Here is a 63004-nt window from a genome sequence, read left to right as displayed (position 1 = left end):
TGCTTTCTTGGCTGATCTGACACTATCTGGTTACAAATGACTCCGCCATCCAGCTCGACCGCCTAACATGTTTCAGAGCGGACAGAGCCCTGGTTGAAGGAGGTAAGACCCGCGGCGGAGGGCTCTGTGTTTACATCAATGACTCTTGGTGTCGGGACGCTGCTGTGGTCTCCAAACACTGCTCGCCACTTACGGAGCTTATGATTATAAAGTGCCGGCCGTTTTACCTGCCACGGGAGTTTACAGCTATACTGCTTGTAGCTGCGTTCATCCCGCCGAGCTCCAGCAACAACAGGAGCGACGCACTGAATGAGCTCTACCTGCAGGTCAGTGAGCAGCAGACAGCCCACCCTGATGCTTTTCTCATCCTGGTGGGTGATTTCAACCATGCAGACCCCAAGACTGTGTTTCCAAAAATTCACAAACACATAGACTTTCCAACCCGTGGTAACAACACACTGGACAATGTTTACACCACCCAGAGAGGCGCTTACAAAGCCCTCCCCCTCCCCCCCCCGGAGCCTCTGATCACATTACTGTTATGTTAATGTCAGCATACAGACCACTGGTAAAAGTTGCCAAACCAGTCCGAAAAGAAGTGAGAGTGTGGCCGGAGGGAGCCACAGGAGCTTTACAGGACTGTTTCAGCACAACAGACTGGGATGTGTTTAAGCAGGCTGCAACCCACAACAACTGCACTGACCTCCAGGAGTACTCAGAGACTGTCACTGCATACATCACCAAATGTATTGATGATGTAACTGAAACCAGGACAGTCAGCATTCGAGCCAGTCAGAAACCATGGCTGACAGGGGAGGTCTACAGGCTGCTGAGGGCCAGGAACGCTGCCTTCAGAGGAGGCAACGAGACCAGCCTAAGGTTAGCCAGAGCTGACCTGTCCCGTGGCATCAGGAAGGCGAAGAGGCAGTACTCCAGGAGGGTTGCCCACCACTTCAGCGACAGCAGAGACACCCGGAGCCTGTGGCGGGGGATACAGACCATCACGGACTACAAGCCCCCTCACGGACCTGTGACAGCAACAGCGCTCTGCTGAACCAGCTGAATGACTTCTTTGGACGCTTTGAAGCACTCAACAGCACCCCTGCACAAAAGATCACACCCTCTCCCACTGACCAGGTATTTTCCCTGTCCCGAGCCAGCGTGAGGACATCTCTCAGCCAGATCAACGCACGCAAAGCTCCTGGTCCTGACAACATACCTGGCCGTGTGCTCAGAGACTGTGCTGAGGAGCTCGCTGAGGTGTTTACAGACATCTTCAACATCTCACTGAGCCAGGCTGTTGTCCCCACCTGCTTCAAAGCCACCACGATCATCCCTGTGCCAAAGAAGTCCACCCCCGCCTGCTTCAATGACTACCGTCCAGTAGCACTCACACCCATCATCATGAAGTGCTTTGAACGGTTAGTCATGAAACACATCAAGACGGCCCTCCCTCCCTCCCTGGACCCATTCCAGTTTGCATATCGGCCCAACCGGTCAACCGATGATGCTGTTTCCACAGCACTCCACACAGCCCTCACCCACCTGGAAAATAAAGACTCATATGTTCGAATGCTGTTCATAGACTTCAGCTCAGCATTCAACACCATCATCCCACAGCAGCTCATCAACAAACTGGACCAGCTGGGGCTGAACTCCTTGCTGTGCAACTGGCTGCTGGACTTCCTCACCGGGAGACCTCAGACAGTGCGGGTCGGCAGAAACACATCCAGCACCATCACAATGAACACCGGGGCTCCCCAAGGATGTGTGCTGAGCCCCCTCCTCTTCACTCTGCTGACCATGACTGCACGCCAACACACAACAACAACATCTTTGTGAAGTTTGCGGACGACACAACTGTGGTGGGTCTCATCTCCGGTGGAGATGAAACAAACTACAGGAATGAGGTGCACCTTCTGGCCGAGTGGTGCAGAGACCACAACCTCTCCCTGAATGTGGAGAAGACAAAGGAGATGGTTGTGGACTACAGGAGAGCACACAGTGAGCACACCCCTCTGACCATCGACGGTGCTGCTGTGGAGCAGGTGAGCAGCACCAAGTTCCTGGGTGTGCACATCACTGAGGACCTCTCCTGGACTAACAACACTGCATCCCTGACCAAGAAGGCACAGCAGCGCCTCTACTTCCTCTGCAAGCTCAAAAGAGCCAGAGCCCCTCCCTCCATCCTGTGCACCTTCTACAGAGGGGCTGTTCAGAGCATCCTGTCCAGCTGCATCACTGTGTGGTACGGAGCCTGCACCGCCACCTGCAGGAAGACGCTTCATCGCATAGTGAGAGCAGCTGAGAGGATCACCGGCGTCCCTCTCCCCTCCCTCCAAGACCTCTACGACAGCCGTCTCACCCGAAAGGCCCTCCGCATCACAGGAGACCCCACCCACCCTTCACACCGCTTCTTTAGTCTGCTGCCATCAGGAAAGAGACTGCGCAGCCTCCGGGCCAGGACCAGCAGACTGAGGGACAGCTTCATCCACCAGGCTGTCAGGAAGCTGAACTCTCTCCCTGCTGTGCCCCACTTTCTCCCCCTTCCCTGACCCCCCTTCCCTGACCCCCCACCAACATAGGAACTCTTTGTACCAGCCACTTTAACAAAAAGGAACTCTTTGCACCAGGCACTTTACCCTGTGTATTCGCTTGCACCTTAGTCATGTCATCCAGTCTCATATAAGCTGCTGTAACTTAAACCAATCATGGACTGTACATTATGCCAACTGTCTTGCACCATTACATCTTTTGCACTCTCATACCAGTCTCAATAAGCTGTTATAAGTTAAACCATTCCTGTTTACATTATGCCAACTGCACTGTCAAGCTGAAGTCCTCACAGAAGGATAAAGTTCGTCAGTTTATGATTTTCACACAATCCAATGAGAAGATTGCGGTGACTTGCCTGTCGCAGAATGACTGGAAACTAGATGTTGCCACAGATAAGTTTTTCCAAAACCCAGAGCTCTACGTTTCAAATTTAAAGGGAGCTTTAGACAAGAAGAGGCTTGAACAGCTCTACAACAGATACTGTGGAAATATATGGTCAAACTTGGTCAAAATATATGTTTGTCTGCACATATGGTAAAGTGTATGGTTGCTCATAGATCGTGACCTCTGACTGAGGTCATAAAGCATTCTGATGTTTAATGGTTAGTTTAGAAATTCGAACTGCAAACCCCTAAGTTGACCCACACAAGCTTGCCAAAGAGACAAGATATACTCAAGGCCGTAACAGGAGGACCTGTGAGAATACACACACACCCTCACATCAGAGATGTGAGTGGGAGAACTTCAATGTCTTTTAGTTTCGTATACGCCCTCCACCTTGTGATTATTGAATATGCATGTTTCACTGAAAAACATTACCTTTTATGCCTTTCTATGTAAATGTAACCACACCTTGTTGTAAGATTAATAAAACGAGCCTAATGCATGGGACAGACAGAATGCAAATGGTCAGCTGCAGGAGCAGATCGAGGGGTCTGTATTGAGCTGTGCATTCTCCCTTTATAAAGGCGAAACTGAAACTGATCAGTACTGGTTTTCATTCAATGTTCTGTGCTTCGGGGACGGAGTCTGGGAATCCGGGGTGACCAGATTAGGTCACAACAATTGGGGGCTCGTCCGGGATCAAAGGGCAAAAATCATCCTCAGATCCGTCAATTGAACACAAGGGCCGATTACGAACAGACAGAGGACACGTGCCGGCAACAATAAGGTAAGCAGACCTTTTATATCTGCATTGACTACTCTAAAATGTAACGTGTCCCGAGTCTTAGTAGTAATCTGTCTGTAAAAGCAAAAAGAACATTGACTGAATGAATTTAACTGTAAGTGAATGAATATGACTACAGTGAAATAACCGTAAGTGAATGTATATGACTACGGTAAATGAGTGAATGATTACAGCTGTTTAAGAGATAAGTAAATGATGCCTGCAGAGGAATAATGCCTGCAGAGGAATAATGCCTGCAGAGGAATAATGCCTGCAGAGGAATAATGCCTGCAGAGGGATAATGCCTGCAGAGGAATAAGAGAAAAAGGGGTAGCAATTCCTGAGTGTGGCGACTCCACCGGTACTCTGACGAGGGGCCGGAAAAGCTGGGTTTGAGGCCCGGGGCTTGAGGAACCCTAAATCACTACAAAAAAGAGAGAGAGAACAAGACCAGGCAGAAAACACATGGTATGCATGTTGGACAGACTGGAAACTTAAACAATGACCGCACTAGTTAGGCGGGAGTTGAAGTAAGTCAACAGGCTTCCAAATTACAGATATATAAGATTCTGGTGTCACGGACAGAGGCTAGTCTCGAATCCATTGGACTGAGTACCAGGGACACAGCGTGCCATATTTCTCAGTCGGCCAGAATCTAGAAAAGAAAGGCACTCTTGAGACTCATAACTGTGAGTCGTCTGAGATAAAGACGACAAGATCAGAGAGTAGAGTAATTAATGAAATAACTGTGAGCTGTTCTTACACTGAACGGCAAGACCAGAGAATAAGTCCTGTGAGTTCATGAAGCACCCCTAAAGAGAAACAAAGAGAAGTGAAGATACAGTACTGACACACACACACCGAGCTCGCAGTATAAATGGGTAAAGCATGAGTGTGGAATGTGTATGAATGCCAGAGACGAGGTGAACTGAAGCAGCAGCACTGCTGGAAACCTTAATCGGTGTAAACGTAAAGCAGTGGCCTGTTGAAGTAGGTTCACTCACGAACTGGATTAGTGTTTTTTGTTGTGCACATACTTTTGTATATATTTCTGATGTGAACATAGTTTCTGAACTTTTCTAACATCATAGTTTTGTTAACTCTTCTGAGCACAGTTTTGCAAATAACACACTATTATTAAGCTTTAGTTTTAATTTTCACGTAATCACATGACTGAGACTTTGATGACTGACGACATGGACGGAGATTTTAATAGAGACACTGTTGATGATGGGTGGGGTCCGAACAGCCCACTAAAAACAGTAGAAGCTCAACTGATTATTTTGGAGAAAGCGCTGCATCAGGCTTTTGACTCTAAAACCGCATCTGAAGAGATGACTCAGATGAGGGAGGCAGTCATTATTTTGCTGGGAGAAATAGGCCGTGGCATGAAAGATAGAGGTTGTTTACAGAAGGAGTTTTGGAGAAAGGAGGGTGAAGCGAAGGCAGAGAGGGAGAAGGCCAGGAAGAGTGCAGAGCAGTGTGGCTGGTCTAAGAAAGGGAGATTTAAGAGGGAGCAGGAAAAAGCAGAGGAGAAGAGAGCTCAGTGGGCGCGATGGGCTTTGATAGGTCAGGGTGTAACTCACCTCATGACCGAGAAGCCCAAAACACAGGATGCCAAAGCAGAAAAACTTAAGGATCCCCCACCGTATACACCACCCCCTCCTACTGCACCACCATCCTCTCATTCATCTGCTGGGTTATATCCAGTCTTACAAATAACTCAAGGCACACTGGCCATAACAGACATGCCTGATTCCTCTGAGACGTGGTCTGATGACAGCTCTCACACGTCCTAAGTGAGTAGTGTGTCTGCTTTACCCTCGGGAGTTAGCACCCGTGAAGGGCCTCCAGAGGCCCCTGACCTTTCACCTTTCCAGCTGCGAAAGGGCAGAGAACCGAGCTGCGACAGAGCACTATGTGTTGCAGCTGAAGCCCCGCTGTCACACAGAACACAGACACCAGACATTGTGAACACAAAGCAGGGAGAAATAGACAAGGTGCAACAGTTGCAGGAGGAATTAAAGGAGTTGCGGGCTGCTATAGCTCAGGACTTAACACCACACACATATGCACACGCTAACCCCAATTTGGAGACGCTACACTTCACGTGGGAGGTGTGTGGAAAGATGGATCACAGGAAGGGAGGACAGCTGGAATTCAGATGCAGGTCGAGGGTGTTTGGTCCGCGGAGCAGGGAGAGACGTTTGAACTATTACAGAGACAGGCCAAGGCTACTGAGGAGTGGTTGAAAACACACGAGGCTGAACACTTAGCACACAGACACAAAACACACCACATGACAACTAGATCTCAAGGACATGATAATACACAGACACTCAACCATCAGTTACCACTGATTCAAACTGAACACCAGATCAAATATCGTCCATTCCCACTAGGTGATGTACAGGCACTAGTGGATAAATTACCTCCAGTGGCCGAAGGTGGAGCAATGTGGCTGAGTCAACTTGACAGTCTGACAGCAGGTCACAGACTCGCTCTAGGTGATTTTCGGGCCGTTATTTCTAGGTGTCTTACAGCTTCAGAAGTGAGGGACATAGAGGAGGACGCCGCCACTACTAGACAGAGAGATGACACACCTTTCACTCAGGTCAGCACTGAAATAGGCAGAGCACTAAGACATAAATATCCTCTGCCTGCTGGAGCCGCCGTTCCCACGTTGAGATGGGACCCCAAACAGAGTCCAAGAGAATATCTTAATCAAAGCAAAGACACATGGATCAAACACACCGGGTGCCACCCTGGTAACCCAGGCATTCAGAGGGTGTGGTACAGGACCGCCGTCCTATACGGGGTTCCTGAGACTGTAAAAACTGCCATGGATAATAACCCAGACATGGCAGGGTGTGATTCCAGTGTGTGGGAGAGACATCTAGTACATCACTTGGCACGCGCCCAAGACGCAGCACAAGCTGACAGTAAGGATGTCCAGGATTTGCAAGCACAATTATTGAAACTGCAATTGACTGAGGCCAGACAGAAGGCCAATGACAAAAAGAAAGATAAAAATAATAAAGTCATGGTTGTCACTGAAAGCTCTGACGCACCTCCTGTCACACCTTGGGTGCCTCCATCACCTTATTCTCCTGATTATCAGCAGCCTACGGGGTCCTACAGGGGGTACGGATCAGGGAGGGGCAGATGGAGAGGCAGGCGCGGAAGGGGTGGAACACTTAGGGGACAGCCGAGGGGAGACCCAAGTCGTGACCGCTGCTATTACTGTGAGGAGTTGGGACACTGGGCCAAAGACTGTCCACACAGACAGGGACAGTATGCCCGAGGACGTGCAGCGTCTGGTCCACGGAGGGCTTCCTCCCGCCCCCCAGGACCTGGGGATAAACAGACTCTGCCTATAACCACTCCCATGACTGCTCAGTTGGGACATCAGACTGTTTCACACTGTTTTGTACACTCACCTCTTCTGCCTCTGAATATACTGGGGAGAGACTTGCTGATTAAGTTTGGAGCATCTATTTTGTGCGGCCCAGACGGGCTGACAGTGACACTGCCGGACGGCACCATGTTCCACTGTAATGTTGCAGACACAGGCGGACAATATCTGATGAGACCTGTGACTGACCCATGTGCTGACATCTACTGGGGCATGTTACATCCTGAAACTCCCCAGAACCCAGGAATCCTTTCTGCCTACCTGCGGTGGAAGCCCTGGATAGCGCAGGTCGAACCATATGTTTCTCCCCCTGACCCCCCTCATGTGACTCTATTTTATGACAGGCAGCAAACTGATTGGTACCATGAGAAGTTTGCGCACTCCCTAGAGGGACAGGACTGGTCTATTACAGTCCGAGACATTTTTGTGGCATCTGAGGGCGTGGCAGCCGGTGTGGACCTCACTCCAGAACAAATGTCTTGGTACATGATGAGTGACGAAGGGCATCCCCACGTCTCATTAGCTGTACATCCAAACCACCAGGCCAAAGAACTAGGTGGCATGGTTAAACGTGCCATGGGGCAATCAGACTGGCAACCCACACCTTTACCTCAAATCATGTATTCTCCATCTGCTAAAGCATACAAAATAACTGTTTCAACTATGAACACTGTCACTCTGGCACATGAACTGCTTGCTAGACATCATGGTAGAGAGAAAACTGATCATCCTCTGGCACAGGCTGTGATTGACAGCTTGCCACCACATTTATGGGCAGACGGCCCCACTGACGTGGGTCTGGTGGACTGTGAACCTGTGACGTTTCAGATTAACACACCAGGCCCTTTGTGGATACCACAGTATCCACACAAGCCAGCAGCCGGAGCTGGCATTGCAGATACTATTCATGGACTTTTTGAAAATGGCGTGCTGGAACTCTCTCACTCAGACTGGAATACTCCCATCCTACCTGTAGAAAAGAAAGGGACAGGTAAATATCGCATGGCACATGATCTGAGGGACATTAACGCTGTACTGTCAACCCCCACGGTACCAGTTCCGAATCCATATGTGGCATTGGCCCAACTGGATCCTTCACAGAGCTGGTTCACCTGCATAGATTTAGCTAATGCTTTCTTTTGTCTCCCTCTGGCACCTGAATGCAGAGACATTTTCTCATTCACATGTCAGGGAACACAGTATCGCTACACCAGGCTACCTCAAGGTTTTGCGCTCTCCCCCGGTATTTTTAATCAGGTTTTGAAACAGATACTCAGTCACTGCACCCTCCCAGAAAACACTACACTCATTCAGTACGTTGATGACCTTCTTATCGCAGCTCCAACGGCAGCAATCTGCCTGGATGCCACGCAGGCTGTTTTGCAACATCTGGCCACAGCTGGTTTTAAGGTCAGCAAATCTAAACTCCAATTAGTCAGGAAACAAGTTGCTTTCTTAGGACGCATTGTTTCACAAAAGGGAGTCAGCATATCGCCTTCGCACAAATCTACCATTTTGCATCATCCGCGTCCTGATAAAGTGAAGGACATGCTCTCATTTCTCGGTCTGACTGGCTACAGTAGAAACTTTGTTGCTAACTACACGGGCCTCACACAACCTCTCAGAGACCTTGTCAAAGAACATGGCATGCGTAATGTGTCAGCTCGCCTAAATTGGACGCAGGCCGCGGAACAAGCATTCATTGCTCTTAAACAATCTTTGGCCACTGCAGCAGAACTAGCCTCACCTGACTACACTTTACCTTTCTATTTGGATGTCTCTGGAACGGATGCCTGCATCAATGGCATCCTGTTCCAGAGAAAAGGGGGAGAAAGACTAATACTGATGTACATCAGCGTCCCCCTGGACAACATGGAGAAAAGACACCCTCAGTGCACACAACACGCAGCAGGAATAGCTAAGCTAATTCAAAAAACCGCACACATGGTCATGGGACACCAGCTGTATGTACTGACAACACATAGTGTAGTGGCATACGTGAACTCAGAGACATTCACACTCACCTCATTGAGACAGAGGAGGTTGAGCAAGATTTTAGAAGCACCAAACATCACCTTCACACATGATGGTATCAACATGGCAGACCAGATAGGAGCTGGAGAGCCACACACATGTGTAGAGAGGGTAACCAGAGAAGAAAAAGTCAGAATGGATTTACAGGCCACACCACTAACAGAGGCCAGAAATCTGTTCACAGATGGGTGCTGTTTTAGACATGACACAGAAGGACTCAGAGCAGCATACGCAGTTGTTGAAGACACAGGGGAAGAAATGAGAACACTGAAAGCAGAAAGATTAGAGGGACAGCAGTCAGCGCAGAGAGCCGAGGTGAGGGCAGTGATTGAGGCACTAAAGATAGGTCGAGGACAGGACATCAATGTTTTTACTGACTCAGCATATGCGGCAGGAGCAGTGCATGTGGAATTAGGGCAATGGCTGAGAGCAGGTTTTCTCACTGCAACTAACAAACCTATACGGCATGAGGCTGAAATGAGAGAGCTTGCTGAAGCTCTGTTGTTGCCTAGCAAAGTGGCTGTGATTAAGTGCAAAGGTCATGGAGCAGGAACTGACAGGGTCACAAGAGGAAACAATGCAGCAGATCAGGCAGCAAAACAGGCAGCAGGCTATGTTGAGCGAATGCTTTTTATGTGTTCAGAAACAGACTTGCCTCCCCCTGTTGATTGGACTGATTTGATGGAATTGCAAAACAAAGCCTCTCCACAGGAAAAAACACTGTGGAAAGCTAGAGGGGCGACTGACACAGGAGGAGTATGGAGAGGGCCTGACGGACGCCCCATACTGCCACCTGGACTGAGACAGACTGCCATGGAGGAAGCGCATGGGGTAGGCCATGTGGGGTGTCGTGACAAACTGTTATTAAATTTCTGATTAACACCTACATTCCTAGACATGGTTTTCCTGAAAAAAATCAGATCTGACAATGGAACACATTTCAAACATAAATACCTCCAGCAGGTGGAGGCTATGTTGGGACTGAAGCATGCTTTTGGTACTGTTTATCATCCACAATCTCAAGGAAAGGTGGAAAGGATGAATCAAACCTCAAACAAAAATTGGCTAAAATCTGTGCACAGACCAAATTTATATGGGTTCAAGTATTATCTATTGTATTGATGTTCTGGTAATAACGCCATATAATCTACACCTTATGAGCTTCTTACAGGTCGACAGTTTCCTGGACCAGCTGGCCGGCTGAGACTGAAGAAGCATGCAGTATGGTATTAATATAAACCATAATATAATGAATTTGAAGCTTTGGTGTTAGAATTTGTATTACAGGAGAAAGGAGAGATGGTGAGTCCAGAAGGAGCCACACACAGCCGAGTGGGTCCTCCTGAAGGTGATAAAAGGAAGTGGTCGGAGCCGAGGTGGACCGGTCCCTACCAAGTGACGGAACGCACCTCTCACGCGGTTCGGCTGAGAGGAAAGGGGGACACCTGGTATCACTGGAGCCAGTGCGCAGGCGCAGAGGAGCCTCAATGATCTCTACAGGACGTCCACGCTGATCTGAGGGCGCAGAAGTCTGAATCGGCTGATTCAGACACAGATCCTGTCACAAAAGGGGCAGAATAATCCCCTGACAGAGATCAAGGATCCCGGGTAGTCTAACCCCAGGGATCCGAAGAAAGAAGACACATCCTGAGGACGAGAGGACCAGAGGACCTGACGGGGGCTGGATGGACGAGGCAGACGGACCGAGACCCACCCGTGGACGGCTGAATGACACACTTTTGAACATTCTTACTGTAGGATAATTTTCATTATATTTGAGCTGTTAGGAGTATCTGGGGGCGGGAACGGTGAAAGACCGACCGATTAAAATACCCCCACATACTATGATGTATAACACGTTTCGTTTTATGTACTCACATGATATGTTTTTAATACACTACATTCTCACAGAGTTTTCTTTTTTGCACCTTCATTAATGGTTTTGACACACATACGCACACACCAGGTGTTTGGATTTTACTCACAGTGTTGTTATATATAGATGTCACTTTTACCCATAGTTTTGTTTGATTACACACAGTGTTTTCTATTTGCTGATGTGACCGTTTGTTATTTCTTTTGCTTATTTTGTGTTGGACTCTTAGTAGAGTCCAAAAGGGGGAATTGTGGAAATGTATGGTCAAACTTGGTCAAAATATATGTTTGTCTGCACATATGGTAAAAGTGTATGGTTGCTCATAGATCGTGACCTCTGACTGAGGTCATAAAGCATTCTGATGTTTAATGGTTAGTTTAGAAATTCGAACTGCAAACCCCTAAGTTGACCCACACAAGCTTGCCAAAGAGACAAGATATACTCAAGGCCGTAACAGGAGGACCTGTGAGAATACACACACACCCTCACATCAGAGATGTGAGTGGGAGAACTTCAATGTCTTTTAGTTTCGTATACGCCCTCCACCTTGTGATTATTGAATATGCATGTTTCACTGAAAAACATTACCTTTTATGCCTTTCTATGTAAATGTAACCACACCTTGTTGTAAGATTAATAAAACGAGCCTAATGCATGGGACAGACAGAATGCAAATGGTCAGCTGCAGGAGCAGATCGAGGGGTCTGTATTGAGCTGTGCATTCTCCCTTTATAAAGGCGAAACTGAAACTGATCAGTACTGGTTTTCATTCAATGTTCTGTGCTTCGGGGACGGAGTCTGGGAATCCGGGGTGACCAGATTAGGTCACAACAATTCAGAGGTAGGAAATGCATCACTACAATACTGTGTGCAAATGTTCATTTTGTAATACACTTTTAAATGTACAAGTTACATTTTACAAATGTAAAAGTTGTCCCTGAATCACTTGTCAATCAAATGACTCTTTGTGCTCTTATATGCAGATCCTCATGATGACAACAAGATAGGCATCGATGGGATCCAGCAGTTCTGTGATGACCTGGGTTTGGACCCGACAGTATAAGTGTCCTCCTTATAGCCTGGAAGTCAGGGCAGCAACCCAATGCGAGTTCTCAAAACAGGAGTCATGGATGGCCTTGGCAGAACAGGGGTAACGATGAAGGGGGGAAACAAACTGTTCTTCCATTCTTACCAAATTCAACCATTCAAACGTTATACTCACAATTAAGAGGACAACCATAATTCAAATGTTGGAAGTTGAATTGTAAATATGTATAAAGAGCGGAGTGAGATGGAGTACAATACTTTCAGTTATATTAATATGGCATTAATGCAGGCTTGTTGGTTACTTAAGTGCCTGGACAAAAAAACCCCACTAAGATCTGTTTACAGTGGGCTTGAGGTAAATAACCTCTTTCACAGATTTTGCACTTTAATGCTGCTATGAAGGCCACCTGCTCATGCTGTGTATGCCTATCTTCACTCTTTCACAAACAAAACAAGTATGAGTGTGCTTTACAGGCATTCTTGGATCATGTAATCAGGGTGTGCTGGTGTGTCAGTTGGCTTGTGTAGGTTTTTTTGTCACAGCCATTCTTTACTGTGACTGCCTCCACTGCTGGCTCAGAAGTGTAACAAAATATCCCACTGTTCCAATACCATACCTGTCACACAGAATGGTGAACTGGGTGTGTAGAGAACTAGTGGAAAAAAAGGTGCAGTCAGCACTCACCCCAAGGTCAGATGACTCTTAACAAATCCTTTTTCTGGTGCATCTCTGTAAACTCAGTGACATTTTGCCACCTCAGCCACAAATTCGGCTTGTTTCTTTACAAGCAGCACAACATTCACAACATTCACAACACACACTCAGAGTAACATGGTTAAAAAAAAAAAGCATTGCTTATGTACCGTAACGCTAGCTTCTATCTTTATATACATTTGTTTACCTATACATATAGATCTATTCTATCTTGTTAACAATATGAAATCATGTGTATTATAAGTTTGCTGCTAAAAGTTCCCTAGTAGAAGTTACAGGATGTTTTTGGAAGATGTCACATAAGTCAGTGGTACTGTGTATGTACAAAATTGTGTGATGTAATGCTTCCACAGGTGTGACAGCATAGAGAAGTTAAAAGCTCAGCTGCCAAAGATGGAGCAGGAGTTAAAGGACCAAGGAAGATTTAAGGACTTTTACCAGTTTACATTTAATTTTGCCAAAAATCCTGGCCAGAAAGGTTTGGGTAAGAATCTTTCAGTACTCATGTTATTGCTTATTGCTCATTCACAGCTATTCTTTTCTTAATTCCATTTATTTCTTTATTCATTTGTGTGTGTGTGTTTTTTTTAATTACAGATTTAGAGATGGCAATTGCATATTGGAATTAGTATTGGCTGGAAGATTCAAGTTCTTGGAGTTGTGGAACAAGTTTTTAGTTGTGAGTTAAACAAACTTGAGGTGATGTAATCATGGGACTAATCCTTATGATTTATAAGCTTTGCTTTATGTCTCTTTCAGGAGCACCACAAAAGATCGATTCCTAAGGACACCTGGAATCTCTTACTAGACTTCAGCACATGATCACAGATGACATGTCAATTATGATGAGGAAGGTGTGTGGGTGGCTTACGTCAAAAGAGCTTTTACTGCGATCATTATTATCCATGATAATATTGTGAACCAATAATACAAGAGTCTGTTTCTTTAACAGGAGCGTGGCCCGTCCTTATTGATGACTTTGTGAGATCATTCTACTTCTAATAGACTCGCTGGGTTTCCCATTGAGTCACATCTAAAAACCTGATTGGCTTTATTATTAACTTTAAATGTATTTTACAAGCTGACCGGAAGCATTACTTCTGGTCTCGCGCTGCCTCCTTGTGGCGACATGCCGAATGTGTGGTTGCTAGGGGCGACTGACAACAGACCTGAGCCCTAGCAACCAGCACAGAGACGCCGTATAGAAGGAGTGAAGAGATATTGCTAAGAATGACCGCGTTATTGCTTTCCATAGCACTTGTCAGGCGCGGTGTTAAAATGGAAACTAATATGTCTGAAGTCCTCGGCCCAGTTTTGGCTGAAGTGGGGTGGGATAGCCGTTATGCTCTCCCCGAGCTCAACGCTGAAAACAAAGCCTTACTGGAGGAGGTAAGGAAACTTATTAACATGTTTAATGACACGGACTGTTTAGCTTCCTTTTCTCTGTTTGTTTTTGGGTGTTTAAAATTACCCCCTGAAGAATAATGTTGAAACACAAACCGTTGATGAGGTTTGTACATACTCCACGAGAACACAGAACCCCCAAACCCACAAAATGACCTCATTTTTCTCTCGGACCGCCCGTTGTGCAGCGCTCTCGGACGCATGGCCCGGGCAGAACTTTTTCTCTCAAGGCTGTGCGTCAACCATGCTGTGATTGGTCGGAATGTATTGTGGGCGTGATGAATGTGGAGAAGCGCAAGAGCTTCTTCAGGTGCAGAACGCACAGACAGAAGGAGGAAGTACAACTACGATGGACAGTTTAGATGAGCAGCTGTCAAACAGCTCCTGGAAGGAGAAACACGGCGCACAGAGAGAGTGTCTGTCCAAAAGGTGGCGATAAAAACTAATCCCAGTATTGCAGACAGTCATCCACACGTTGACAGAGTTAAACTCACACAGACCAGAGGTCTGCTACAGTCAGCTACACTGATCTTCTATCTATTGTCATGTTGTACTCTTTCCTGAACATTATCAGCTCGTTAGGCCAGGTAACCACGACTGTGCTCACAATTTGCAATACAACTGCATTGTCAACTTTTGTGTGTGACGTGCGCTGCGTAGGAGGCCCGTATGCACACACGTCTGGCGGAGTATGGTACCTCCGTGCCGAAACGAACTTTGAGCGAGTTCTCTGTTCTCGTAGAGTATGGAACAGCCTTAACGATTTGACTGAGCGCAGGTTGTGCACACTGTCCTCCTGCAGTGACACCAGGGTCACTGTTCAATTCATTATTTTAAATATTTAAGAGCACCTGTAAAATCCAGGCACAGCTGAAATTTCCAAATAAAATGTGACATTTGAATCTTTTTGTCTTGTTAAGTGACAGATATGTATGTATTTACACTTTAGATTGCGTTTTCTTAATGGTATTGCACATCAGTTTTCGGTATCTGAATTTTGATTCACTGTGTGTGCTGTTTCACGATGATGTCAACAGATTTGTAGAAAAGAGATAGAGCGGGCACAACTGGAAGACAAACTGGAGAAAAACAAGGAACAAAAGAAGAACATGGCCAATTACCTAAAGAATATTAAAGAAGAGCTGGAAAACACTGAGGTCAGTATTGTATCTATGAGTTGTGATATGTTTGTTTTGTGGTGGGTTATGCAGTGTGTATTATTTGTATTGTCTAGGCTCTGTGTGAGGCAAAGGAGAGAGAGATAGAGTTAGAGAAACACCTGACAGCCCTCGCGGAGAGAGAAACCAGCCGCCTGACTCAGGACACAGCTAAGATGGAGAATGAGCTCAGCTCCTTAGGAGAGAGGAAAAACACGCTGGAGGTCAGAGCCTTTCATAAATAAAAAAACAATAGAAAAGAGAAGTAGCTATAGATTGTGATGCCACAACAACATGTATCTGTATCCCCAGAACAACCTTTTCAAGGCCAAACAGAAGCTGGAGGAGTTCAGGCAGCAGATGAACTGGGACCAGCAGACATTGGATTGCTTTTTGGAGGAGTCAGCAGGCAAATATGAGGACACGATGGCCATCAACAAATACGCTCAGCAAGATGAGCAGAGGATCAAGGTAAAGAGATGAAAACATCTCTCTTCTGCAGCACTTACAGCTTTGAGTTATCATCAACTAACAGCTGTCTAACCTCCCCTGCTGCAGTCGCTCATTCTGGCGATAGACAAGAAGTCTGTGGAGGCCAATGAAAAGCTCAAAGCACTCGATAAAGAGAAGACTGAGACAAAATTAGCCCAGGTAATGTGTAAAAACACAGCACATCCATGGTGTTATTACTAACAGTATGTGTAAATGTTAGTATGGCAGTTGTGGTTTCCCATTAAAATCCCTCTGCTGTCGTACCAGCTTGCATTGGATAAGGTGACAGAGAATCTGCAGCAGGCTCACCTGGAGACACAGCAGCTTACCCACCTGTGGGAAAACACTATCAAGTACATGAAGCAACAGGATGCTGAGATGCAGCAGTGTGCACTGGTAAAGCATGGGACATTAAACATCTACTGGTCATTCATTCTAGAGTGAATTCACACAGGAGAGTGTTTTCTTTTAAATTATTATTGCAGCAACTTGCCCAAGCCAACCAGAAGCTGAGGGAAAAGAAGGCCGCCATTGCAGAGAAGAAGCACCTGATGGAGATCCAGAGGAACAACAGGAAAGAAGCCGAGAGGAAGTCAGCGGTGGCCAACAAACAGGCAGTAAAACTGCGGCAGGAGCTGAAGGGGCAGGAGAGTGACTTTGGCAGGCTGCAGGATGAGGTGCTGAATGTGGACTAATAATAAACTGCCTTCATATTGATATTATTATAAGTGCGAGTGAGCTGACTCTCATGTGTCCTGCAGCTAAAAGGCTGCAAAGGCAACCTAGAGAGAACAACCTCTGATGTGAAGATGCTGACGTCCCACATATCCACGATGAAGAAGGACATCCAGGACTACAACGACAAGTCAGTGTATCACAGCAGGGCTCTGTGTGCATATTGACTGGAGCTGTGGTAATGTACTACACAATGTCTGTTTTATGTTTCTGTGTATTTTAGACTGAAGGAAGCCAAGATCCACAATGCTGCGCTGGAGGAGAAACTGAAGGTTGTGACTCAGACTGCCCTCAGTGAGGAGGAGAGAGCAGCACAGATGGAGCAGTTCCTCAGAGATGAGGAGCAGGCCAGTAAGGTGAGCATTGATGGCCTGTCAGACCCTTTCAGTTCTTTATCACTGGGTATTTTTGCAGCCCCTCTCTTTGATCATCTGTTTTTTTATGGTTTGCTACATTTGGTCACACGGTGGCAGAAACGTATTTCCTCTCTGTAACTCCATGCCTGTGTTTCACTCCAGGAGTTGGACATCCAGCTGCGTGACTACAACTCAGAGCTGTCTCACCATAAAGAGCACCTGCAGGCTGTCAGGATGAAAAAGGAGGATTCTGCTGCGCAAGTTTCAAGGAGTAAATCCACCATTGTGCGCCTGCATAACCAGCTCAAAAAACAGGAGGAGGAAATTACAAGGCAGCAGACCATCTTGAGACAAGTGGCACGTTTAGCAAAACACTACCCAGCCTTCCTATGTCTTGTGCTCCACTCTGCAACACAAATGCTGACAGTATTTGTTTGTCCCCTTCATTGTGCAGGACAGTCGGAACAATGCACTGAATAAAAACTGGAACGCCTGCGAGGAGATGACATTCCATCAGATGAAAAACAAATGCTGGATGTGAAGATTGCTGAGCTGACCAAACACCTAGAGGAGAAAAAAACCACAGCTAAGATGCTCACTGACATGCTCAAAGAGTCTGAGGTCAGTCTGATAATATACTTGGCTTTTTTTTCTATAAACCTCTGACATATACTGAGATAAATCTTGGTGTCTGGCAGACTCATATTCGCTGCCAGAAGAAGGAGATGGAGAAGTCAGGAGCTCAGAAGAAAGATTTGACCGACAAAGTGGAGGAGCTCAACTTGTTCTGTAGTACCTGTCAGAAGGACCTGAAGAAAGTCCGACAGAGGAAACAGGTACCTGTGATCACCATCATGTGTCACTGTGGAAGGTCAATACATCCTATAGCAACTTAAATGAATGCAAACAAACTGAAGTAGTTTTTCCTCAAAGCTGAGAATCGACCTGACAGAAAGGCTGTATGCACTGTGATTTTAAACTCATGGGTTCCCTATCAGGACAGCATGGTGGAGCACAAGTTCATGAAGCTAGAGGTGGAGCGTATGAGGGATCTGCTGTACAACAAGGCAGACCGCGTGCTGTCTTTGGAGAAGAGGAAGCTGAACCTGCAGAAAGCTATGAAAGAGAGGGAGGATGAGATCAAGGTGTACAAAGAAATGCTCAGCCAGCAGCTGAAGCTCGGTGAACAGGAGAGGCAGAGACTCAGGTAAAAAAAAAAACAAATCACTCAGTTCTCAAAGGTTTGTCACATCACTTAATGTCAATCATTGTATCTCAGTGCTGAACTCAATGAGAAACTGTCCAAGATTGAAACTTTGAAGAAACGTTTTGAGGTTGTGACCCTGACCAAGGCAGGTCCTGAGGCGGAGGGGGAGCACTCACAGGCTTACTACATCACTAAGGTCGGAGCTCTTCACACATAGTCTACTGAAGCACACACCATGGTTCCAGACCTTTGCATCACCTGTGTGTGCTTTTCACCAGGTTGCACAAGAGAAAGGGGAACTTAAGCAGAAGGGTGATGAGCTGGATGCTAAAATCCACAAGCTGGAGCAGGAAAACAGCGCTCTGGAGAACACCAACCAGCTGTTCAGCAACTCTAACTCTGTATACCGCAAATCTTTCAACAAAGCTGAAGAATCCAGTATGTAAACCAGCGACAGCCCTCTTCAACTGTATACTTGTTGATTGATTGATTGTTAAATGATGGCGGCAGCTGTCATTGGCCACAATGTAATTTGTTTTTGTTTTAGGTCCGGACTATCAGGAGAAGTTGAAGCTGGAGGAGCAGCTGAGAGCTGCTGAAGTGAAGCTGAAGGATAACAAACGACAGATCCAGGAGCTCCAACAGGACATGCAGGTTATTGTTATTTATAGCCAGTGTAGAGCAGATCACTGAGAACGAAGCAATTAGTCTTCGACGGCTCAGGTTACATTCAGACTCTGGATTCTGGATTCTGGATTAATTGGATCTTAACCATGCAAATACTTTGTTAGCTCATATATCATTAGCATAATGGTCAACATTCAGCAGGCAGTAATAGTTAAATTACAATTTTGTTACAGACAGGTAAAAGAACTTTAGTCATGTAAATAGTAATTCATTCAAATCATCAGATACGATATTATGTTTGTAACCAGGAAGTCAGTGTATTATCACTGCAACACAGTGATGGATATGCTTTGGGCCAAGTTAGAGAATCAATCATTTACACACTTAGTCCAGCACCCATGGAGCACACAGATCCCTTCTTTGTAGAAGTCGCCCACAGACCATGTGGCCTAAAGGTGCATCTCTTTTGTGCAGCCATCACTGCACAATACTACAGACTACAGGAAATACAGAGGGTGTATTATGTAGCACCCCTGTGAAAGCCAAAAATAAACTTGTTTAAACTATCTGCCTGACATTGATCTTGTATGAATCTCTGTGTATGTGCATGTTCAGCTTTAGTGTATTCATGGGTGTGTGTCTGTTTCCAGGAAAGGAACAAGACTCTGCAGAACCTGCAACAAGAGGAGCAAGAGGAGGGAGAAAAGATGAGAATAAATCAGACACTCCTGGAGAAACTGAACAAAGACATCACTGTTCAGAAGGAGAAAATCGACAGAGCCACAAAACAGGTTTAAAATCAACCGCTTATTCTAAAGTCATTTCATGACGCGGCAGTAAACACAGGGGGTGTTGTGTGTGTGTGTGTATACAGAACCCTGGCTATTGCCTCAGTCATGTTTAATTCTGTAATGTCCTGCTGTTTTCCAGTGCTCCAAGCTGACCAAACAGATCCGCTCAGCCAAAAAAAACCAAGAGTGAGACTTTGGAAGAGAAGGACATTAAAGTGACAGAGATGAAGGAATTTAACAAGGTTATTGACAAGATGCTGAATGAGGCCATGGAGAAAAACCCAGACGTCAGACCGGCGCTGGAGAAATGCTTCCTGCAGGTACAGAACAGCTCAAACAGCTCAAACAGCAGGACTAATGCAGCCACAGCAGCTTAACCTTTAATGCTCCTCTCTATTACCCCTCACAGGACAATCTGTCTCTTCCACCTCCTCCTTCAACTCCTTCCTCCCAGCGGAACTACATGACAAACTCTGCCCGCAGCTCGACCACTTCCAGGTCAGACTTACCCTGAAATGGGTCACACTAGAATACTACACTGATAACAGTTCACCTTTAACAGTCAGTCAGCTCCACAGCTGCAAGGTGTTGGTGATAAAAATGCACAAGATGAATACGACTATAAACAGAGTATAACGAGTGAGGTGGATATTTTAGTACACCACTCTTCCTCTGTATATTTATTGTGCTCTGCCTGTATTGTAGACCTCCTGCATCCTCAGCCAGCAGCCGTGGAGCCTCTGCTCCACAGCCCCCCACAGTGAAGATGGTGGGACTGGACTTGAACCTGAAGAACGTCCGACAGAGGAAACAGGTACCTGTGATCACCATCATGTGTCACTGTGGAAGGTCAATACATCCTATAGCAACTTAAATGAATGCAAACAAACTGAAGTAGTTTTTCCTCAAAGCTGAGAATCGACCTGACAGAAAGGCTGTATGCACTGTGATTTTAAACTCATGGGTTACCTATCAGGACAGCATGGTGGAGCACAAGTTTATGAAGCTAGAGGTGGAGCGTATGAGGGATCTGCTGTACAACAAGGCAGACGGCGTGCTGTCCTGCATGACCTGCAGCTCAAACAGCAGGACTAATGCAGCCACAGCAGCTTACCCTTTAATGCTCCTCTCTATTACCCCTCACAGGACAATCTGTCTCTTCCACCTCTTCCTTCAACTCCTTCCTCCCAGCGGAGCTACAGGACAAACTCTGCCCGCAGCTCGACCACTTCCAGGTCAGACTTACCCTGAAATGGGTCACACTAGAATACTACACTGATAACAGTTCACCTTTAACAGTCAGTCAGCTCCACAGCAGCAAGGTGTTGGTGATAAAAATGCACAAGATGAATACGACTATAAACAGAGTATAACGAGTGAGGTGGATATTTTAGTACACCACTCTTCCTCTGTGTATTTATTGTGCTCTGCCTGTATTGTAGACCTCCTGCATCCTCAGCCAGCAGCCGTGGAGCCTCTGCTCCACAGCCCCCCACAGTGAAGATGGTGGGACTGGACTTGAATCTGCCTGTGACCTCCTCTCCTCTCACCACCTCCAGACGTTCCAGCTCAGGGAGCAGCACAAAGAGCGGCAGCAGCACAAAGAGGAACCTGTAGCATGCTGTGTTCATCTTTACTAGCTGATCTTTGTAAACAGAGAGGAGATGGGAGGCTGTAAACATGTTCTTTTGTGCTGTGAAGTCGGCCATTTTAACATGGGAGCGGAGCGGCATGTTCACACTGAAGGATGAAGCACACACTCTCCAGGCTTCAAGAGAAGACGGCAAAGGAAGAAGCTGAGGACAGGACGGGAGAGAGAATATAGTATTTAATCTGTATAGTATAAAAAAATATTTGTGTTATTTCAGCCAAGAGATATTTGTGTTTATTGCTGTGAAAGAAAGCAAGTCTGAAGGATGAACAGTTTAATATGACGTCACTAATGCCTCCACCCCCAGCTCGGACTGACTTCCTGCATCTGGCTAAAAATACAGCAGACAACATGTTTCGTAAGGCTCCTAAGAACCGCCACAATCTCTCTCAAAACATGACCATCAGTGCTTTGAAGCAGAAACGGGTTAGAAAAAAAAGTAATCAGGACAAATAACTCTGCTTTCTTGGCTGATCTGAACACTATCTGGTTACAAATGACTCCGCCATCCAGCTCGACCGCCTAACATGTTTCAGAGCGGACAGAGCCCTGGTTGAAGGAGGTAAGACCCGCGGCGGCGGGCTCTGTGTTTACATCAATGACAAACACTGCTCGCCACTTGCGGAGCTTATGATTATTAAGTGCCGGCCGTTTTACCTGCCACGGGAGTTTACAGCTATACTGCTTGTAGCTGCGTACATCCCGCCGAGCTCCAGCAACAACAACAGGAGCGACGCACTGAATGAGCTCTACCTGCAGGTCAGTGAGCAGCAGACAGCCCACCCTGATGCTTTTCTCATCCTGGCGGGTGATTTCAACCATGCAGACCCCAAGACTGTGTTTCCAAAAATTCACAAACACATAGACTTTCCAACCCGTGGTAACAACACACTGGACAATGTTTACACCACCCAGAGAGGCGCTTACAAAGCCCTCCCCCTCCCCCACCTCGGAGCCTCTGATCACATTACTGTTATGTTAATGCCAGCATACAGACCACTGGTAAAAGTTGCCAAACCAGTCAGAAAAGAAGTGAGAGTGTGGCCGGAGGGAGCCACAGGAGCTTTACAGGACTGTTTCAGCACAACAGACTGGGATGTGTTTAAGCAGGCTGCAACCCACAACAACTGCACTGACCTCCAGGAGTACTCAGAGACTGTCACTGCATACATCACCAAATGTATTGATGATGTAACTGAAACCAGGACAGTCAGCATTCGAGCCAGTCAGAAACCATGGCTGACAGGGGAGGTCTACAGGCTGCTGAGGGCCAGGAACGCTGCCTTCAGAAGAGGCAACGAGACCAGCCTAAGGTTAGCCAGAGCTGACCTGTCCCGTGGCATCAGGAAGGCGAAGAGGCAGTACTCCAGGAGGGTTGCCCACCACTTCAGCGACAGCAGAGACACCCGGAGCCTGTGGCGGGGGATACAGACCATCACAGACTACAAGCCCCCACCACGGACCTGTGACAGCAACAGCTCTCTGCTGAACCAGCTGAATGACTTCTTTGGACGCTTTGAAGCACTCAACAGCACTCCTGCACAAAAGATCACATCCTCTCCCACTGACCAGGTATTTTCCCTGTCCCGAGCCAGCGTGAGGACATCTCTCAGCCAGATCAACGCACGCAAAGCTCCTGGTCCTGACAACATACCTGGCCGTGTGCTCAGAGACTGTGCTGAGGAGCTCGCTGAGGTGTTTACAGACATCTTCAACATCTCACTGAGCCAGGCTGTTGTCCCCACCTGCTTCAAAGCCACCACGATCATCCCTGTGCCAAAGAAGTCCACCCCCGCCTGCTTCAATGACTACCGTCCAGTAGCACTCACACCCATCATCATGAAGTGCTTTGAACGGTTAGTCTTGAAACACATCAAGACGGCCCTCCCTCCCTCTCTGGACCCATTCCAGTTTGCATATCGGCCCAACCGGTCAACCGATGATGCTGTTTCCACAGCACTCCACACAGCCCTCACCCACCTGGAAAATAAAGACTCATATGTTCGAATGCTGTTCATAGACTTCAGCTCAGCATTCAACACCATCATCCCACAGCAGCTCATCAACAAACTGGACCAGCTGGGGCTGAACTCCTTGCTGTGCAACTGGCTGCTGGACTTCCTCACCGGGAGACCTCAGACAGTGCGGGTCGGCAGAAACACATCCAGCACCATCACAATGAACACCGGGGCTCCCCAAGGATGTGTGCTGAGCCCCCTCCTCTTCACTCTGCTGACCCATGACTGCACGCCAACACACAACAACAACATCTTTGTGAAGTTTGCGGACGACACAACTGTGGTGGGTCTCATCTCCGGTGGAGATGAAACAAACTACAGGAATGAGGTGCACCTTCTGGCCGAGTGGTGCAGAGACCACAACCTCTCCCTGAATGTGGAGAAGACAAAGGAGATGGTTGTGGACTACAGGAGAGAACACAGTCGGCACACCCCTCTGACCATCGACGGTGCTGCTGTGGAGCAGGTGAGCAGCACCAAGTTCCTGGGTGTGCACATCACTGAGGACCTCTCCTGGACTAACAACACTGCATCCCTGACCAAGAAGGCACAGCAGCGCCTCTACTTCCTCCGCAAGCTCAAAAGAGCCAGAGCCCCTCCCTCCATCCTGTGCACCTTCTACAGAGGGGCTGTTCAGAGCATCCTGTCCAGCTGCATCACTGTGTGGTACGGAGCCTTCACCGCCACCTGCAGGAAGACGCTTCATCGCATAGTGAGAGCAGCTGAGAGGATCACCGGCGTCCCTCTCCCCTCCCTCCAAGACCTCTACGACAGCCGTCTCACCCGAAAGGCCCTCCGCATCACAGGAGACCCCACCCACCCTTCACACCGCTTCTTCAGTCTGCTGCCATCAGGAAAGAGACTGCGCAGCCTCTGGGCCAGGACCAGCAGACTGAGGGACAGCTTCATCCACCAGGCTGTCAGGAAGCTAAACTCTCTCCCTGCTGTGCCCCACTTTCTCCCCCTTCCCTGACCCCCCACCAACATAGGAACTCTTTGTACCAGCCACTTTAACAAAAAGGAACTCTTTGCACCAGCCACTTTACCCTGTGTATTCGCTTGCACCTTAGTCATGTCATCCAGTCTCATATAAGCTGCTATAACTTAAACCAATCATGGACTGTACATTATGCCAACTGTCTTGCACCATTACATCTTTTGCACTCTCATACCAGTCTCAATAAGCTGTTATAAGTTAAACCATTCCTGTTTACATTATGCCAACTGCACCGTCTTGCACTGTACATCTTTTGCACTCTTACTGCATTGCGCCTTCATTTTGTGCCTTGTATTTTGTGTGTGCCTCATTGTAGGTACTTTTTTTACACTTTATATTTATCTTAGGTTTTTAGTTATGTTATATGTTGCGGAGTGAAGAGTAATGCAATTTCGATTCTCTGTATGTCCAGCACATATAGCTGATTTGACAATAAAGCTGACTTTGACTTTGACTTTGACTTGTTTTGAAACCGAGTACCACAAAAAGCATAAAGTGACACTGTGATGTGAAGTCACTGCAGCTGGAGCTGGCTGTGGGCGATCACTGCAGATTCCCTTAAGCATACATAAGCTGCTCATCATACATGTGCGGCATGCCAAGTAAAACATTACACACATCTAACTGATGCACACGCAGCCTGAGGCGTACAGAGCGATCGTCAATTTCCAGCCTGCGTGTCAGCTGTAAATGAGTTCAGCTCTAAGAGTGGGATCAATCTCTGCTCAGCATTACATCATACATACCATACATGTCATGTTGGCATGCATCCTCTTGGGAAAAGTCATCACAGTGACAAACAGACTATTACAAGAGTTTTAAGGAAAAGCTTTTTGATTAAAAGCTCTGATCCTCTCAGAGCCTGAGAAGCAAAGGGATTTAAATGATTCCACTTATCGCCTTTGATTGGGTCCATTCTCTCTGCTTCTCTGCCTCAGAGCCACAAAGGTTTTTTATCCCGGTCTGAAGGGGCTTGAAGGTGTCATTTAAGCAGCAGCTCCAGCATGAGGACATGTTCCCAGACACAGTTTTGAACTAAAATCCGGCAGCTATCAGCCCAGCTTGTTTATGGAATATGACTGGTCCTGCTGACTGTTAATGATTAAACTGTATTTCTTTGTCATGATGACATACAAATTCTATAATGGGGACAAAGCCATTACCTTGATTCAGAAGCTGTAAGCCAGCAACATTATGCTGTGGTGAATCCCTTTATCTTAATGAACTGACCTGTGATTTATATATCTGTGCCTCACCATGTGTTTTCTGTTACAGCTTGAAAACAGAGCATGATACAGTACAGGGATGCACAGTCACTGCGAAGACATCAAGGACGCATCTTACTTCCATTACAAGAGTTATCCTAAACTATGAACTGTAGCTTCTGTCAAATATTTTAAATATTTTAAATTAGGGGTGCGGGGTGGTGTCAGGGAAGGGGGAGAAAGTGGGGCACAGCAGGGAGAGAGTTCAGCTTCCTGACAGCCTGGTGGATGAAGCTGTCCCTCAGTCTGCTGGTCCTGGCCCGGAGGCTGCGCAGTCTCTTTCCTGATGGCAGCAGACTGAAGAAGCGGTGTGAAGCCCCTGCTGCTCATCCTTGCTATCAAATTACTATTCCTACTTATGGACTGACGATATATATATACATCTATTACAATATAATCACTGTCTCATCTTGCTGTCATGTTTGCTCTGTACTGTATCATGTTTGTATCATGTTTGCTCCTCTCTCTCTCTCTCTCTCCTTCATCCTCTCTCTCCTCTCTCTCTCTCCTTCATCCCCTCTCTCTCTCTCTCCCTCATCCTCTCTGACTAGCAGCAGGACTGGTTCCCCCTTAAGTTGACGGGTCCTGCTCAAGGTTTCTTCCTCTTAAAGGGAGTTTTTCCTTGCCACAGTGCTCTTAGGGGGGTTCCTGTGAAGCGCTTTGAGACAATGTCTGATTGTAATATGCGCTATATAAATAAAACTGAATTGAATTGAATTGAATTGAAGGGTGGGTGGGGTCTCCTGTGATGCGGAGGGCCTTTCGGGTGCGACGGCTGTCGTAGAGGTCTTGGAGGGAGGGGAGAGGGACGCCGGTGATCCTCTCAGCTGCTCTCACTATGCGATGAAGCGTCTTCCTGCAGGTGACGGTGCAGGCTCCGTACCACACAGTGATGCAGCTGGACAGGATATATAACCCATTATGTTATAACTACCAGACGCAGCCCAGAGTGTATCTGAGCTGATGCCCTTTACACTGTTGCCCCTCTAACTCTCCGTACCTCCTCACAGAGTCTCTTAATGAGCTGGAGGACCATGACCTGGATGCTCTGGTGGCTGACCTGGGATGCAAGTCATCCCAGCCAGAACTCTCCACTCCTCCACAGAGCAGCAGCCTTCCAGATGATCAGACCCCCCCACCACCTGCCATGACTCCATCATCAAACACTGCTGAATCATCCCAGGTGATGCAGACGGTTACTCAGACCTTGGATTATGAAAGTTAACATGTTGTCGAAAGTTAATGGAAGTTTTCTTGTGTGCAGAGCAAACCTCAGACTAAAGCAGAAAAGATCAAACTGGCTCTGGAGAAGCTGAAAGAAGCCAAAGTGAGGAAGGTAAGGTCAGCAGGCGTCTGCGTGTTCTTCTTCCCTGGGCAGTAGCTGATTGTGAGGTCTCTCCTAGTTGATAGTGAAGGTGCTGATGGGTGATGGCAGCTCCAAGACTCTGATGGTGAATGAGAGGCAGACGGTCCGACAGGTTTTGGACGAGCTGCTTGAGAAGACACACTGTGACAGCAGCATCGACTGGAGCGTGTGTGAGACCAACCCTGAGCTGCAGAACGGTGAGATCACTGTAACACACACACACATTGAGTCTGACTATAGGAAGCAGAATGTTTTTCATCATTTCAGAGAGAGGCTTTGAGGACCATGAGTATTTAGTGGAGCTGCTGTGTGCCTGGACTCGTCACAGTGAAAACAAAATCTATTTCGTGTTAAGGCCCCAGAAGTATGTGATGTTCACAGACCCTCAGGTGAGAAGGAGGGCGTAGCTGTGATCACATGATGATGGAAGACAGTGAGTCAATTAAAATGTGTTTTCCTCCTCCTAAAGCTGTTTTACATGTGGAAAAAGAGCAAAACAGTTTTGAGTGGGGTTAACCAACAGGCCAAAGAACTCCTCATCAAGGTCAGTGATGTTTCCAAGCTCACACTGGAGAGGATGCCTGTCTTTTTTAATACTTTGTGTGTGTGTGTCTGTCTGATGCTGCAGGAACATTTTGGAGGTTCAACTCTGATAGTTCCTGATCTTGAAGGCACGCTGTACCTAAAAGAAGACGGGAAGAAGGTTTGGAAGTCTCGCTACTTTGTTCTCAGGGCCTCTGGAATCTACTATGTACCCAAAGGAAAAACAAAGGTAGGATAAATGAAACATCAGGCAGCATTTCAGTGCTTGATGTATCTTATCAGAAGCCTGAAGCAGACAGTAGAGCTCTTGCTGTTGGGATCATTTGATTAAAACCCTGCATCATACAGCTGTAGGATGTTCATTTAATCTACATCCACAACCTGCTGCCTGTACACTTTTTTAAGTACAGTAGTGTCTATTGGCTGTGTAATATGATAAGCTGCTGAGTCAGTTATATTGAAAGTACAGACGTAAGAGCACTGTGTTGTTGCTATAAAGACGTCTATATGTCTGCATTGTTGTTTATGCAGATTATTCAAATCTGTCCTCAAAGAGCTGAGGGATGTTAGTTTCTCAGTGACAGCTTCTTTCTGAAGCCTAACAGAGGCAGAAAAGCACAGAAATGAAGATAGACAGTGTGAATTGAGGCCTTGCCGCTATTAAAGAGAAACATGTAGTTCTGACACTGAGACAGAGCAGCAAAACACCGCCCCTGTAGGCCAACTCCAAAAAATAAAATCATCCGAGAGGGAGAAATAGATGCGAGGGAAACTGTGTGAGGCAGATGTGCAAATCACAAACATAAGAGAGCTGCAGGAATCATCTGGGGCCAAGGACACATGGGTAAAGCAGACAGGAAGCATTAACCGAGGTTCTACTGCAGTCGCCTTAACAAGTAGCTGCACAAAAGCCAGTGTCATATGAGGAAAGGAGACGAGTGTCACCACGCAGGCAGAGCCGGAGAAGAATCAGTAAATGTGAAAAAAAGAAAGAGCAGAAAAAGGAAGGAGTCGTCGTCTGCTGGTCAGCACCACTTAGGAAGTTAGACTTCTGCTGATCAACTACACCACTGACAGTGTGGTTGAATGTGTGAATGATGTGTCTCCGCTTAGAATTAAACATGGAAGGAATGCTTTAAAGAGGAAGACAAAGCTCCACTGAACATTCTTTGAAAAACGGCCTCAAATTAAGTTGTGTTCTTTGGAGAGTTTTAATACCGACCAGACAACAGTGAGAGAAGATACGACTGGCCACTATTATTCTGTTGTCATTTACACTGTGTGTTCTTAATAATGCTGTGAAACTGTGCTGTGTTAGTGTGACAGCATGCCGTTTTCCTCTCTTGCAGTCTTGCAGTGACCTCGCCTGCTTTGTGCATTTTGAAAAAGTCAACATCTACACCACCAGCAACTACAAAGAGAAATACAGAGCTCCCACCAACTTCTGCTTCATACTGAAGGTCAGCTCACATTTGAGGTGGTGAAGATATTAAAGAACACGTGTGATAGCTTTTTTTAGTCAGCTTAGAGGTTTTCTGTTCTGACATGGACTTTTTAACGTATAGAAGCTGATTGCAACATACAATCCGTGCACATTTAACTCAGGCTTAAAACAAAGTGTAGCAAAGTGCACACTGATGGTCATGGTGTTCGAAAGGCTCTGGGGCTCTCACTAGTGCTGAAGATGTTACCCATTCTGCTATTATAACTGCTCATATGGTTAACACTGTGTGGTATTTGAGACATCACATGAACAGAAAACATACACATTAACTATTTAAATGATGCTACATACACTCTATGTGGTGGAATTTGCACTTTTGTGAGACAGGTAAAGAAAAAACAAGAACTTTTCCATACTGACCTGTAGGTGCAAAGTGTGTGTGACAAATATAGTATATGTGCCGTAAAGAATGTCCAATGGGATGTCCTGCGAGCACATAACCAAGTACTGTGTCCTGGGTTTGCTTCAGGTCCCTTTGCCATCAAATAAAGGCAAAATGCACCAATAAGAGTGTAAAAAGGTATACAGAGACTCTGTTTTATCATTTTTACTAGTTTTACTGAAGCGTCATGATTCATGGTGACAGCTTGGTCTGATCTGCCCTATGTACTACAAAAAAAATGGATTAAATCATCAGTGGCTCTGAAAGAAGGACGGCATGGTGAAGGTTCCTGATTAGATTCTGGCTGTGGCCTTTCTGTGTGGGGTTTGCATGGTCTCCCTTTGCCTGTGTGGGTTTTCTCCAAGTACTCCGACTTCCTCCCACATTCTAAAGATCCTTGTTAGGTTCATTTGTTACTCTAAATTGCCTGTAGTTGTGAGTCTGAGTGTGATTAGTTATTTGTCTGTGTATGCTGACCTGCGATGGACTGGGAGAAGAAAGAAAGTGACCCCACAGTCATGTTGTCTGTGTTAAAGGCAGTTTATAGACTGCCAAAAATACACACAGCAATGCATTTTGCATAGGATGTTGTGTATAGGATGACTAAAACCAAGGACATTTTCAGGCCTGGTCTTCATGAGCTGTAATATAAAATCTCTGAAACAGAACAGTTTGTGTCTTCCTTTGTCCCCCAGCATCCCTGCATCCAGAAGGAGTCTCACTACATCAAGTTCCTGTGCTGTGACAATGAACACACGCTGCTGCTTTGGGTCAACTCCATCAGAATAGCCAAGGTTAGATTCAGCAAAGTCTGTAACACTGCTCACTGAAACTAAGCCGTTTAATCACAAACACACTGTAGACTTTAGCTGTGTGTCCTCTGCTTGTGTTCAGTATGGCGCTGTCCTTTATAAAAACTACCAGGAGGCGGTGAAGAGGGCATCCACTCTGCAAGGTGTTGACTCTGCTCTACACACAGGTAAGTCTATACAACACACAGAGGTGGCAGACCTATACTGTCTAAACCCACACCTCAGGGTCTAACTCTCATTTGATCATCTTTTGTAGACCAATACAATGGACTCACCACTCAGGTCAGTCCACAAACAAATCCAAATCCACCCAAAACCACAAATGTTGAAGAATACCCACATGAGCCACCACCTGACTTCATCCCTCCTCCTCCTCCTGGACACATGTGAGACACAGTGCCACCTCCCTCTGCACATGAGGGATAACCTCAGCAAGCCTAGCCTATTTAGCTTTACATGACGTAATGCACAAATACACAATAACAGTGTTTCATGCATATTATGCAAAATATTAGAAGCTATTTATTCAGAAGTCTGTAAGGATATTTATTTGATGTTTTGGCTTAAAGACAAAACACTGTTTTTAAATTTCAATGAGCTGTTTATTACAAAAAAGACTGTACATAAATTTCAATGAACACATCCTATGTACAAACTGAGAGAAGACAAACATCATATTCTGTTCCCATGAACATTTAAGTTACAGATGTTTTTTTTTCCTTTTTTTTGTCAGTTGCACATTGGATCATAAGAAAACACACATCAGAGAAAGGCGCCTTGACCTGTGATGCCCTGAAATGCTAGACGTTAAAGTGGTAAACGTTACAAAGTTCCGCATGTCAGTGGTAGTCTCATGATTTCTCTATGAAAAAAGTATAAATAAATCCTTTACATACAAACTGCTAGCGCACCTTCCTCAGCAGTCTCAGACGTAAAAAGAATGCAAAGCTAGAAATACATTAAGTAGAAAAGAGTTGAAAAAATTACCTCATGATGGAAAAATACAATCAAGGATGGGATGTAGTGGCAAATCATTCACTGGATACTTTCATGCTGAGTGAATACTGTTCATAAGGATGACTCGTTGCCTTTTTTTAAAAACAACTTGATCCCTTTCAAAATAAAAGCTGAATGCCCATTGTTTCTGAATACGTATGTTTATGTTATTGTTATGAATATATATTCTGAGACAACTTCATCAAATGTCTGACAGTGACTTTACTTGCACCAACATTCACCTTGTAAGAGCAGGTATCTTATTTTGTAGTCGAGAAATCCTTTAAGACCTCAGGACCGAACGTCATTCCTTCACTGCAGTTAGCAGGACTCATTCATGTGGAGCACAGACTCTGGACAGAGAACAGAAGTGATTCTAGCTGTAGTACATTACTGCTGAGTCGCCTACATTCACTACAATACAGAAATGATTGATTACAATCAGAATGATAAGGAGATCAAAGTCTGCTGTTACATTTCTACGTAGAGCACTCTTGAACATGAGGTTTGTGTCGGTGATTATGGTTGTTGAGCACCAAAATAAAGCACCACACCAGCAACCACTGAAGGAACAGACGGGTTGTATAAAGGTTAGTTGATGCTCAGACGGCAAGTCTTGTGTTGCAATCAAAGGCACGACACAAAGCATAAAGTCACAGTTGTTGTTAACTAATCAGTGCAGCTAAAACACAATGAAAAGACGTGAAAACTCACAAGTTAGTCCTTCCTCTGCTTCACACTGCGAAGCACCGCTCTGCTACAGTAGCTGGACAGCATCACTAACCATAGTGACAAAAGGATATAATTGTGATTTAAGATAGAAAAATAAATACAAGCACTTTGCCTAGAGGAAGTTAAAATGGCACTGTGAGTGAATTCAAATAATAATAATCAACAAACAAAAAACATTTTAAAAAATCAATCTTGGCACCACCCCCCCAACGCTGATGGAAACACTGGTGAAACACTGACAAATGTACGGTACTGGCAGCTTCTCACAATACAGTACAGAAAAAAACCACCAGAAAGCAGAATCGCTTGTTTTGTTATGCATTCTGTACACTCACCCTTTTTTTTTACCAGCATCCCCACTGACACAGAGCATAGTGAATAACTCCAGGCCTCCTTGAACATCTTGTGATTCAACAGCATGGAACATTCAGCTGTGTCCTAAAGCACTTGCTGATGTCTGTTTGTCCTTGTCGGGTGTTTTTTGATCACATGAGGTGGATGTTTTTGAGAGTTGGTCTGATGGTGTACATCCATCCATCCATCCATCTTCCACCGCTTATCCGGGGCCGGGTCGCGGGGGGAGCAGTCTAAGCAGGGACACCCAGACTTCCCTCTCACCAGACACTTCCTCCAGCTCCTCTGGGGGAATCCCGAGGCGTTCCCAGGCCAGCCGAGAGACATATATCTCTCCACCGCGTCCTGGGTCTTCCCCGGGACCTCCTCCCAGTGGGACATGCCCGGAACACCTCCCCAGGGAGGCGTCCAGGAGGCATCCGAACCAGATGCCCAAGCCACCTCAGCTGGCTCCTCTCGATGTGGAGGAGCAGCGGCTCTACTCCAAGCTCCTCTCGGGTGACTGAGCTTCTCACCCTATCTCTAAGGGAGCGCCCAGCCACCCTTCGAAGGAAACTCATTTCGGCCGCCTGTATTCGCGATCTCATTCTTTCGGTCACTAACCAAAGCTCATGACCATAGGTGAGGGTAGGAACGTAGATTGACCGGTAAATCGAGAGCTTCGCCTTCCGGCTCAGCTCCTTCTTCACCACAACAGACCGGTACAGCGACCGCATTACTGCGGAAGCTGCACCGATCCGTCTGTCAATCTCCCGCTCCATTTTTCCCTCACTCGTGAACGAGACCCCGAGATACACAAACTCCTCCACTTGGGGCAGGAGCTCTCCTCCCACCCAGAGAGGACAAACTACCTTTTTCCGGTCGAGAACCATGGCCTCAGACTTGGAGGTGTTGATTCTCATCCCAGCCGCTTCACACTCGGCTGCAAACCGACCCAGTGCACACTGGAGGTCCCGGCTCGATGAAGCCAACAGGACAACATCATCTGCAAAAAGCAGAGATGAAATCCTATGGTTCCCGAACCAGATCCCCTCCGGTCCCTCACTGCGCCTAGAAATTCTGTCCATAAAAATTATGAACAGAACCGGTGACAAAGGGCAGCCCTGCCGGAGTCCAACATGCACTGGGAACAGGTCTGACTTACTGCCGGCAATGCGAACCAAACTCCTGCTCCGGCCATACAGGGACCTAACAGCCCTCAGCAGAGGGCCACGGACCCCATACTCCCAGAGCACCTCCCACAAGATGCCGCGAGGGACACGGTCGAACGCCTTCTCCAAGTCCACAAAACACATGTGGACTGGTTGGGCGAACTCCCATGAACCCTCCAGCACCCTGCGGAGAGTATAGAGCTGGTCCAGCGTTCCGCGGCCAGGACGAAAACCTTAATCCGAGGTTCGACTATAGACCTAATTCTCCTCTCCAGTACCCTGGCGTAGACTTTCCCAGGGAGGCTGAGGAGTGTGATCCCCCTGTAGTTGGAGCACACCCTCCGGTCCCCCTTTTTAAAAAGAGGGACCACCACCCCGGTCTGCCAGTCCAGCGGCACTGCCCCAGATTGCCGCGCGTTGTTGCAGAGGCATGTCAACCAAGACAGCCCCACAACATCCAGAGACTTAAGTTGTGATGGTGTACAGTGCAAATAAATGGGTAGGAGCCTCTGTATCAACACCTCACTGTATGGATCTACTGGAAGCAAACTGTTAATTTGGGTTGCACATACACTAATTGCACTAGATTTATTCTCCTCTGATTGTATGTTACCATTTCTGAGGCAAAATGTGATTGTTGGTGCCACAATAGATGTGACAGTGAGATAGAAAAACAGGCCTTATCTCCTCCCTTTCATCCCCGTTGTAAACTAACATACCTACCAACGCTTCGACACCCTCTTTCCCACATGCAAGATGTTTTTTTAAATAGTAAAGCTGGCGGGATGCTGCGTCCATATGGAAAAACCCAGACATTGAGTTTCACTAAACTCTGCCTGAAATCTTTGATCTCCTCTTTGCTGGAAATATAAGTGTTAACAATATGAACATGTCCTTGATAGATTTTTAAAATGTGTTTCTTCACGTGGAAACAGTTGAACCTGTCACACTGCTGTTTTTGTCACAGGAAGGACACTGCACAACATTTCTCATCATGTGTTTAGACGTGACACATCACATTTCTCTATTTTCTGTAGTGACTAAGCACAAGTTTGCAGTGGATACGCAATGTGTAAATGTGTCGCTTGTTATGTACAATATGACAAGCAGTTAAGAGTTACCACAGGCTAACACTGAACAGAGCCACCAACATCCATCATGTCTTGAAACAAAACAGGAAGAACACCATCCACATCGTGACAATTAGTGTGATTTGGAGAAATAACCATTGCAGTCTATGCAGCATGCACTGAGCAGTGCAGAGCAGGAAGATCACGTGGCTTTGCAGTCACCCAGATATTTGTTAGGAATGACAGGTGAGCAGCACTCTCTTTATGCCTGTTGCTGCACTGAGGTGCATGATGAATGCTGAATGCAATGAAGCTCTGCCACACTTTAAGTAGATAGATAGATAGATAGATAGATAGATAGATAGATAGATAGATAGATAGATAGATAGATAGATAGATCATAAAGGAATAACATTAAAATATGTATACAAATATACATCTGAGAGAATATTAAAGTTTTCATTTTTTTATTTGTTGAAGGTTTTACAATAGGGCAGGGGGGGTGGTTGAAGGCCTAGGTTAACACCTAGGATGGGTTAAACAGTGGATGAAAGGGAGGAGGACGTAGTAATGGAGTAAGAATGGTAGGTGGGTGAATGAGACAAAGATGGCCTTTGCCAGCAGACCTGCGTGGTTTGGCAGCAGTCTGTTGATTTCTATGGCAGCAGACAAACACCCAGCTGTTTTTGTGTGTCTGGGCTGGTGGGACTGGGAGTTGGATCCTCATCCTGAGAAACTGCAGTGTGATGGTCTGTCTTTGCAGCATCTCCCCTCTGAAGAACTGGGAAGTCAGATTGGTCTAAGCATTTCACAGGTGCATCTGGCTGTTGGACTGAATGGTCTTTTACTGCAAAGCGTTTGTAGGTCTTTGCAGCACACCAGTTCCTGTCTCTCAAAACCACTGTACTCCTTAGTAGGCTGGACACCCTGGAAGATGTCCTTCCATCCTTCATAAAGCCATCCATCCTCTTAAAATAGGAGTCCATGACATTCTTCGGTGTGACCCTTTCAAGCTCCTTGCCAATAACCGTGAAGAGTTCACAGAGGCATTCCAGTGACTCTTCGGCCCTGTTGTCCAACAGTCGCTTGATACAGCTGTGTATGACCGTCGAGCTGAAAACATTAGCTCTGAAGAGCTCACAGATGAACCCGATGCTATTAACAGAGCGACAGGAAGCTTTGACCTCTTCCAGCTCTGCCCTGAGTCGTTCCAACTCTCCCTTCTGTGCCTTAGCAGCCTTGAGCCGTGCCTGTCACTCCATGAAAATCCTGCTGTTTCCATGGTTCTCTTCAAACTCTGCCCTGCAATGTTGGATCATCAGATTTTTGAAGCTGACAGGACCTGAAGAGCTGGCCTCCATGATGCAGCCGCACATAGTGGCACAGAGTCCAAGTGAATCTGGAGAAGACATGGCCTTCTCAAATATTTAGCTGCAGGTGCTTCACTTCTGACATCCAACCCTGTAATGTGTCAGGGCACACCCTGTTCAGCATGGTTTTAACATAGCTGATAACTCCATCTGACTCCACAGGGCCTGTCTGTGGTGCGTCAGGCTGCTGCTGGCGGGTCATACTGAGTATCTGCGGCGTTTCGATCCACTTGTCTTCATGAGGCTGTCTCACAGCTCTCTTCTGAGCTTTGTCCTGAGCTTTCCTTTTCCTTCTCTGTGCGTGCAGACTGGGTCAAAGAGTTGATGACTGTACCCTTGCTCTCCAGAACTAGATTTACCCTACATGTAGTCTGGGTCTTACTGTTAACAGTGGGGTTTTTTAATCCTTTGTCATCAGTTGGTCCTTGAACTGGTAGAGGGCTAGCCACATGTGCAATGGGCTTGCGTCTGGGTTGGCTAAAATGGTCACAGTTAGAAAGACCCCAGTCTTTGTTTCTGAGGTTTATGGTTGCAGTGATGATGCTAGCAACTCTTGAGAGAAATGGCCCCATCTAGAACGAATAAACGCATCTGGTGGAAGTAGTGGTCCATTTTTTCCTCTCGTGTGACTCGTTCTAATTCCAAACCAATGAGCGTGAACAGAGGCACTCCAAGGACTGCTCATCTGCGTTACCCAGGAGTCTGGTCAGAAAATAATGAACCATGGTGTCATCGATTAACTTGCATTTGAAGAGCTCAGCAATGAAGTGGATGTTGTTGAGGGAGCGACGGGAGGCTTTGACGCCAACCAGCTCCTTCCTGATGCATTTCAGCTCTTTCTCCTCGTCCTCAGCAGCCAACAGGCGCCTCCTTCTCGCTTCATAAATGTGGTTGTTTCCATGGTTTTCATTAAATTCAGACTTGCAGTGCTGGATCAGCATTGTTCGTAGGCTGGAAGCAAAATTGGTGTTGTAGTTCATAACGTGCCAGCACATGTCCATATATATTGTGGGTGTGCTGAGTGAAGACATGGCCTTTTCAAAAATAAGGCTGGTAATTTCCATCAGACCCTCTTCTGTATCCACAGGCTTTGTTCTCAGGTCTTTCATGCTGCCCTTGAAGTTGTCAGGAGTCAGCTTGTCCAGGATACATTTAAAATGGTTGATGATCATTTCCGTCTTAGCAAGCTGCATCTGGTCTGCAACAGCCTGCCTTGCAGGTTGTTCACGGTGAGCCGGATATGTCATCTTTCCAGTGGACAAATATTTAGGCTGGTGTTGTGGCTGCATTTTAACAACAGTAGTGTTGTCTGGCAACTTCTATAAAGTTAAAAGTCACAGTCGATTTAATACCCAGAGCCATAGAGAGAGATTAAGATTAAGATTAAGAAACCTTTATTAGTCCCACAATGGGGAAATTGCATTTTTGCAACGGCATACAGACAGCAAGGGATAAGTTAAGAAAAAGATATATACATTATAAAATAGACTACCAATAAAAAGATATATACATTATAAAATAGACTCAATCAAAAAACAGTTTACATATTAACAGATGTTGCACAGGTGAGTGGAGGTAGGAGTGGTTTATAAACTGTACATAGTGCATCAGAAACTAAATAAATAACAGTAAATAAAAGCACACTGTGGTGTGTGAAGAGCAGCCCAGGACTGTTGGGGACATAAAAATCTTCTGGATCCTTTCATTCATCTTCCCCGGTTCTTTGATTAAGAAGAAGTTGACAATATCTGGTCTCAAAATTACAATTTATTCTAACAGTAAAGAAGCAAATTCTGGGTCACACAAACAGAGATCTCTGTGGTTGCCTGGCCTCACAGCCAGAGAACAACATCCCATTCTTTTGTAAACACCTTTTATCCTATCTTGAGATCCCATAAAATCATGTCCTTCCCTAACTCTGCACCAATGGGGTCAGCTCAACTGATATTTAGTTTACCTTATTTGGTAATGGTTAAACCTGAGAGTCAGGAGAAAACAGAAAGGAAATAGCAGGGGGTCCCCTTTTGTCAGTCATAAACCTAAGTTGAAGATAAGTTCACCACGACAATGATCACTGTCCCATACGAGCGACTTTACGACGCCCCATAAAAGCTTACACCTCTTCCCCCATGTAAGTTCACTTTAAGTCCTAACATCTCATAGGCTGTGGGTCGGATCTGGAGGTGACCAGGAAGACAAACTCACAGGAAGGGTGGGTCGTAAAATTGGGTCATGGAGGTGAACACATCCTTTCTGTCAAGATCTAGATTTACAACCTTAGCTTGATATCAACCAGAGCTGTCTCCAAAGAGCAGACAACAGCTAACTGATCTTCTGTAAAACTTACTTCACACATAAGTACTTATAAAACACATTACAGTAATATGCATACAGAAATGAAAACTTCATATTAGGGACACACTTCTAGATATGTGGACCCACACCACATAACAACATTATACAAAATAAAATCTTTCACCTAACAGGACAGAGCTGGACTTTCTGATGACTCTGTCCAGCTTCTTCCTCTCCCTCTCAGTGATGCTGCTGTTCCAGCAGACCACACCGTACATGATGACCGATGCCACCAGTCATAAAAAGTCTTCAGGAGTGCCCCTTTCACTCCAAAAGACCGCAGTCTCCTCAGCAGGTAGAGCCTGCTCGGGCCCTTCCTGTACAGTGTGTCTGTGTTGTGAGTCCAGTCCAGTTTGTTGTTGAGGTGAACACCCAGGTATTTGTAAGAGTCCACCTGCTCAATGTCCATTCCCTAGATGTTCACCGGTGAGGGGGGGGGCTGAGTGTCGTCTGTGAAAGTCCACCACCATCTCCTTGGTTTTCCCTGCATTGATCAGGAGGTGGTTTCGCTGACACCAGTCCACAAAGTTCTGCGTCAGTCCTCTGTACTCCGCGTCGTCGCCATCACTGATGAGACCAACAATCGCAGTGTCATCAGAGAACTTCTGCAGCACACAGCCGTCAGTGTTGTGTCTGAAGTCCGACGTGTAGAGGGTGAAAAGGAAGGGGGCCAGGACAGTCCCCTGAGGGGCACCCGTGCTACAGGTAAGCAGGTCAGACACACAGTTCTGGGCTCTCACAAACTGTGGTCGGTTTGTGAGGTAGTCCCTGATCCACTCTGACAGCAGGTGGTCCACCCCTGTCTGCTCCAGTTTGTCCTTCAGGATCGCCGGCTGGATGGTGTTGAAAGCACTGGAAAAATCAAAGAAGGTGATTCTCACAGTGCTGCCGGGCTTCTCCAGGTGAGACGGAGCTCGGTGTAGCAGGAAGGTGACAGCATCCTCCACTCCAACATTAGGCTTGTAGGCAAACTGCAGCGGATCCATGGAGAAGCCCACTGTGGAGCGGAGGTGTCTCAGGACCAGTCTCTCCAGTGTCTTCATGAGGTGGGATGTCAGAGCCACTGGTCTGTAGCTGCTGAGGTCTTTGGGGTGCGGTGTTTTAGCCACTGGTACCACACAGGAGGTCTTCCAGAGCTGTGGTACCACCCCCAGCTTGAGGCTCAGATTGAAGACGTGCTCCATAACTCCACACAGTTGGTCTGCACAGGACTTAAGCTGGATCCATACTCCGCGAGACAAAGAGCGGAGAACGCGCTCCACGGGTGGTAAGAGATACAAAAAAAGGTCTTTTCCGCACTGAGGTACCATACTCCGCGAGACGCGTGTGTGCAGAACTCCTCATACGGCCCGCCCACTAAACTATAAGGAAAGACTTTACTGAGTTTTTTAACACACCACAAGGACTTGTGCCATGGCAAGAGGGCATTATACAGAGAAGGGGCCTGCAACAGCGTGAGATGTCCGGCGATGAGTTGTGAAAATGCGACATTAAAAGTAACAATAGCAAAGATTCAGTGTTTGTGCCTTTATGACCACATTTGCACATCTACTGTGTTCCAATGTGCCTGCGATACTTCAAACTGTCCGGTGATGAGCTGTGAAGATGCGACATTAAAAGTAACAATAGCAAAGATATACAGACATTGTTAACGAGCCTATTATGCCCGGGTATGTAGGAGTATATAGAATGGTAATAACAGTCACCATCTGGTATGTGTGAATGGCTGTCTGGAGTTATTGGTGACAAATCACCCTGACTTGCCTTTCTTTCTTTCTTTTATTGCTCATCATGCAAAACCAGTATGGTCTTATCTAAATCTGTTGAATCAGCGCTGTTTATACACCTACCTATATACCTGGAGAGGCTCTTGCGCTTCTCCACTTTCATCACGCCCACAATAAATTCCGACCAATCACAGCATGGTTGCCGCACAGCCTTGAAAGACAAAGTTCGGCCCGGGCCCTGTGCACAGGAGTGCGGATCAGCGGGCGGTCAGAGACAAAAAATGACGTCATTTTGTGGGCGTAACGTCTGCAGGGGGGGAAAATGTCTTTGTCTCGCGGAGTATGGATCCAGCTTTAAGGAGCCTGGAGCTAATGGCATCTGGTCCAGCTGCCTTCCTTGTCTTTGTCTTCCTGAGTTCTGTTCTCACCTGGGCTGCTGTGAAGGACAGGGGTGGGGGTGGGGGATGAGTGTCTCTGTGTGGGTGTGAAATGGTTTGATGTTGTGATGAGCTAAGAGTGTGGGGGGCTGTGGGAGAGGAACAAAGGCCATTAGTCAGAGAGTAGTGGTGCGACTGCAAGGGGGGAGGAGTGGGTGCTACATCAAACCTATTGAAGTGTAGGTTTAGGTCATTGACCCACTTCTGATCCCCCTCAGCCTGTGAGTGGGGTGTGTTGTAGCCAGAGATGGTTTTCAGGCTTCTCCACACCCCGCGGACGTTCTGCTGCTGCAGCTGCTCCTCCATCTTCTTCCTGTAGCTGGCTTTTCCCTCTCTGATCTTCCTCCTCAGCTCCCTCTGTGCAGCCCTCAGCTCATCCTTATTCCCTGACCTGAAAGCTCTCTTCTTCTCCTTCAGGAGAGCTTTGATTTCAGGGTTAATCCACGGCTTGTTGTTGGAGAAACACCGTACCTTCTTGGAAGGAAGAGTGTTCTCAACGCAGAAGTTAATATAGTCCGTTAAGCAGTCTGTTATTGTGTTGATGTCCTCCCCATGTGGGTCATAAAGCTCTGTCCACACAGTGGTGTTGAAGCAGTCCATGAGAGCAGCCTCACTCTCCTCGGTCCATCTCTTCATTCTGCGTGAGACCGCCGGTTGCCTGTGCACAACAGGAGTGTACACAGTCTGCAGATGGACTATGTTATGGTCAGCTCTTCCCAGGGGAGGGAGGGGGGATGCAGAATATGCCTCCTTGGTGTTGGCATAAAGCAAGTCCAGTGTTCTATTGTCTCTAGTGGGGCAGGTGACATACTGAGTGAATGTGGGCAGAACAGATGAGGGAGACGCGTGGTTAAAGTCTCCAGAGATGAGGAAGAGGGCCTGTGGGTGCTGTGCCTGCTGGTGACTGAGAGCAGGGTGTCACAAGCTGTGTCTGCGTTAGCAGAGGGAGGGACGTACACCACCGTTACAATCACATGTGAGAACTCCCGTGGTAGATAGAAAGGCCTCATGCTAACTGCTAACAGTTCGATGTCCCTGTTGCACAGTTGTTCTTTAATAGTGCAGTGTCCCGGTTTGCACCACCTCACGTTCACATACACAGCCAGCCCCCCTCCTTTTCCCTTACCGCTGTCCGCCATTCTGTCCGCCTGCAGCAGATGAAAGTTTTCAAGCAGAAGAGTAGAATCCGGGATGTTCTGTGTGAGCCAGGTCTTGGAGAACAGAAGGACGCTGCTCTCCATGTACTCACGCTGATGGCGAGTTAGTGCCGCTAGCTCATCCATCTTATTGGGAAGAGATCTCACATTTCCCATAGTGACGGTGGGGAGAGCCGGTCTGAAGCATCTCTTCTTATCTCGACGTTTCTTCCCCGCACTGCAACCACGGTGGGACTTCCGAACCAGTTCCGGGGGTATTTGGTGTCTGTCCCTGGGGAACACTACAGCGCTACTCAGCGCAATCAGCTGTTCCCTACTGTAAACAACACGAGCCGCTTCATGCATTGTTGCTCTGGAAGTTGTTGAAGAAGCAGAAAAACAGCGAGAATAAAAGTGGAGAATAGCAAAAAGTAGGAAAAAAAGAGACAGTAAGCAGGAGCCGTTGCAAGCAGCAGCCGGTCTCCACCAGCGCCGGAAGTAAGCAGAGAGAGAGTTGCGTCAAGCTTTGATGTCACCGCTACAGTGATCACGTGGTTCATGTAAGCCTCAATAGTTCCAAACAAACTGCGTGCTGCCGTTTACCTCTATGGGAAAGAGATATATCAAAATAAACCCCACAAAAGTATATCCAGCCATTATTTGTGTCAGTTATGCTTTTTGTGTTACTCTACTGCTCTGAAACTACCCCAATGCGGAAACTACCAACAGTGCGGGTGCAAAATGTATAAGAAAATATAAGTAACTGTTTAATGATAAAAACAGGGCATATACTCTGGTATATTAGTGTTTTGACATCGTTTTTCTTCCCGTTAAAGTAAAAAATAAAATTGTATTAAAGGTTATAAATCTTTGTGATTGAGTTTGAATAATTTCGCATTTAAATCGTTAAAGAACTCAAGCTACAGTTGTTGAAACCCGACGATGAAGGAGAAGAAGTTGTTTGTTAGTTGTTGTTTTGTCTGTGGAGGTGGAAATGTGGCTAAAAGTTTGCAGGAACTTAACCCCGGTGTGACGGAGATCAAACTGGCAGCTACATTTGTAGGAGGTGGCGCCCCAGGCAACCGCGTATGTCGCCCAGAGCCCAGCTCAATGGCACCTTAAGGTGCCATAGTTGTAGCCATAGTCGTCATTTAGCTGACGGTGACGTCAATCTGCTGTCTTGATGTGACAGTTAACGTTAGCATGTAGCATATAGCCTAGCAAATAGTTGGCAAGTAGCTGCCAAATGAATGACAGCTTGATGAGGCGACACGTGTAGGGTGAAAGAATTTATTTTTAAAGTATTCATGTTTATATGTGTTTATCACTTAATAATGTGAATTTCATAAGTGTTTATGTGTTAGGAAATTTGATAGAAAATCAAAGTAATTCGAGGATACTGAATGTATATATACTCTATTCGCTGTATGACCCAGGGTCTGCAGGGGGATAGTAGATGTCCCTGTTGGCCGGCAGGCGGGAACGCCCATGGGTATATTTATGTGTGAATTCCATGTCCAGTGGTTGTTGATGAGTTGTTCTTTGTTGTTCATGGTTGTTCTTGCCTTGTTCTTTGTATCTCAACAACCCAGAGCTCTGCGACTCAGAATTTGCCTCATTGTTTAATAAATTATAATTTTGAGACCAGAATTTATCCGCTCCTTCCTTACAAACTAATTCAGGGGGTGAGCAGAAGGAAACAGGGGGATTTTCACCCCGACACACGTGACGTCCGTTGCCGTGGAAACCATATATGGTTTATACCGGTAGTCTTCTTCTTTGCAGATATAAATACTATTGTATTATAATATTATCTAAATACTATACATCATAATATTAATATGTTTACCGTCATGATTACTACCAATATGAAGTGCAATTTAAATATTAATACACAACTACTTAGAAAACAATATGAACAAACGTGCACCAGGCAAAAGATTGACACGGATAAATATGTAGAAGATTTTGGAGATGAAGTATACATTAAATGTATTTTACAAGCTGACCGGAAGCATTACTTCTGGTCTCGCGCTGCCTCCTTGTGGCGACATGCGGAACGTGTGGTTGCTAGGGGCAACTGACAACAGACCTGAACCATAGCAACCGACACACAGACGCTGTATAAAGCCGGAGTCAAGACATATTGCTGAGAATTACTGCGTTGTTGCTTTCCATAGCATTTGTCAGGCACGGTGTTAAAATGGAAATTATGTCTGGAGTTCTCGACCCAGTTTTGGCTGAAGTGGGGTGGGATAGCCGTTATGCTGTCCCTGAGCTCAACGCTGAAAACAAAGCCTTACTGGAGGAGGTGAGGAAACTTATTATTAACATGTTTAATGGCACATGTTTAGCTTCCTTTTCTCTGTTTGTTTTTGGGTGTCATCGTGTGGGTCGTTTAAAATTACTCACTGAAGAATAATGTTGTAATGAGGTTTGTTTTGACTGAGCGCAGGTTGTGCACACGGTCCTCCTGCAGTGACACCAGGGTCACTGTTCAATTCATTATTTTAAATATTTGAGAGCACCTGTAAATTCCGGGCACAGCTGAAATTTCCAAATAAAATGTGACATTTGAATCTTTTTTTCTTGTTAAGTGACAGATATGTATGTATGGACAAAACGTCCTCCCTTTACACTTTAGATTGCGTTTTCTTAATGTTATTGCACATCAGTTTTCGGTATCTGAATTTTGATTCACTGTGTGCTGTGTCATGATGATGTCAACAGATTTGTAGAAAAGAGAGAGAGCGGACACAACTGGAAGACAAACTGGAGAAAAACAAGGAACAAAAGAAGAACATGGCCAATTACCTAAAGAATATTAAAGAAGAGCTGGAAAACACTGAGGTCAGTATTGTATCTATGAGTTGTGATATGTTTGTTTTGTGGTGGGTTATGCAGTGTGTATTATTTGTATTGTCTAGGCTTTGTGTGAGGCAAAGGAGAGAGAGATAGAGTTAGAGAAACACCTGACAGCCCTCGCGGAGAGAGAAACCAGCCGCCTGACTCAGGACACAGCTAAGATGGAGAATGAGCTCAGCTCCTTAGGAGAGAGGAAAAACACGCTGGAGGTCAGAGCCTTTCATGAATAAAAAAATAGAAAAGAGAAGTAGCTATGGATTGTGATGCCACAATAACATGTATCTGTATCCCCAGAACAACATTTTCAAGGCCAAACAGAAGCTGGAGGAGTTCAGGCAGCAGATGAACTGGGACCAGCAGACAATGGATTGCTTTTTGGAGGAGTCAGCAGGCAAATATGAGGACACGATGGCCATCAACAAATACGCTCAGCAAGATGAGCAGAGGATCAAGGTAAAGAGATGAAAACATCTCTCTTCTGCAGCACTTACAGCTTTGAGTTATCATCAACTAACAGCTGTCTAACCTCCCCTGGTGCAGTCGCTCATTCTGGTGATAGAGAAGAAGTCTGTGGAGGCCAATGAAAAGCTCAAAGCACTCGATAAAGAGAAGACTGAGACAAAATTAGCCCAGGTAATGTGTAAAAACACAGCACATCCATGGTGTTATTACTAACAGTATGTGTAAACAAATGTTAGTATGGCAGTTGTGGTTTCCCATTAAAATCCCTCTGCTGTCGTACCAGCTTGCATTGGATAAGGTGACAGAGAATCTGCAGCAGGCTCACCTGGAGACACAGCAGCTTACCCACCTGTGGGAAAACACTATCAAGTACATGAAGCAACAGGATGCTGAGATGCAGCAGTGTGCACTGGTAAAGCATGGGACATTAAACATCTACTGGTCATTCATTCTAGAGTGAATTCACACAGGAGAGTGTTTTCTTTTAAATTATTATTGCAGCAACTTGCCCAAGCCAACCAGAAGCTGAGGGAAAAGAAGGCCGCCATTGCAGAGAAGAAGCACCTGATGGAGATCCAGAGGAACAACAGGAAAGAAACCGAGAGGAAGTCAGCGGTGGCCAACAAACAGGCAGTAAAACTGCGGCAGGAGCTGAAGGGGCAGGAGAGTGACTTTGGCAGGCTGCAGGATGAGGTGCTGAATGTGGACTAATAATAAACTGCCTTCATATTGATATTATTATAAGTGCGAGTGAACTGACTCTTGTGTGTCCCGCAGCTGAAAAGCTGCAAAGGCAACCTAGAGAGAAAAACCTCTGATGTGAAGATGCTGACGTCCCACATATCCACGATGAAGAAGGACATCCAGGACTACAATGACAAGTCAGTGTATCACAGCAGGGCTCTGTGTGTGTATTGACTGGAGCTGTGGTAATGTACTACACAATGTCTGTTTTATGTTTCTGTGTATTTTAGACTGAAGGAAGCCAAGATCCACAATGCTGCGCTGGAGGAGAAACTGAAGGTTGTGACTCAGACTGCCCTCAGTGAGGAGGAGAGAGCAGCACAGATGGAGCAGTTCCTCAGAGATGAGGAGCAGGCCAGTAAGGTGAGCATTGATGGCCTGTCGGACCCTTTCAGTTCTTTATCACTGGGTATTTTTGCAGCCCCTCTCTTTGATCATCTGTTTTTTTATGGTTTGCTACATTTGGTCACACGGTGGCAGAAACTTATTTCCTCTCTGTAACTCCATGCCTGTGTTTCACTCCAGGAGTTGGACATCCAGCTGCGTGACTACAACTCAGAGCTGTCTCACCATAAAGAGCACCTGCAGGCTGTCAGGATGAAAAAGGAGGATTCTGCTGCGCAAGTTTCAAGGAGTAAATCCACCATTGTGCGCCTGCATAACCAGCTCAAAAAACAGGAGGAGGAAGTTACAAGGCAGCAGACCATCTTGAGAAAAGTGGCACGTTTAGCAAAACACTACCCAGCCTTCCTATGTCTTGTGCTCCACTCTGCAACACAAATGCTGACAGTATTTGTTTGTCCCCTTCATTGTGCAGGACAGTCGGAACAATGCACTGAATAAAAAACTGGAACGCCTGCGAGGAGATGACATTCCATCAGATGAAAAACAAATGCTGGATGTGAAGATTGCTGAGCTGACCAAACACCTAGAGGAGAAAAAAACCACAGCTAAGATGCTCACTGACATGCTCAAAGAGTCTGAGGTCAGTCTGATAATATACTTGGCTTTTCTTTTCTATAAACCTCTGACATATACTGAGATAAATCTTGGTGTCTGGCAGACTCATATTCGCTGCCAGAAGAAGGAGATGGAGAAGTCTGCAGCTCAGAAGAAAGATTTGACCGACAAAGTGGAGGAGCTCAACTTGTTCTGTAGTACCAGTGAGAAGGACCTGAAGAAAGTCCGACAGAGGAAACAGGTACCTGTGATCACCATCATGTGTCACTGTGGAAGGTCAATACATCCTATAGCAACTTAAATGAATGCAAACAAACTGAAGTAGTTTTTCCTCAAAGCTGAGAATCGACCTGACAGAAAGGCTGTATGCACTGTGATTTTAAACTCATGGGTTCCCTATCAGGACAGCATGGTGGAGCACAAGTTCATGAAGCTAGAGGTGGAGCGTATGAGGGATCTGCTGTACAACAAGGCAGACCGCGTGCTGTCTTTGGAGAAGAGGAAGCTGAACCTGCAGAAAGCTATGAAAGAGAGGGAGGATGAGATCAAGGTGTACAAAGAAATGCTCAGCCAGCAGCTGAAGCTCGGTGAACAGGAGAGGCAGAGACTCAGGTAAAAAAAAAAACAAATCACTCAGTTCTCAAAGGTTTGTCACATCACTTAATGTCAATCATTGTATCTCAGTGCTGAACTCAATGAGAAACTGTCCAAGATTGAAACTTTGAAGAAACGTTTTGAGGTTGTGACCCTGACCAAGGCAGGTCCTGAGGCGGAGGGGGAGCACTCACAGGCTTACTACATCACTAAGGTCGGAGCTCTTCACACATAGTCTACTGAAGCACACACCATGGTTCCAGACCTTTGCATCACCTGTGTGTGCTTTTCACCAGGTTGCACAAGAGAAAGGGGAACTTAAGCAGAAGGGTGATGAGCTGGATGCTAAAATCCACAAGCTGGAGCAGGAAAACAGCGCTCTGGAGAACACCAACCAGCTGTTCAGCAACTCTAACTCTGTATACCGCAAATCTTTCAACAAAGCTGAAGAATCCAGTATGTAAACCAGCGACAGCCCTCTTCAACTGTATACTTGTTGATTGATTGATTGTTAAATGATGGCGGCAGCTGTCATTGGCCACAATGTAATTTGTTTTCGTTTTAGGTCCGGACTATCAGGAGAAGTTGAAGCTGGAGGAGCAGCTGAGAGCTGCTGAAGTGAAGCTGAAGGATAACAAACGACAGATCCAGGAGCTCCAACAGGACATGCAGGTTATTGTTATTTATAGCCAGTGTAGAGAAGATCACTGAGAACGAAGCAATTAGTCTTCGACGGCTCAGGTTACATTCAGACTGATTCTGGATTAACTGGATCTTAACCATGCAAATACTTTGTTAGCTCATATATCATTAGCATAATGGTCAACATTCAGCAGGCAGTAATAGTTAAATTACAATTTTGTTACAGACAGGTAAAAGAACTTTAGTCATGTGAATAGTAATTCATTCAAAATCATCAGATACGATATTATGTTTGTAACCAGGAAGTCAGTTATTATCACTGCAACACAGTGATGGATATGCTTTGGGCCAAGTTAGAGAATCAATCATTTACACACTTAGTCCAGCACCCATGGAGCACACAGCTCCCTTCTTTGTAGAAGTCGCCCACAGACCATGTGGCCTAAAGGTGCATCTCTTTTGTGCAGCCATCACTGCACAATACTACAGACTACAGGAAATACAGAGGGTGTATTATGTAGCGCCCCTGTGAAAGCCAAAAATAAACTTGTTTAAACTATCTGCCTGACATTGATCTTGTATGAATCTCTGTGTATGTGCATGTTCAGCTTTAGTGTATTCATGGGTGTGTGTCTGTTTCCAGGAAAGGAACAAGACTCTGCAGAACCTGCAACAAGAGGAGCAAGAGGAGGGAGAAAAGATGAGAATAAATCAGACACTCCTGGAGAAACTGAACAAAGACATCACTGTTCAGAAGGAGAAAATCGACAGAGCCACAAAACAGGTTTAAAATCAACCGCTTATTCTAAAGTCATTTCATGACGCGGCAGTAAACACAGGGGGTGTTGTGTGTGTGTGTGTGTGTGTATACAGAACCCTGGCTATTGCCTCAGTCATGTTTAATTCTGTAATGTCCTGCTGTTTTCCAGTGCTCCAAGCTGACCAAACAGATCCGCTCAGCCAAAAAAACCAAGAGTGAGACTTTGGAAGAGAAGGACATTAAAGTGACAGAGATGAAGGAATTTAACAAGGTTATTGACAAGATGCTGAATGAGGCCATGGAGAAAAACCCAGACGTCAGACCGGCGCTGGAGAAATACTTCCTGCAGGTGCAGAACGGCTCAAACAGCTCAAACAGCAGGACTAATGCAGCCACAGCAGCTTACCCTTTAATGCTCCTCTCTATTACCCCTCACAGGACAATCTGTCTCTTCCACCTCCTCCTTCAACTCCTTCCTCCCAGCGGAGCTTCAGGACAAACTCTGCCCGCAGCTCGACCACTTCCAGGTCAGACTTACCCTGAAATGGGTCACACTAGAATACTACACTGATAACAGTTCACCTTTAACAGTCAGTCAGCTCCACAGCTGCAAGGTGTTGGTGATAAAAATGCACAAGATGAATACGACTATAAACAGAGTATAACGAGTGAGGTGGATATTTTAGTACACCACTCTTCCTCTGTATATTTATTGTGCTCTGCCTGTATTGTAGACCTCCTGCATCCTCAGCCAGCAGCCATGGAGCCTCTGCTCCACAGCCCCCCACAGTGAAGATGGTGGGACTGGACTTGAACCTGAAGAACGTCCGACAGAGGAAACAGGTACCTGTGATCACCATCATGTGTCACTGTGGAAGGTCAATACATCCTATAGCAACTTAAATGAATGCAAACAAACTGAAGTAGTTTTTCCTCAAAGCTGAGAATCGACCTGACAGAAAGGCTGTATGCACTGTGATTTTAAACTCATGGGTTACCTATCAGGACAGCATGGTGGAGCACAAGTTTATGAAGCTAGAGGTGGAGCGTATGAGGGATCTGCTGTACAACAAGGCAGACGGCGTGCTGTCCTGCATGACCTGCAGCTCAAACAGCAGGACTAATGCAGCCACAGCAGCTTAACCTTTAATGCTCCTCTCTATTACCCCTCACAGGACAATCTGTCTCTTCCACCTCTTCCTTCAACTCCTTCCTCCCAGCGGAGCTACAGGACAAACTCTGCCCGCAGCTCGACCACTTCCAGGTCAGACTTACCCTGAAATGGGTCACACTAGAATACTACACTGATAACAGTTCACCTTTAACAGTCAGTCAGCTCCACAGCAGCAAGGTGTTGGTGATAAAAATGCACAAGATGAATACGACTATAAACAGAGTATAAGGAGTGAGGTGGATATTTTAGTACACCACTCTTCCTCTGTGTATTTATTGTGCTCTGCCTGTATTGTAGACCTCCTGCATCCTCAGCCAGCAGCCGTGGAGCCTCTGCTCCACAGCCCCCCACAGTGAAGATGGTGGGACTGGACTTGAATCTGCCTGTGACCTCCTCTCCTCTCACCACCTCCAGACGTTCCAGCTCAGGGAGCAGCACAAAGAGCGGCAGCAGCACAAAGAGCGACAGCAGCACAAAGAGGAACCTGTAGCATGCTGTGTTCATCTTTACTAGCTGATCTTTGTAAACAGAGAGGAGATGGGAGGCTGTAAACATGTTCTTTTGTGCTGTGAAGTCGGCCATTTTAACATGGGAGCGGAGCGGCATGTTCACACTGAAGGATGAAGCACACACTCTCCAGGCTTCAAGAGAAGACGGCAAAGGAAGAAGCTGAGGACAGGACGGGAGAGAGAATATAGTATTTAATCTGTATAGTATAAAAAAATATTTGTGTTATTTCAGCCAAGAGATATTTGTGTTTATTGCTGTGAAAGAAAGCAAGTCTGAAGGATGAACAGTTTAATATGACGTCACTAATGCCTCCACCCCCAGCTCGGACTGACTTCCTGCATCTGGCTAAAAATACAGCAGACAACATGTTTCGTAAGGCTCCTAAGAACCGCCACAATCTCTCTCAAAACATGACCATCAGTGCTTTGAAGCAGAAACGGGTTAGAAAAAAAAGTATTCAGGACAAACCCTCAGGGTAAAAGTTGCCAAACCAGTCCGAAAAGAAGTGAGAGTGTGGCCGGAGGGAGCCACAGGAGCTTTACAGGACTGTTTCAGCACAACAGACTGGGATGTGTTTAAGCAGGCTGCAACCCACAACAACTGCACTGACCTCCAGGAGTACTCAGAGACTGTCACTGCATACATCACCAAATGTATTGATGATGTAACTGAAACCAGGACAGTCAGCATTCGAGCCAGTCAGAAACCATGGCTGACAGGGGAGGTCTACAGGCTGCTGAGGGCCAGGAACGCTGCCTTCAGAAGAGGCAACGAGACCAGCCTAAGGTTAGCCAGAGCTGACCTGTCCCGTGGCATCAGGAAGGCGAAGAGGCAGTACTCCAGGAGGGTTGCCCACCACTTCAGCGACAGCAGAGACACCCGGAGCCTGTGGCGGGGGATACAGACCATCACGGACTACAAGCCCCCTCCACGGACCTGTGACAGCAACAGCTCTCTGCTGAACCAGCTGAATGACTTCTTTGGACGCTTTGAAGCACTCAACAGCACCCCTGCACAAAAGATCACACCCTCTCCCACTGACCAGGTATTTTCCCTGTCCCGAGCCAGCGTGAGGACATCTCTCAGCCAGATCAACGCACGCAAAGCTCCTGGTCCTGACAACATACCTGGCCGTGTGCTCAGAGACTGTGCTGAGGAGCTCGCTGAGGTGTTTACAGACATCTTCAACATCTCACTGAGCCAGGCTGTTGTCCCCACCTGCTTCAAAGCCACCACGATCATCCCTGTGCCAAAGAAGTCCACCCCCGCCTGCTTCAATGACTACCGTCCAGTAGCACTCACACCCATCATCATGAAGTGCTTTGAACGGTTAGTCATGAAACACATCAAGACGGCCCTCCCTCCCTCTCTGGACCCATTCCAGTTTGCATATCGGCCCAACCAGTCAACCAATGATGCTGTTTCCACAGCACTCCACACAGCCCTCACCCACCTGGAAAATAAAGACTCATATGTTCGAATGCTGTTCATAGACTTCAGCTCAGCATTCAACACCATCATCCCACAGCAGCTCATCAACAAACTGGACCAGCTGGGGCTGAACTCCTTGCTGTGCAACTGGCTGCTGGACTTCCTCACCGGGAGACCTCAGACAGTGCGGGTCGGCAGAAACACATCCAGCACCATCACAATGAACACCGGGGCTCCCCAAGGATGTGTGCTGAGCCCCCTCCTCTTCACTCTGCTGACCCATGACTGCACGCCAACACACAACAACAACATCTTTGTGAAGTTTGCGGACGACACAACTGTGGTGGGTCTCATCTCCGGTGGAGATGAAACAAACTACAGGAATGAGGTGCACCTTCTGGCCGAGTGGTGCAGAGACCACAACCTCTCCCTGAATGTGGAGAAGACAAAGGAGATGGTTGTGGACTACAGGAGAGAACACAGTCGGCACACCCCTCTGACCATCGACGGTGCTGCTGTGGAGCAGGTGAGCAGCACCAAGTTCCTGGGTGTGCACATCACTGAGGACCTCTCCTGGACTAACAACACTGCATCCCTGACCAAGAAGGCACAGCAGCGCCTCTACTTCCTCCGCAAGCTCAAAAGAGCCAGAGCCCCTCCCTCCATCCTGTGCACCTTCTACAGAGGGGCTGTTCAGAGCATCCTGTCCAGCTGCATCACTGTGTGGTACGGAGCCTTCACCGCCACCTGCAGGAAGACGCTTCATCGCATAGTGAGAGCAGCTGAGAGGATCACCGGCGTCCCTCTCCCCTCCCTCCAAGACCTCTACGACAGCCGTCTCACCCGAAAGGCCCTCCGTATCACAGGAGACCCCACCCACCCTTCACACCGCTTCTTCAGTCTGCTGCCATCAGGAAAGAGACTGCGCAGCCTCTGGGCCAGGACCAGCAGACTGAGGGACAGCTTCATCCACCAGGCTGTCAGGAAGCTGAACTCTCTCCCTGCTGTGCCCCACTTTCTCCCCCTTCCCTGACCCCCCACCAACATAGGAACTCTTTGTACCAGCCACTTTAACAAAAAGGAACTCTTTGCACCAGCCACTTTACCCTGTGTATTCGCTTGCACCTTAGTCATGTCATCCAGTCTCATATAAGCTGCTATAACTTAAACCAATCATGGACTGTACATTATGCCAACTGTCTTGCACCATTACATCTTTTGCACTCTCATACCAGTCTCAATAAGCTGTTATAAGTTAAACCATTCCTGTTTACATTATGCCAACTGCACTGTCAAGCTGAAGTCCTCACAGAAGGATAAAGTTCGTCAGTTTATGATTTTCACACAATCCAATGAGAAGATTGCGGTGACTTGCCTGTCACAGAATGACTGGAAACTAGATGTTGCCACAGATAAGTTTTTCCAAAACCCAGAGCTCTACGTTTCAAATTTAAAGGGAGCTTTAGACAAGAAGAGGCTTGAACAGCTCTACAACAGATACAGAGGTAGGAAATGCATCACTACAATACTGTGTGCAAATGTTCATTTTGTAATACACTTTTAAATGTACAAGTTACATTTTACAAATGTAAAAGTTGTCCCTGAATCACTTGTCAATCAAATGACTCTTTGTGCTCTTATATGCAGATCCTCATGATGACAACAAGATAGGCATCGATGGGATCCAGCAGTTCTGTGATGACCTGGGTTTGGACCCGACCAGTATAAGTGTCCTCCTTATAGCCTGGAAGTTCAGGGCAGCAACCCAATGCGAGTTATCAAAAACGGGGGTTCATGGATGGCATGGCAGAACAGGGGTAACGATGAAGGGGGGAAACAAACTGTTCTTCCATTCTTCACCAAATTCAACCATTCAAACGTTATATACTCACAATTAAGAGGACAACCATAATTCAAATTGTTGGAAGTTGATGTAAATATGTATAAAGAGCGAGTGAGATGGATTACAATACTTTCAGTTATATTAATAATGGCATTAATGCAGGCTTGTTGGTTACTTAAGTGCCTGGACAAAAAAACCCACTAAGATCTGTTTACAGTGGGCTTGAGGTAAATAACCTCTTTCACAGATTTTGCACTTTAATGCTGCTATGAAGGCCACCTGCTCATGCTGTGTATGCCTATCTTCACTCTTTCACAAACAAAACAAGTATGAGTGTGCTTTTACAGGCATTCTTGGATCATGTAATCAGGGGTGTGCTGGTGTGTCAGTTGGCTTGTGTAGGTTTTTTTGTCACAGCCATTCTTTACTGTGACTGCCTCCACTGCTGGCTCAGAAGTGTAACAAAATATCCCACTGTTCCAATACCATACCTGTCACACAGAATGGTGAACTGGGTGTGTAGAGAACTAGTGGAAAAAAAGGTGCAGTCAGCACTCACCCCAAGGTCAGATGACTCTTAACAAATCCTTTTTCTGGTGCATCTCTGTAAACTCAGTGACATTTTGCCACCTCAGCCACAAATTCGGCTTGTTTCTTTACAAGCAGCACAACATTCACAACATTCACAACACACACTCAAGAGTAACATGGTTTAAAAAAAAAAGCATTGCTTATGTACCGTAACGCTAGCTTCTATCTTTATATACATTTGTTTACCTATACATATAGATCTATTCTATCTTGTTAACAATATGAAATCATGTGTATTATAAGTTTGCTGCTAAAAGTTCCCTAGTAGAAGTTACAGGATGTTTTTGGAAGATGTCACATAAGTCAGTGGTACTGTGTATGTACAAAATTGTGTGATGTAATGCTTCCACAGGTGTGACAGCATAGAGAAGTTAAAAGCTCAGCTGCCAAAGATGGAGCAGGAGTTAAAGGACCAAGGAAAATTTAAGGACTTTTACCAGTTTACATTTAATTTTGCCAAAAATCCTGGCCAGAAAGGTTTGGGTAAGAATCTTTCAGTACTCATGTTATTGCTTATTGCTCATTCACAGCTATCTATTCTTTTCTTAATTCCATTTATTTCTTTATTCATTTGTGTGTGTGTGTTTTTTTTAATTACAGATTTAGAGATGGCAATTGCATATTGGAATTTAGTATTGGCTGGAAGATTCAAGTTCTTGGAGTTGTGGAACAAGTTTTTAGTTGTGAGTTAAACAAACTTGAGGTGATGTAATCATGGGACTAATCCTTATGATTTATAAGCTTTGCTTTATGTCTCTTTCAGGAGCACCACAAAAGATCGATTCCTAAGGACACCTGGAATCTCTTACTAGACTTCAGCACAATGATCACAGATGACATGTCAAATTATGATGAGGAAGGTGTGTGGGTGGCTTACGTCAAAAGAGCTTTTACTGCGATCATTTATTATCCATGATAATATTGTGAACCAATAATACAAGAGTCTGTTTCTTTAACAGGAGCGTGGCCCGTCCTTATTGATGACTTTGTGGAATTTGCACGGCCACACATCGGGACCAGAAGCACAGCAGTTTAAAGGGCTGCTCTCACTGAAGGAACATCCACATAAGGTTTCAAACGGCGGGAGAATAAAGGGAGGAGAAGAAGACCGCACTGAACTGAGAATTATGTTGCCTTTTCAACCCTCAGGACTGAATATTTTACACAACAGAGACTTTATATATAGAGAATATATGTGTTTGTACATATATATATCTCTTTGTGGTCAACTTTGATGGTTTGGAACTTTTATCTAAAGTATTGGGCTTGTGTTTGCACTGAAGCCAATTAACCCTTTAAACCCTGGCCATATTAAAAGAAAAAATCACCTAAAAAGACATTCCCGAAGAAAATGAGGAAATGCACCACAATAATAATGTGCATATGCATGTTCTTGGTGTCTAGGGACATCTAGGGACCTCAGAGAATGCATTTCCAGTGTTTAAAATATTGTGTCTATTAGTATGCCTGAGTAAATTAGAAAAAACTACAGGAGAAATGTAACAATTTTATCCTCGCCTGAGTTTTTTTCTTATTTGACAGAGGAAAACATTATGCTAACAATGATTCTATGTACACAGATGCCATTGATCACATTCAGCTATTCCTTGGCTACAAATATACCAAATTTGATAGAATTTGAACAAAGAGCAAAGCCTTCACAAAGGTTTTAGTAAGGATATCACCAGGCGGACACTCAGTTTGGCACAATTTGGCACCACATTGCCAAATAGGTTACTATAGCTATAGCTAGCTTACTCATTTCCAGTGGAAACTGGCTGGAAAATACAATTTATATCCATTTCACTAGTCTATTGCCATCTACTGGAGCTTTTGGGTATGAATTTACCTTGCACTTCATCAACTTCTACCATTATGCACAGTGTAAAATCAATAGAAAAAAACATCAAAATGTATGATTTTGTCTCCAAATAGAGTAGTTTTTATTATAATAACTAATAACTAATGTACATTAATGAAAGTCCAACCAAATATTAGGTAAAGAAAATAAAAATAACAACAAGGAGAGGTGATGCCTCAGCGTTGAGCCCAGATGGGCCTGGAACCTCACTTTCCTCTTCTCTTCCCTCTTGTTGGCTGTGAAAATAATAACAATTATTATTATCTGTAATTGCATACATATTGAAATACACATATTATGTAAATAATATGTAAAGACAGTATTGAATAGGATTGAATCATCCTTCTTCATCTCTGTTCAGCTGTTCCCTTAGGGGTTGCCACAGTCAATCATCACCACTATCCTCTGCATCCTCCTCTCTCACCCCAACTACCACCCTGCTGTCTACTATATTGTGTACACGTATATATATAATAAATCATTTTATCGATCAACACGGATATTAGCAACAAATAGTTTACACTTCAAAATAAATGTACAAAACTTACTCAACTTACTCAAACTGGGTCTATCTTTTCCAACGTTCAACGTTGCTGGCAACGGGGTCGAACGAATCCGGAAATTCCTGCCGTTGAAATTCTGCTCCATGCCCCTCTCGTTACGGTATCATGAAGAGATACGCTAGTAGCATCGGTCAGTCTTTTGGCTTGCCAGAAAGATGCCAAAATGCAACCCGAATACGTCACGATGCTGTCCCGCTCTTTACACAATCTTTGGGTTGACTTGACATATGCCATAACTCAGCCATATGATGGAATACCGTTGGCGCCTTTTGATGTATTAAGGTAAGCCATAACCACACCACAATGAAGCCAAATGCCAGGGTTTTGGCAAACCAGACATATGCCATAACTCGTGTCTTTTATGGTAATCCATAACCATGCCAAAGTTTGGCCAAAGCCTTTATGCTGTGCCAAAACACAACCAAAAAATGCCAGATGTATGCCAAGCCACAGCCAAAAGGTTTGCTATCTGGGTAATGTATGATGTCTGTGCATGTTTGCTCCTCTCTCTCTCTCTCTCTCTCTCCTTCATCCTCTCTGTCCTGTCTCCCTCTTCTTCTCCTCCACCCGGCCGACTGTCAGCAGGAAGGTTCTTCCTTATGAGCCGGGTCCTGTTCAAGGTTTCTTCCTGTTAAAAGGGAATTTTTCTTGCCTCTGTTGCTCTTAAGGGGGTTCAGGCTCCACCAAAATGTAGGCAATAAGTTCTTCTCATGGAGTTCAGTCTTATCTTTATTTGTGCCTACCACATATTATCCTTTACAGTGGCTACTCCTGTGCTCTTCCATTCCTGCACTACATTTCTGGGAGTGGAGACAGACAGTCCAGACCTTTCACATCATTTCTGGTACCCTTCTCCTAATTCATGATAATGAATTATCTTTGTTTTAGGTCAGCGGAGAGCTGTTTAGAGGCCCCCATGTGTCTACTCTCTAAGAAAGAACCTAGGACAAGTACAGCAGCAGTTACCTATGTTAAACAGCTTTTTCATGATTGATTCCAGCTGTCTTTGTAACTGAAGATCTAACAAGCTAATCAAAGCAGTTTTGTGCTTCAACCTGCTTTATAAACCCCTACAGGTCTTGAAATGAATGTGATAAAAAGGGTGCCAACACTTTTGCACATTACATTTTTTACATTCAATTTTATTATAATAAATCTCTACTCTAAGGATGTCAATCTGGAAAACACTCAGATGTCTGCATCTCTGGAGGAAACAAACCTCGTCGCTGTGATCTTCTCTTAGGAAGGTAGAGCAAATTATCATGAAATGATAGGGGTGCCCAAACTTTTGCATACCACTGTAATCATGTTTTCAATTAGGATCTTATGTTTAGCAAGTATTTGACAGTGGTGGAACTGCTGTGTCTTCCTATCCAGGAGTTCGATGGCTCGTCACCAGAGGTTTCCGGAGGTTCCACGGATGTACTGGTGGCTTGTGAGCAGCATGAGAACAATTGAAGAAATGTGACAAAATCACAGCATTCAAAACTTTTCAGATCCTTCTATGTAAGTGAGTTTCTGATACATCGGAATTTTAGAGTGTAGTTTAGAGTGCACCTCAGATTTTTGGGATCTAATGTACTTAATACTCGAACTCTGTTACATGCATAGGCTACTTTGTTTATTTGAACTCAAACTTATGTTGACATGGATAAGAAACATCCATCCAGGCCTTCCTCAGGTGGACGTGTCCTCTGACTTCCCTTGTTCTGCAGACTGGCTTTTGTTGCTGTCTGTTGGGAGGAACCAAAAAAACATACAAATTACTTCCAGATAAACACAAACAAATGATGAACATGATCTCACACTAACTTCGGAGAGGAACTTTGTTTGAACTCACCCCCTTCAATATTCCTCATCGGAAGACTCCTCTGCATCACACTCACTGATGAGTCAACACAGACACAGCCATCAACTTTTACATCATTTACTGACAAACATGAAGCTGTCAGAATGAAGTGATCTAAAGTCTGACCTGTTGACAGCAGCACCTTCTGGATCTTGAACCAAAGTGAATTCGTCTGGATCAGAGTCCTTTTCTGCATCCTGTAAGAATGATAAATATTATAGAAACAAACTGTATTTCAGGTTCAGAAATGAAAACATGTACAAATATTAGTGAGAAAACACAAGCAGCGGTAGCAGACTTTAGATCTGAGGAACGCTTGGATGGTGAGCAGCTCATCTGTCTTCTGTTCCACTAAACCCAGGTAGGACATGATGTTGTTGTCGGTGACGCTTGTGGAGGAGCCCACCATGTCATCAATCAGTGAGCGGTCACACTCTAGGCTGGAGAAGGTGCTGTTTACTCCTGTGAGAGGGAGGAATATCAAGTATTCGAGTATCAATGTTCTAACTGATGACTCGATTTAACAGCTGGAAGTCACAAGGTTGTGAAAAAAACCTGTTTTAATCTGTTCCAGGACTTTGCTGATGATGGTGGCTTGGTCTTCATAATCCTCTGCCTGAGACTCGGCCTCCTTTAATCTCTCCTGGACGTCTCTTAGCCGAGAGTCATAATCCTGCTCCTGCTGCCGACCTTTGGCTTCAGCCTGCTCCATGTTTGTTTGGATCTAAACTCATTCACAGCACAAATACATAAATAAATGACCCAGCAAACCACTGTCTTCAATGTAATTCAGAAGGTTGCAGCAAGGCAACTGGACTTGTAGAATTTCTACAGGTCCAGTAGCTTTGCTTTAACCAACTGAATAAAAATGACCCGGATGACTGAGAATCTTCATCAACAGGTTCATTGTAATGTGTGAGACCTTCAAATCAAACTCACCTGGCTAATTTCATTCTTTAATACATCAATCTCTTTGTTTTGCTCGTTCACCAAATTGAAGAGAGCAAAGTTCTCCTCCTCACCTACAGGGGGAAACAATACAATACATAATACAGCAGGGAGATACAGTGTGTTTCCATTTAATGAGACCCCCTTCTGACTGGAGAAAGTTGGTCTAGCTAGAGCGGGATCAAATCTGGTAGTTCAATCTTTGGTAGTTCAGTGGATGTTTTACACATGGCGTGACCCAGATACTGTCCCCATGAACCCAGAAGTATGATGTCGCTAGCCACATTCGTGTTCAGACCTTAGCCAGATTTTAGCAAACCCAGCTCAATCCACCTCTGTGAGGTGGATCTATCTAATCCAGCTTTAACTGGATTTTTGTGCTGTTCTGATTGATTACACAAGACTGAACGGGGTCTGAATGTACTCATGTACAAATGCAAGAGGATTATAATCCTGACATAAACTGTGTGCAGAATATGAGACTCACCCTGGATGAACCTGGTCACCAGCAGGTCCAGGTTGTCCTCTCCTGTCACAGTCTGAAGTTTCCTAAACATGTCCTCCAGAACGTCCAGAGACACGTCCTGTGAGTCCCCCCTCCTCTGCTCCTTCAGCTCTGACACTGAGAAACACAAAACACATCAGATTCACATCAGTGAGGCGCCAGTCTCATCTTCATCAGCAGGGTTAGCATTAGCATCACAATGTTATGTTTATCATTCATTATTCTCTTTAGTCTTAGTGCCTGTATTCACAATGACACAAGGACACACAAATGTGTAACTGTATTGTATGTGCAACATTATTGCCTGCTACATGAATTCTACTGAGAAACACATGTTGTTTGTACTTTTGTCCTTTTCCGCTGTGGCTTTTTGCATTGATGAAAAATGAATGATACAATTATTGGAACTGTTAGCACTGCTAAAACTTTAGACACATTAGCTACAACATCATGCGGGCCGCCTGCCTCTTACATTGCCTGGTTCCCATTTTGTGGTCGCTCCTCTCGCTGCCCTTGACGCTCATGAAGTTCTTCAGGCTGCTCTGCTGTGCAATAACCCGCTCCAGTTCCTTCATCTCAGCGTTAAAGTGAGCGTGTTCCTTCTCCGCTGTCTCCCTCAGCACGGTCAGCTTGGACTGAGCCTCCACCCTTATGTATACCAGTTCCAGATATGAGCTGCAACATCTCAGAGGTTTCCTTCCATTTAACACAACTGGCTGTCTCAGGAGCTCACCTTTCTTCGTTAGCAGCGCTGATCTGGTTGGTAACTTCTGCGTTCTTCTTGTGGAGTTCCTGCAGTTCCTGCGATACAAATATATCTGCTAATAAAGTGTTGAAGGAGAAATCAACAATGTGCCCATGGTGATGATATGATAAGAGTTGTAACCTTGTTCAGCTTGTTGTGTTGCTGCTGGAAATGGTGACGCTCATTAAGAAGACTCTGCAGCTTCTCCTTCAGATGGCTGTTTTTTGCTAACTGCTCATTGAGTTTAGTGGTGGCCTGGACAGAGATGAACATAAAGTAAACAACAGAATGGCTTTGTTTTGTTTGTTTATGCTGTAGCAATGAGTTTGATGACTCACTCTGTGCAGCTCTCCTTCCACAGATTTCTGAGTGCTCTGTACCTCTGACCTAACACAGAGACTGACAGCTCCTCTTCTCGCTTCCATCATCTCGGACTCCAGGTTTGAAATCTGCCCGCATTAAAGTCAAAAGTAAAAAATATGAATCAACATGAAATGATGAAATACATACACGATATACAGTCAGACCTTTCTCTGCAAGTCCTTTTGTTTTTGCCTCTCTCTCTCTAGCTCTTCATCCAAAGCATGGTTATGCTGGAGCAGCTTCTGAAGACGCTGGATGTCCTCAGTCTTCATCTCTTTGCGCCTCTTACACGCGCTGAGCTTTTCACGGAGCTCCTCCTGCTCCTTCAGCAGATTCTCAATCTCCTGCCTTCATCCAAGTCAACATGTGATCAGATATACAACAGACACACACACACAAATACAGTGTGTGAGTTACAGTATGGTAAGTGCGCTCACTCTTGTTTGTAGATTTGTCTCTGGGTCTTGCGGTTGTAGGCCTCATTCTCTCTCTCCATGGTCCTCACTCGTCTCTGCAGGTCCTCAAGTTTGGCTTTCTCTAACTCTGTTTAAAAACGTTATTTAACATTACAGATATTTCAACCAAACAACAATACAACTGATAATAATTACAAGATTTAAAAACAAAAAAACACACATCACCTGTGCCACCTGTGCTCGAGGACGACCTTCTTCGAGACATGTTTACACCAAATGCAGCCAAATCTTTAAACAAGAAAACATGAACGAATGTCTTAATGGAAATATCATTGTCCTCTGTCACGTTTCCTATTTAGTCTATTTAAGATATTGAAATCTAATTTTAAATACACAGGTCATCAAAATAACCAAAATGCTAACGTAGCATGTCTTGCTAGCTGTTACAGAAGACATCAAATATTTAGCTTGCTCGTACTTAGCTAAACTATATCAGGTGTGTGAAATGTGTGTGTTGTGCTGTGTAAGAATAAATAAAAGTTTATCTGACCAGCTGTACGCTTGGGAACCCACCGAAGCTTTGCAGGACACCAGTACACCGCAGCGGCAGCTGTCTGAAGTGTTGTTAGCAACCGTTGCTAAGGAACACGGGACAATCAGGCCCTGCTCTCAGGCTGTCAGGCAGCGGCCTTCAAGGTGCTCCGTATGAAATTAACACATGAGAGATACTATATGAAATGAGCCTATTTTATAATATGGTAAACAAATATTAATTAAAAAGTGAATTTAACAAAATACAAATGCTCATAAAAATATAGATGATAAATATTTAATCGACCAGTCATCAATACAGTGTTTAACCACCTCATTGTTGTTAGGTAATGGTGTAAACTGTACATTATGGTGTGTCCTGGTTCAGTCTGCTCTTCACTACACTGTTCATCCTGCTTTGAAATTGAGTGACAAGACAAGAGAAAAAAACAAGAGACAAATCACCCAGAATGCCCCGTGCTTGTTCATTTCTGAGATTGTTGCTACTAAAAACAGCTTAGAGCTAAAGATTGATTGTAATTCAGTAGATTGCAACTGCAGCTGCAAGTTTTCTGTCAGGGTCATTGTTGTCTCTGGAATTCCGCACCACAGACCAAAATGAATCCAAAAGTGGACACATGTTGTTTTGGCTGTGAAGTTTTTTAGAATTGTACATTCTTACTGTGACCACTAGATGGCACCAAAGCACTTCAGCACCAGCATCTCTGCTGACACGCCTCTGTTTGCTGTTATGATAGTAAATGTCAGCATGTCCTGGGTGTCCAAGCACAGATGTAAGAGCTGCAGAATAATACAGCACTACAGAGTTCATTTCAGTCGACACCTTGTTGTTGTCATGCACACGTCCAACAGCTTGTAGCTGCTCACATTTTATTAATCCACCTTGTTGAGCATGAAGGCTGGGGGCCAGCAGGTCAGTGGGGGAGGACCATGGTTCAAGTGACTGTAAGCTTTCTTGCTGAAAGAGTTATGTCAGGAAAATAGTTTTACAAATGCACACATGGCTGCCTGAATAAATATTAATATTAAGTATTAAGTAGTTTTTATGTATACTTTTATAGCACATATGTGTGTTCTAAACGAGGTGACGAGCTACTCCTTACATGAAGCCTATACTATACTATACTATACTATACTATACTATACTATACATTTTACACTATGTATACTTTGCTATGCT

At 45.5% G+C, this 63004-nt stretch overlaps 2 protein-coding genes, 1 long non-coding RNA gene and 3 pseudogenes across 3 annotated transcripts; 5 read left to right on the top strand and 1 right to left on the bottom strand.

Moving 5' to 3' along the window:
• The first annotated feature begins 2486 nt into the window (after positions 1 to 2486).
• Positions 2487 to 13813, top strand: LOC114449724 (DCN1-like protein 1; annotated as a pseudogene).
• Positions 13814 to 13993: 180 nt separating this feature from the next.
• Positions 13994 to 21826, top strand: LOC114449723 (coiled-coil domain-containing protein 39-like; annotated as a pseudogene).
• Positions 21827 to 26483: 4657 nt separating this feature from the next.
• On the top strand, positions 26484 to 31368 carry LOC114450170 (amyloid beta A4 precursor protein-binding family B member 1-interacting protein-like). The gene is made up of 11 exons (XM_028428139.1): positions 26484 to 26694; positions 26776 to 26847; positions 26915 to 27074; positions 27145 to 27266; positions 27347 to 27421; positions 27506 to 27649; positions 28770 to 28880; positions 30002 to 30100; positions 30201 to 30285; positions 30375 to 30504; positions 30852 to 31368. The coding sequence occupies exons 1-11, from the start codon at positions 26659 to 26661 to the stop codon at positions 30904 to 30906; spliced, it is 1089 nt and encodes a 362-aa protein (XP_028283940.1). The 5' UTR covers positions 26484 to 26658; the 3' UTR covers positions 30907 to 31368.
• Positions 31369 to 43551: 12183 nt separating this feature from the next.
• Positions 43552 to 50440, top strand: LOC114449722 (coiled-coil domain-containing protein 39-like). Its single transcript, XM_028427548.1, has 21 exons — positions 43552 to 43757; positions 44177 to 44296; positions 44374 to 44520; positions 44606 to 44764; positions 44852 to 44944; positions 45057 to 45185; positions 45275 to 45466; positions 45551 to 45654; positions 45748 to 45880; positions 46043 to 46237; positions 46335 to 46502; positions 46581 to 46718; positions 46881 to 47089; positions 47162 to 47285; positions 47368 to 47527; positions 47637 to 47743; positions 48357 to 48497; positions 48643 to 48822; positions 48912 to 49000; positions 49945 to 50093; positions 50421 to 50440. The coding sequence occupies exons 1-21, from the start codon at positions 43650 to 43652 to the stop codon at positions 50438 to 50440; spliced, it is 2865 nt and encodes a 954-aa protein (XP_028283349.1). The 5' UTR covers positions 43552 to 43649.
• Positions 50441 to 52882: 2442 nt separating this feature from the next.
• LOC114449450 (DCN1-like protein 1) lies at positions 52883 to 55314 on the top strand (annotated as a pseudogene).
• Positions 55315 to 59815: 4501 nt separating this feature from the next.
• LOC114450249 (uncharacterized) lies at positions 59816 to 60544 on the bottom strand. The gene is made up of 3 exons (XR_003672059.1): positions 60482 to 60544; positions 60221 to 60396; positions 59816 to 59865 (listed from the first exon to the last, which is right to left on the bottom strand). It is a non-coding gene; the product is annotated as an uncharacterized LOC114450249 (long non-coding RNA).
• Between the last annotated feature and the right edge of the window lie 2460 nt (positions 60545 to 63004).

Source organism: Parambassis ranga, chromosome 17 (genome assembly GCF_900634625.1).
Source record: "Parambassis ranga chromosome 17, fParRan2.1, whole genome shotgun sequence".
Lineage (NCBI taxonomy): Eukaryota > Metazoa > Chordata > Actinopteri > Ambassidae > Parambassis > Parambassis ranga.
The sequence above is the reverse complement of the archived record's forward strand: the minus strand, read 5'-3'. Positions and strand labels throughout refer to the sequence as shown.

Excerpts from the sequence above, each read along its gene's own strand:
- LOC114450170 (XM_028428139.1), top strand. The coding sequence starts at position 26,659 with ATGACTCCATCATCAAACACTGCTGAATCATCCCAG. Across the intron at positions 30,286-30,374 it reads TGACTCTGCTCTACACACAG|ACCAATACAATGGACTCACC; the intron begins GTAAGTCTATAC and ends CATCTTTTGTAG. Across the intron at positions 30,505-30,851 it reads CCTCCTCCTCCTGGACACAT|TTGCACATTGGATCATAAGA; the intron begins GTGAGACACAGT and ends TTTTTTTGTCAG.
- LOC114449722 (XM_028427548.1), top strand. The coding sequence starts at position 43,650 with ATGGAAATTATGTCTGGAGTTCTCGACCCAGTTTTGGCTGAAGTGGGG. Across the intron at positions 45,881-46,042 it reads ATGAGGAGCAGGCCAGTAAG|GAGTTGGACATCCAGCTGCG; the intron begins GTGAGCATTGAT and ends GTTTCACTCCAG. Across the intron at positions 48,498-48,642 it reads TCGACAGAGCCACAAAACAG|TGCTCCAAGCTGACCAAACA; the intron begins GTTTAAAATCAA and ends GCTGTTTTCCAG.